The 72,089-nt window shown below is 41.7% G+C and overlaps 1 pseudogene; it reads right to left on the bottom strand.

Moving 5' to 3' along the window:
- Positions 1-15,842: 15,842 nt before the first annotated feature.
- Positions 15,843-42,112, bottom strand: LOC136996587 (transmembrane protein 164-like; annotated as a pseudogene).
- Between the last annotated feature and the right edge of the window lie 29,977 nt (positions 42,113-72,089).

Here is a 72,089-nt window from a genome sequence, read left to right as displayed (position 1 = left end):
AACAAGTGCCATAACTAAATAACATTATACTCTTTTAAACATAAGTGATTCATTTCCACATGCACTTGGGAACTTCAGGATTTAAATAGAAATAAAATCTGAGTTAGGTGGCCTTGAGAATAAAAATGTGAGTCTACTAATGTATTTATGCACATCACTCGAAAGCAGTTGCAGATTGCCTGTCAGTGGAAGATCTTCCATGGCGTGCTTGAAGCCCGCACGGGTGCTCGCAGCAGCCTCCTTGTGCCTTGGCACTGGAGCCCTTGAACGCTGCCTGGAAGAGGTGCCCGGCCTCTTCCCTGTTGGCAGTTAGGCTTCGCATCCATTTCACTCCGTGGGATCAGGTACTTCGGGTCCCGTATTGACGGTTTGTGTCATTCTCAAGTACTTACTGCTACGGCAGCAGGAATTTGAAGGTGACCGTCTTGCTGATGCTTTGGAACACCTCCTGCTCCTCTTTGCACGTGTGCAGAAATTTTGAGGGCTCCAGGTCGGGCTGGCGGCGTGACCGGTCTTTCGCTTCGGATGAGACTGTGGCTCGTAATTGAAGCATCGTTAGATTTGCCGGCTGTTGGGCGGCCTGCGAGACAGCTGGTGGTCTCAAGTCACTCTGGCGGCCGGGGGGGGGTCTTGTGAGCAGCAGTGCTGCTGCCAGGGTGGGGGACGCAGGAGCCCCGCGGCCGCCCCCCTCGGGCCAGAACTGGGGCTCCCTGGGGCGGGTGGCGAGGAGGCTTGTGCGGCGGGCGACCTTGAAAGCTGTCGGTTGGACTAAATTCACCTCCGTACTGTCCTTTGAAACTATTATCCTAAGAGGGGATTAACCACTGAAAGGTTCGCGTTCTGGGCTTTATTGCATTAGAAATTTCTTTTTCTTTTCTTTTCTTTTTTTTTTTTTCCTTCCTTTTAATGTACTAATAAAACTGCCAGTTTCTTGCAGGTGGGTGTACATGGCATTAGAATAGAATTCATCAATGAAAAAGGATCAAAACGCACCGCTACCTACTTACCGGAGGTTGCAAAGGAGCAAGGTCATTGTTGCACTTTATTTCATATGATCTGGTGAAGAATTTAAACATACATATAAATCTAAAATGCAATATTTGACCTTGCACTGATGTCAGATGATGGAGCAATATTTAATTGTAAGAAAAGACTCTTCTATAAAATGCAAATTACATGTCTGTATAAAATTGATCCCCTTATAGGGATTTCAGTAAATTGTAGCAGTGTTTTGTTTCTGTTTTGTTTTTAAAGCAAGTCCTAAATGCAGTATAGCTATATGTGGAATGAAATATGGAGTGGGTGGTACAGTGCTATTGACCATCTTTACAGTTTGTAAAAGCTACCGACTTTCACGTTTGTCATGTTGTGCTATCGGTGGCTTGCAGAAACTCTCCTAATTAAGCGATGGGATGTCTGGTCAGAGATTTTAACAGCTGATTTATCCCTAAACTTGCAGTGCTAAAGTTTTCTTCAGTTATGTACTACTCACTGCTGGTATTTAATCCCTTTTAAAAGCACTGGCTTCCTGGGGTTTTTTGGATAGACAGAAGGGAATTGGTTTCATAATGAAAGCCCAAATAATGTCATTATAAAAGTGTCCCTTATAACAGAGGCACAGACTGAAGCCTGTGAATTGAAAGAACTACGTACGGTAGTTTTGTTGGATAGCAGTCTGTTGTGCTAAGCAGCTAACTCGGACTACTCACTAATGGTTTTTCTCTTCCAGGCTTGACAGGATGTCTCAGTCTTTTAAATTTTGCATTGTTGGTGTTTGGTGGGTTGGTTTTTTTTTTTTTAATTTCACCTCTTTATGTTCAGATTTGGTGTACTAAAGAATACAATGAAACCTTCACTAAAGATCATCTTTAATAAATAATTCTGTCTCTAACCAGTCACTTAAAAGTTTAGATTGCCAAGGCTTTTTTTTTTTTTTTTTTTTTTGGTAATTAAAGATCTGCCAGTTAGAGAAGTGTTTTTTCAAGACCCTTGATGATCACTTACAGGAGGTTTCATAAAATTCAGGAGTTTATTTAGGTAAAAATTTTTAAATATTCTTAATAGACCATACATAATGATCTGATTCTTCATGGCACCCAAAACTCTTCTGTTTTTTCCTTTTCTTTCTTTCTATTGCAATGATATGACTAATCTAAGCATAGTGTGCCTTTGGAAATAACATGTCTAACCGCTCCCTTGAAATATTAGGCTTTCTTAAATCAATACATAAGAATTTTGAATAGCAAAAAGACTTTGAGAGCAATAATGAACCTAAATTCTATCTGGATTTTTAATCTATAATTTTTATTAACCAGACACCCATAACATGATCTAGTAGTTCTGAAATGAGAAGTATCATTGCAAAGTTGACAGCAATATTTATGGCGGAGTCCAATCTCTAAGTCCTTTGCACATGTTTAGCTAATCTTTTAAATTGTATTTCAGATAGAAATTTAACTTTTCATACTGCTGTATCCATTTATAATGTATAATAAAGTGAGAGTGATACATGATCATAACTTAACATTTCAGAAGAGTGTAATTTTGTATGTAACCCCCAATCCAGGAAACCTGGGTTATAGCGGGTCCATTTTTAAAATATTTCAACTGCAAAAGAAAGGTGTGTGTTTGTACAGCAAACTTAATGTAGAAAGAAATCCTATGCATCATATTTCCTTCAACTGTCTTTTCTTAAATGGAGATGTTTTATAGTGAACTTCAACCAAGCACTTACATGCTGTACTGTATTTTTGCAGCATCTACTTTTATCACTATATTTTTCACTAACTTTTATTGCTATAAAATTCAACAGGATGGGACCACATTCAGACCATAGATTCCTTACTGAGAAAAGGAGGCTACAAAGCTCCAATTACTAATGAATTCAGGAAAACCATAAAGCTAACCAGGTATGTATCACGGGGTACTACAGATAAATTGTTTTTGTAATACCGTGATATGTTCATTTGTGGTAGGTGGCTGTTTCGGACATTAACGGTAAGCATTCTTGTTTATATTAATTTCTTTCTTTCCGCAATAGCAGTGTGGATTTCTGAGAATATCTGTGTCTTGCATTAAGCCTAACAGGGGTTACTGGCGCTAAACAAGGAAGAGAACAGGCTGCCATTAAATATCAGGCTGCAGATGTGTCAGGCTGCCTGCATGTTTCGTTTCATACTATCGCTTTAACATCACAACTTTGAAAAATCTTAGCAGTGCCTTAGATCTTGGTTTTTCCAGTTTGTCTGTTGGCTGTGATGGATCTCCGGGGGCTGTGGTTAACAGAGATCCCTTGCTGTTGTCAGCCCGTATCTGAGCGTACGGTGCACTGTGGGCCCGCTGCTGTGAGGTCCCGGCAGCCCCTCGGTACCAGCAGTCTGGTCCCTGAGAAAGCATCGCCTCTTTTTAGCTCTTGTGGCGCAACGGCTTCCCCTGCTATCCCAGCTAGAACAGCTACACCTATAGGTATGCCTCTATAGAGCTATACCTGGCTGCTATACCAGCGCTAGGTGCGCCGGCGAGGTGCCCCATCTGACAGTCAGGGGGCCTGTTTGGCTGTGGCAGCGTATTCTCAGTAGCAAAGCCATGGATCCAGTACTTGCTTTCATACTCTCGCTCTCGCACACTAGCGTGCTTTGATTTGCAGTGCTGGTTGTAGTGTTGGTTTAATCAAATATGTTCTTGAAGGCTTCTTGGTGGGTGAGGGCTAAAATATTTTAGAATTACTGGCAGATACCCTGCCCATAAAGTTGTGGTGAAGGATGGAGGAGTAGGTGCCTATAAGAAAGCCTCTAAAAATACGTATTTTTATGAGAAAACTAGAGCTCAGACATTTTATACTGTAATCTATTCCATTCTTGGAGAACTAAGAATTTTATAAATCTTATGTCATAAGGAAGTATTAACTCTTCACCCATCGTGTTCCTTTTATCTCTTCAGGGAGGCCGCACTTGACGTACTATTAATACAGATAACAAACTTAGTAGTTAGAATGCTTTGTCCTATGTTTCATCAGTTTTTAGGGGCTCATAGGATCACAAGATTATTTTTAATTTTTTTTATATATATTGTCTTTTCTTCTGTGTCCTGATTTCCTTGGGAATTCTTTCCTTCTCAGTGCAGCTAGGTGTAAGTCAGACTTGACTTCCTGGTCCATAATTAAAACCCAATCCAATTCACTTTAGAGATTTAAAAATATTTGCATTCTCCTGATTGTTTGCTCACTGTTATAGGGCAAAGATCTGAGATTTTTGGTTCTTTCTAGCTCCTTCACTTGTCAAGAACTGTCCTGTGTATGAATAAAGCTTTCAGTTGATGAAAACTACTCTATTGCTAATTTTCCTCACTTCAAGTTGATGGCCAGTAGTTCTGGCCATGTTTTGAAGAATAGAGCTAAAATAAATGCAAATAACAGAGCTGAAAGAAATGTGCAGAATATCTAAGGTCTAGGATAACTGCATTTTCTTTCCCATCTCCTTAAGTGAGCAGCTGTGATTCTGGTCAGGCTGCCCTTGGCCTGCTTTGACCCATTTACACCCAGCTTCATTAACTGCCAAGCTTACGGTTTAGTTTGATAGTGGCAGGGGATTTCATGCACAGACCAGCTTACGCATCGAGTGCAGCGAGTGCCCCGCTCCATTCATATCAGCTCAAGAGGAGCTGAAGCTAAACTCTCAGCCAGAGCCACTGGCCATTTGTTAAATTAGTACATTATGAACAAACATTGTTGTATCAAGTAAGCGTGGGCTCCCTGGTGCTCGGGAACGCATGCACCAAAGCAAAAGGCTGCATCTGCCTAAGGTGCTTTGCTCTGTTCTGCTGACAAAGATGGTTTCCCCTAGCAGAGGCAGCGGAAGCAAATGTGTTTGCCACCTCAGCTGCTGCAACTGGTAGCCCAACAGTAGTTTAAACTTTTGTGTTGGGTTGCGAGTGCAAGTGGCGGAGGCATCTGTTGTATTTTTTCAGCCCTGAAAGGGGAGGAGACGATGGGAACGACTCCAGAAAAGACATACAATAAACGGGAGGTGGCAACATTTTGAACCGCTGTAGCTGGATTCACCACATCTGTCAAATCTCTTATGCAAGGTCTTTCTAGGTGATATTTGTGGAAATACAGAATAGCATTGTTTTGTGTAGATACATGATTTACAGTTTTACAGATGAGTGTAGATGTGGCAATATGTTCCACGCTGTTGAAAGTACTGATGCTAAGTTTAACCAAAATATTTGTTGTTGGGACCAGGTTTCTGATTTAGTCGCATATAGTCTAAAGAGGATGCAAGTCCACTTGATGTAGCTGTGATTATTTTAAAAGCAGAATTTGGTAGACAATTGATATTTATTATTTTAAGAATCCAGAGATTTGTGGTGTTTTTTTCCAGGGTTTTTTCTCCTAGGCTTTGTGTAGAGAGTTGGCTGAGGTTATGGGACATTCTCAATAAGTCACCATCAGTTTCTATTCCTTCTACCTCAAGTAATGTTGTAGGTAACCATGTATAAGAGTTCTGTATTTTTAAATATCTTTATATGAGCACTTAGGTTATGATTTGTCTAAGTATGATTCAAGAATAACTACCCTGAAAACCAGTGGTAATCTCCCCACCCTTGTGCAACTGAGGTTAGTCTTATCCCTAATATGAGAAGTACAAAGTTGTTATCATTGTTAAACATACAACTAGTGCTATACTTCTACTGCTACTCGTAGCTTCCTGGTAAAACTTGTTGAATTCGCTTCTTTGCTCCTTTCTAGGTACCGTAGTGAGAAGATGACCATGAGCTACACAGAGTACCTTGCCCATCGTCAGCATCATCACTTCCAAAATGGCATTGGGCACCCCCTTCCACCGTGCAACCATTATTCCTGACACTGAGCCACATGATCAGTCACTGGACCTCTCTGCAGACCTCTTCCCAGGAGACCCTGCCCCTTCTTGGTCTAGCTATCTCTATTACTGTCCCATTTGATGATGATAGTTTCCATTGCCATGTTGAGGCTTCTCCTTAGTCGGCTAAGCTCATCGTGGCAAGGGGTGGGAAAACTGCATTGTTACAAAGATCCCATACCTTTTTTTTATTGAGTCACTGCAGATTTTTTTGCAGCATATATAACCCTTGGGTTTTTTATGAAATTTTAAATTTCTACTTCATTAACATTGAATTATATCAATCAAGACTTTCTGTGACTGTGGATGGAAGGAAAGAGTTTAAGGGTTACAGTTAGGCATTCTTTGTTCAGAAAAAAAGGCATTTATGGCTTTTACATTAATAGCTGTAGCAGGGAATGAAACATATCAGATTCAGGTATTAAACTAGACAATGAATTGCATCTTCATTACCTTCTTGATAGTGTCATGTGTACGCTATCTCATCCCTGCAGTAAAGATTTCATGTAGCTATATACATGATCTTCAGACCCAGCACATACAGCCAAAATTTGAAGGATGACATATAAAAAGCTTTATTTTGGATGAAGAGAAGCTGTTGTATCTACAGCGAGAGGTAATGTTAATATGGATGCATTTTCAGAATCAAGTGGTCTAACTGCTAAGGCATGACAAAATCCATCAGGCTGCTAGATGCCTTTGTCTCCCGTTCCACTCTGGGAGCCGAGGGCGCTTTAGCCCTGTCAGGACTAGTCATAGTAATGCATTTATAATGGGACGATGCCTTTCTCATGATCTCAAATTAGGAGTCACTTTGGTTTGTAAAAACAGGTTGGTGAGTAGCAGATGTCATATTAGGAAGAAAATGGATTTAGATTTTGGTGCCTTTGACTATGACATAACTATATACTTATATATAAAATTCATAGAAAAAATATAGCAAATGTGCCAGATGTTCTAGCAAAATATATTGAGTTCTCTGCTGATCTGGCATCAGGTTTCTTTTTTTTTTCTTTTTTTTTCTTTTTTTTTTTTTAAGTGGTGGGGGATATTTAGTTTGTTTGTTTTGAGCAAGCCTGTTTTGGAAAAGACACCTCCCCTCTCCTCCCCCCCTCCCCCCCATTTTGTTCATTTTTCTTTTGGACTTACTGAGTTATATCAAGTCATAGTTAGATAAAAGTTAACTACTGTCTTTTAAAAAATATATGATTGTGTTATGAAAGAGCACAGGACAAGTATGCCATAATTTTACATGTCTTCATGTATTGCAGGAATAGTACTTGAGAGCTCTAAGTACTGTGTGGTAATTCTGATAACTCTCCACAAGTTAGAAGAAAGAAAACCAATTGGAACTTTTTACAGCTGTAAAAATAGGATTTAGTAAGAGGTATGTGTGGTATAGCCGCAAGCCCAGGACATGCTGGGAGCTAGCTCCTTGCTCGTGTGCCTGCAGAACTACCACTAATACCTGATATAGTTCAGTGCGTATTCTAAGGGACAACACATCCCATCTATTATAGAAAAGACCTTTCTAATATGGATGAGTAAACTACAGTAAGCAGAAATTACAGATATTTCAAATAACAAATGTTTGTTAAAAAAAAATATAAATATATATATATAATTCAAATAGATAAATTGAGTTAAGATGTAACAAATGTCAGACTAATTGTAAAATGTTTCAATGTTTCAAAAAGATTTGGATAAATTATGCTCATCCCTTATGTGAGATTAGCTTTGCTACTTAATTTTTATAGAGGTTCTTATAGAAGGTCTTCGGTATTCCTTCATCCACAGCATTTGATGTCCAAATATTAACATTTTCAGTTGTGATGCCTTAATTTATAAGTAAACAGAGGGCCTGAAAATTCGGGAGCCAAGAGGTGCCAGGTAGACGCTGCAAAAATTAATAGATGTTTATATAGAGGCTATTTTGGATGATACTGTTGTGTTTCTACTTGGGGAACATTTTTAAATGGATTAGTCTTCAAGTGGAAATTGTGAACAAGTGGCTACCTGACAGAGGTTTGTTTGTTTTTTGTTGTTTTTTTTTCCTTGCCCTTCTAGGGAAACAGAGCACAAACTGAATCATATTGTCTGCTGCAAAAAAAGTCATCCAACCCCATCTTTATCTGTCATCTCGTTACAGCAAGCTCATGCTTCTGTATGAGCTCATTGTTAGAAGTTTTTTAAAAAGATCTATTATATATAAAAATATATATGTATTGAAAGGTGCTAATCAACCTCAAGCAGGTCACGTGACTGGTCATGCGGATCTAAAATCATATCAGATTTTTTAAAAAATCTTCGATATATGCAGATGTTATACAGAATTTCTTACCAGTGTAATAATGATATACTGATGAATAAACAATCCTGCAGGTTTTAAGGACAAGGTCAGCAATACTTCCCACCATGGCTTGGGGGGAAAAAAGGATAGTTTTGTCTCCTTTTTGTATGCAGCATCATGCACAACGCATTTTTGTCTATCTCTCAGTAGCTGCTGCTTAAAAATATAGTTCAAAGGGTGTTATACAAACTGTAAAGGTGTGCTTTTAAAATGAGTTAATGCCAGACCCTTCTGGACCAGAGTTTTGTATCACTAATTAAAAAACTGTTACAAAGTCTATGGTCAATCAGATTTGTATGATATTTTATAAAAATGCTTAGAATAATCAGTCTATCTACAGTGTTTCTAGGGCACCTACCTCCTCAGCATGCAAGTGCTGAGAATGCTACAGATTGTTTCTGTGTAATTGTGGGTTTATTTGTACAAAATGCGCAGTTCACTGTGACATGCACTGGGACAGAATAGGTCTGTTTGCTTAAAGCTGATCAAGAAACACTTTCATAAATGTCATTCCCTCGTAATTATGTTTATTGCCCTTTCAGATATATTGCTGGTTTTAGATGCAGACTTTTTTTTATTATTTGGGGTACTTTATGAGTAGTTAGTTAAGGTACAACCAAGTAGCCTGTTTCACTGTTTTTACGCTGGAACGCTAACTTCCACTGAGAACTAATCAGTTTGCCTTATTCTATTGAAAGGGTTTTCTTTCAATTCTTTTGCTTAACGTTCCTAAAACCCACGTTCTATAAACCGAGTTAGACGGCAGACCCCTAGAGCTGACGTGCAGCTCTTGCTCGGTCGTGCTTCGAGCGGCCTTCCTGCCGCCCAGGCTGCTGCAGCATGGCCGCTTCACCACCTCACCCCAGCGCTGCTCGTGGCGGGGCGAGGGCCCGCTCGCACTCCGACCTCGGATATGCTACTATTTAACCAAGAGTCAAATCCACTGGCACACCCTGGCGTTTGCATATGGACCTCCTTACTTGTCTTCAAATGTGCGGGTTTTTAAAATTGTTGTCTGGAGTAGGTTACATCTCTTGCGTGTGTTAGATCGAACCAAAGAAGCCTCCAGGCGTGCCCAAATGCTGCTCCTAAAGCCTGCCTTCCAGTCCTTACAAAATCCCTGCAGGATTAAATGTATTAACTTTTTTATTTTTGTGCAGTTTCTAACTGATTTTTGCTAGTGATGTTAATTGAATTAAGTTTATTTGGGGAGGTCTGAGTATCTACTCCATTTAAATAAACTGGTGACTTTCCTTTTATGTTGGGGGGGAAAAAAAAAAAAGAAAAGGAAACCCAAAGTGTGCCTCTCAGATTTAAGGGTTTCTGGTTACATTTATTCTTAAGACCAGCAATGATTCTTTATATACAAAGATATGTTTTCCTCTTTTTTTATTACTGTTAAAGAAAAAAAATAAAGGATAAAAACCTCTTTCTTTGCTCTGGACCCAGTAATTGCGCTGGTACATAAACGCACTGAGAAAACAAACTTTTGTTTGAAACTTTTGTAACAACTTATGACTGTTTTTGTATATCAAAGTTGATTCTTTCAAAATATTTGGATCTAGTTTCTAAGTTATTTGAGTGTTTTATATGTTTCAGAAAATTACTTTGAATTGTTCACCAGCATCTTGAGTTATCTGTAATGCAATGGTGACACAGTAGGCTCAAAGCTACCTGGAGTAGCTTGTAAGGCCTCTCTCTTTTCCTTCCTTCCTTAGTAACTTGATTGATTACAGTAATATCACAGATTACCCGAAACCCCTTCCTTTATAACTAGATCCTCCTTCCTTCCACATTTAATTGCTATTAGTGTGAAGAAACTGTTGAAATGGGCATTTTAATATAAGTATGGCTTAAAAAGATAAAAATGAGGAAAAGCAAAAAAAATTATATAGAAGGTTATCTGTGGGTCTGCGAGATATGGCTGTGGAAAGATATTGTAGTAGTTTTAACACTATTGTTATTACCTTTTAAATCATTTATCCAATAAAATATGGAAGAAGAATCACCATTTCTTTTTATGTTTCTCTCCTTAATTGTGTGGCTTGGTCAGGGTTTTTTTTGTTTTTTTTTTTATTGGAACATTTAAAATTAATGCTAATTCTAGATGCTAATGATGTTAGGAAATATTTCCCTGTGATTAACTCAGTCTTCATTTTGCCTACTGTAGGAACAAATTGGACAGGTGCAGCTTGCAGTCTAATTCAGAAGTGAGTCACTGAACACTCCAACTTATATCAGCATTTCAGGTCCAGTTCTGTACTTTTTATGTCTAACTTTAAGCACTGAATTGTGTCCAGCATTGGGCCTTTTACTCTCTCGGAACTTTTTTAAAACACGGCTTGGCTGCAGAACCAGTTATACTGGTGTGACCAACACGCTTCCCTGCAGTACAATAGGAACATTATTCAACAGGATAAATAGTGTTAAGTTGAAAAATGAATTCATGCAGCAAAACTTATATCAAATAATATCTTCAAGTAAATAATTTCAGTATACTTTCTTTATATTACTCTCACAGTAGAAGGTGTAATTTTAAAGAATATCAAGGTTTGCATTGCCATGAGTGGTTTATTTCACCCCAAAACTCTTAGTCTAAAGCAGTATGGCCCTTTTTAAGTTTTAACCTGGGAAGGAGAGCCAGTGAGAACAGCGTACCAGAACCACTAGAGTTCAACAGCTGTAACTCTCAGCAGGGGCTTTCGGTGTCCCCGCAGCAGCAAGGGGCTTGGGGGCAGAGCTTGCTGGGGCGCCCGGCAGGAGGGGAGGAAGGCTGGGCGCACCTTCCCCCGGGGGGGCGGGCGGGCGGCTGGGCTCCTGCCGAAGGGAAGGGAAGGGAAGGGAAGGGAAGGGAAGGGAAGGGAAGGGAAGGGAAGGGAAGGGAAGGGAAGGGAAGGGAAGGGAAGGGAAGGGAAGGGATGTTCGTTTGAGGAGCGAGGAAGGCGTGTGTCCCTGCGAGGCAACAAAGCCCCCATCCCGCTGTGCTGATGACAAAACACAGTCCCAGACAGAGGTAAAACTGACTTTTAAAGCCGTGTTTCCTGAATTAAATGCCTATTGTGCTGAGAGGCATTTTCTATTGCGTATGAGTGAAAGGGAACATACTCCCTCTGTAGGATAATTATTGAGACAAAGCAAGAAATTTTTAACATGCCTCTGCAAGTGTTTTTGTCTTTGACTAATCTAAGACTTGTGTCTCCTGTCCATAGATGCAAATTCCTAAAAAATAAATAACTAAAAAATCCACGTAACCTTTAGATGTCGAGGACTGATACAGACATTACTCCGCTTGCTTGAAGCCTCGATGTGGAAAATAAAAATTAACTCTGCAGGGAAAAGCTCCTCAAGTAAATAGCTTACCTTGTCATTTTAGCATTTTACAGATTTGGTAGCGGTACCAAATCCAAATCCATCTTTTGGATTGATGATTAGCTGTCAAATATTCAAGGCCCTCTAGGAATCTGTTAGTATTACAACTTGAAGTGGAAAGCCAAGTTCAGTTTTCCTACCTAGTTTTAAAAAGTCATAAGCAAGACACAGTGTCTGGTATGTCTAGAATGAAACAAACTGTACAGTATCCCTTAAAATGCATTTATTTGTTTTAATATAAAGATTTAACAATTATTTGCCCAGTGAGCTGGACTTAGGGCGCAACAAAAAACAATTGGACCAAATAATTACAAAAACAAATACACAGATTACCCCTTCTTTGCAAATGTTACCTCATAACCAAGTTTTAGCACATTACAAAGTTTACTAAATGTAGAACACTCTTACAGATTATTCAGAACTAACAGCACATGCGGCAGTTCAGCCTCCCCACACCAACCCTTGTCCCTGCCATTCCATCCTGTGCCTGCATAACATGATGCTTGAACGAGAGAGCTGGGCAAGCGGAACTGCCAGTTTCTGAAGACAGCGTTGTGCCTCAGCCCAGTGCACGAGCAGCGCCAGCTCCCTGGCACAGGCCGGTTGGCGAGAGCGGTGGGGGCACGCTCACTGTTCTGCCTGCTACGTCCTCTGCAGCACTGAGATAATGACATGGTAAATGCAGAAATGATCTTTTAAAAAAGTACGAAATTGACCCTGAAGAAAAATAAAATCAATTTTAAAACCACCTTGGCTTTAACTTGGAAGTTGAAAACTACCCTTCCAAAGGGGGGGGGGGGGAGGAGATACTGCAGCTCCCGCAGAGGGAGGCAGGGCGGGCCAGGAGGCCGGAGGAAGGCAACGGGGGCAGAGAGACAGCGGCTGTTGTCGAGAGGTTTGCAGTGCCTGGAAGCACAAGTGCAGAGGGGAAAATGGGGTAGTGGAAGGGAGAGAGAGAAAAAGGAGGAAGGAAGGAAGGAAGGAAGGAAGGAAGGAAGGAAGGAAGGAAGGAAGGAAGGAAGGAAGGAAGGAAGGAAGGAAGGAAGGAAGGAAGGAAATGAGAGAGGGTAGGGGAGAGAGGGTAGGGGAAAGGGGGGAGGGGAGAGGGGGAGGGCAGAGGGGGAGGGGAGAGGGGGGAGGGGAGGGGGAAGGGGGGAGGGGAAAGGGGGAGGGGGAAGGGGGAGGGGGAAGGGGGAGGGGAAGGGGGAGGGGAAGGGGGAGGGGAAGGGGGGGAGGGGAAGGGGGGGAGGGGAAGGGGGGGAGGGGAAGGGGGGAGGGGAAAGGGGGAGGGGAAAGGGGGAGGGGAAAGGGGGAGGGGAAAGGGGGGAGGGGAAAGGGGGGAGGGGAAAGGGGGGAGGGGAAAGGGGGGAGGGGAAAGGGGGAGGGGAAAGGGGGGAGGGGAAAGGGGGGAGGGGAAAGGGGGGAGGGGAAAGGGGGAGGGGAAAGGGGGAGGGGAAAGGGGGAGGGGAAAGGGGGAGGGGAAAGGGGGAGGGGAAAGGGGGAGGGGAAAGGGGGAGGGGAAAGGGGGAGGGGAAAGGGGGAGGGGAAAGGGGGAGGGGAAAGGGGGAGGGGAAAGGGGGAGGGGAAAGGGGGAGGGGAAAGGGGGAGGGGAAAGGGGGAGGGGAAAGGGGGAGGGGAAAGGGGGAGAAGGGGGAGAAGGGGGAGAAGGGGGAGAAGGGGGAGAAGGGGGAGAAGGGGGAGAAGGGGGAGAAGGGGGAGAAGGGGGAGAAGGGGGAGAAGGGGGAGAAGGGGGAGAAGGGGGAGAAGGGGGAGGGATAAAAAGGAGAGATAGGGGGAGAGGGAGAAAAGGGGAGGGAGAGGGGGGAGAGGGAGAAAGGGGGAGGGAGAGAGAGAGAGAGAGGGAGAGAGAGTGCACGAGAGAGAACGCATGCGAGAAAGTGAGCGCACGAGAGAGGGCGCATGCGAGAGGGTGAGGGGGCAAGAGAGGGCATGTGTGGGAGAAAGAGAGGGGGCAAGAGCCGGGGTGCACGCGAGAAAGAGGGGGCAAGAGCCGGCGCGCGCGAGAGAGAGAGAGGGGGGGCAAGAGCCGGCGCGCGTTAGAGAGAGAGGGGGCAAGACCCGGCGCGCGTTGGGGGGGGGGGGGCAAGAGCCGGCACGTGCACGAGAGAGAGAGGGGGCAAGACCCGGCGCGCGCGAGAGAGAGAGGGGGCAAGAGCCGGCGCGCGTTAGAGAGAGAGAGGGGGGGCAAGAGCCGGCACGCGCGCGAGAGAGAGAGGGGGCAAGAGCCGGCGCGCGCAAGAGAGAGAGAGGGGGGGCAAGAGCCGGCACGCGCGCGAGAGAGAGAGGGGGCAAGAGCCGGTGCGCGTGCGAGAGAGAGAGAGGGGGCAAGAGCCGGCACGCGCGAGGGGGGGGGGGGGCAAGAGCCGGCATGCGTGCGAGAGAGAGAGGGGGCAAGAGCTGGCGCGCGCAAGAGAGAGAGAGGGGGCAAGAGCCAGTGCGCACAAGAGAGAGAGAGAGAGGGGGCAAGAGCCGGCGCGAGAGAGAGAGAGAGAGGGGGCAAGAGCCGGTGCGCGTGCGAGAGAGAGAGAGGGGGCAAGAGCCGGCACGCGCGGGGGGGGGGGGGCAAGAGCCGGCATGCGTGCGAGAGAGAGAGGGGGCAAGAGCTGGCGCGCGCAAGAGAGAGAGAGGGGGCAAGAGCCAGTGCGCACAAGAGAGAGAGAGGGGGGGGGCAAGAGCCGGCGTGCGCGCGAGAGAGAGAGAGGGGGCAAGAGCCGGGGCACGAGAGAGAGAGAGAGAGGGGGCAAAAGCTGGCGCGCGAGAGAGAGAGAGAGGGGGCAAGAGCCAGCACGCGCGAGAGAGAGAGAGGGGGCAAGAGCCAGCGCGCGCGAGAGAGCAATGGCCTGCGCGCGAGAAAGAGGGTGTGCATGTGTGCGTGCGTGTGTGCGAAAGAAAGAAAGAAAGAAAGAAGGGAAGGGGGGAAGGGGGGAAGGAAGGAAAGAAGGGAAGAAAGGAAAGAAGGGAAGAAAGGAAAGAAGGGAAGAAAGGAAAGAAGGGAAGAAAGGAAAGAAGGGAAGAAAGGAGGGAAGGGGGAGGGAGTAGAGGGGGGGAGAGGCGAAGGGGGGGAGGCCGCTTCTCTTTTTGTTGCTCAAATTTTTCCAGTAGCTACAGTATTTTTTAGAACAGATGAGGAAACAGGAATGGTTCTTCAAATAATAGTAACTAAAATTAAAAAAAAAAAAAAAATCAATAAATGCCAATGCTGCAAAATTTGATGCAACGCCAAACATTCTTCCTAAACCGGATTTAATCCAATTCAAGGCATTTTGCAAATTTCTTAAGTAAATAAATAAAACAAGATAAACTTAACAGTAGCTGGGGGGAGGGCAGAGTGTGTGTGTGTGTGCCTGTATTTTACAGCCAGGCACGGAAGCAAGCCAGAAAGCAGTTTGTAAATTAGAACATGGGGCAAAGCACTCCCAATTCAAGTTTGGGTTTTTTTGTTTTTTTTTTAAATCAAGTGGAGTTAAAATATTTGGAGAAGTCATTTGCTCTCTCTCCAATGAAAATTTTGCTCTTTTAAAACAGGAAAGAAAAAAAAACCCACCACGCTTATCATTCTTACTTTTCTTCTTGAGGTATGCGTGACTGTACCTTAACTCCAGAATATATCTTCAGGTGACTGAGCTGAAGGAGGAGGTATGGTGGTTTTGTTTTATCTTACAAGTCACAGCCATGACAATGCAATGAAAAGAATCTATAAATTGCAACAAACGTCTGTACAACAAAATTCCTGCAGCCCTGAAATACAACAGTCTGCACAAACAATGGCCTTAAAACTAACTATCGGAATAGCTACAGGTCACGAGTTCCCATCTTGCCGCGCAGCCCTTTCCCCCTCCGGACGTGGCAGAGCTGAAGAGGTTCACCAGCTGACTGTTTATAATGCTCTCTACTTGCATCCCATTCTACTCCAAAACGTGTCAACAAGAAATTTAGTGCTATCTCTTCATATAAATGCAATCATACTAGTAAACTGGAACACTGCCTCTCCAGTAGAGGGTGGACTGATTTAACTCTGCTTTTTATACCTATACTTCTAAATCTGTATACAGAGCATATCAGAGCTGTAGAGAGAAAATAATTTAATTTTGTTCCCTCACTAACCACTCTACTGAGGTCAGTGCAGAGCACAGAGCAGGAATGTTTCAAAAGCTAGTAAGTTTAAAAAAAAAAATTGGATGTTCGCATTGCACTTTGTATCTCTACTCCCGCTCCAATCTAAGCTAAATGTCAATAACCATCTTGTTCAAAGGCAGGTCAGAACAGTGGATGAAATACCTATTTTAGCCTAGATGTTACACGGCTTTTTGAAATAGTTTCAACCTGGTGTTTTTCCAGTCACTCAAAAACATCTCCAAAGCTTTAAGACAAATGGGACCTAGTTGGATATTAATCTACAGCAGCTTATAAATAAAGTAGCCGATTAAAACATAGTTTTTGTTTGCAACAATTTTTGTTGTTACAAATATTGTTGCAACAAGTTATTGTTGTTATTCTCCCATATTTTCAACCAGCTTAATGAAAATACAGTAGAACCTCATTGTTTCACACTTGTCACTGGGAGATTCAGTGTACATTTCTTCACTGTGACCATTTGACAACATTCAAGCACTAAGAGTTAAGCTAGGATGATGTACTTCAAGATATGCTCTGTTCTTATCAGTGATGAGTTATAATTCAGCTTTATCTCCTATTCCGGGATGTAAGTGTACTGATATTTAGTAGAAAAAAAGTCATAAAACGAGGCAGCACTGACACTCTCTTTGCTGGAATGTGGACAGATCCTGGGCCTAATTTTAAAGGGTGGCTTCGCAAGATTCTACTGTAATCTACACAAAATGTATAAAACACGGACCATTTCCAGAATAAGGCCACTAATTTTGCCATTGGCAATTAACAGTGAGAAACAGCAGTTAAAACACTCACTTGATTACAGAGGTGTTTTTGAGGCAATAAACTGTGGGAAGAAGTATAAACACACAGTCCTCTCATCCCTCCTCTTTCTTTTCCAGTAGGAGTATAGGTGTCTCTGCTTCCTGTATGTACCTATTCCCCGAGGAGAAATTTCAGTCTGTTTTCTTAGTGGGGAATCTAAACAAGTCCACGCTACATTTAAAGATGGGGACGGCGCTGTAAAACAGTAGCATTACAAGTTTCCCATGAGTCATAGTCATGACAGTCTGATGTCCAGATGCCCAGATTCGATACCAGCGCCCATAAAAAGGGTCCGAGATGGCTGGGCATAACATGTCGTTCAAATTCACTTCTGTGACCTAGGAAATGGACAACAGATTTATAAATTAGTAACATTTTGTGTTGCACTGATTCAGACACCTAAAATGGTAATTTTCAAATTACCAGAGTAATCAAAAGTGTTTAGCTGGCAATCCTTTGCTCACCATCAGTAGGCCAGCTTTCAGAAGGAAAGCAGATCTGAAGGCAGTTGTGCATTTAAGAGATGGATTTATACACGTGCATAGCTGATTTATACAAGGTTTTGCCACTACTTGTGAAACATGAGATACAAATGGCCATTAGGATGTGCAATTAAAAGTTTGTATTCAAGTAATTTTATCCATGGGAATCTGAACACTTTGAAAAACTAGTGAGTGTTTTTACTTTGAATGTACCTGCAAACTATCCATGTACTAATGCACATTTACTTACCAATCCCAGAATCTGCAAGATGCTAAAATGATATACGAACATAAGCCCAGTAGACAGAAGAGCCCATCAGAAATTGGAGAGTGGTTCTGGAGTGTCGATGCCTTGAAAAGAAAGGAATACATTAGTATTCAGCTGAATTACTGTGTCCAAACACTCATGGAAAATCCTCTTTTCTCCTCTAGATGTTGGGGTATCTGGTTTTAGCTGATAACCTAGTGACTACTGTTATAGTAATTAATATTTGAGAACCTTACTTCTTACCTGGAGCATCTGGATCAGTTTCTTCCCTCCTTCTGCTCCAACATTAAAACGTACAGTATATTAGCTCATTAAGCTTGCCTATTTTCCACCAACACCAGTGATTTTCACCTCATTTACCTAATTTTTCCTTCTAACACAGAAGTACTAAATGTATCTAAAAGCAGGTTGTTAATCGTACTCAGACACCTGCTCGTTATGGGAGCTATGACTTTAGCATGCACAGAACTAACCCAGGTAGTGGCAATTACTGCGCAGTCCTGTACTGGAGCGTGGCTTGATAGCCATTTCCTATTTTATTGTTGGTTGACATCTATTCAAGTAATTTGCACCAATAATGCATAGGAACAGAAAACCTTTATAAAGTAGTCAATCCATTAGTGACAGACCATGCTCTTAAGTGAAAATTGCTGTGGAGATACTCTCAAATATACCCTATAAACAATTTTACGTTCAGTAGATATCACAGATGCTGTAAAGTATTTGTCCCCCTCAAATGAAGCAGCAGGTACCACAGTATTTTGGGCCTCTCCTCCTGAAAATGAGTTTTGGCAATTTAGTGAAAAAAACACAATGTCACATGATCTAGAGTTTACCAAAGAAGTAAGAATACTCTAATAAAAGTACCTTCAGATGCAAGACTATTTTTAGAATTAAATAGTCACACATATAGCGAGAACAGAAACAGCTTACAGAGTTGTCAGTCTTACTAACAGACACGTTAGTAAGATGTGGGGAAAATATTACTTTCCTTATGACTTTAATAACCTAGGGACACACACACAAAAAAGATGCACACTGTCATGCTGTTCAGACTCTGTAAAAAGCTGTAGACTTTCAGACAACTATAAAAATACACTGTCATTTTTATCTGCCTTTGCCTGCTCTCTGCCCTGTTAGATATTATCAAATGTTGATACGTATATTCATTACTCGATGCCTTGTAGCAGAGACGGGCATATTCATATTACCCTTCACTAGCTAGCACATTCCGCAATAACCATAAAGATTCAATAGACTTCAGCATAGGCTGTACAAGCCTACTGGGGACTGAGAATAACTATGCACATGTGTAGGTAGCTATGACTACTCACTACACTAAAGCTGGTATGAGTATGCCTATGTACGGTATCTTATGAAGGAAAAGGCAAATAACTCCTTTTCCCTGCTTCACCGCACCACCATTCAGTCATGCATGCTCTCTGTTTTAAAACTACCAGAGGACTGCTTTCTCCATCCTTATTGCCCTTTTACAATCCTTTCCTGCATTTATTTTTCTGTAATTTTGGCTGTCATGCCAGGTAGCTACAGCAAAATCAATGTAATTTAAAGAGAAATTTCTGAAAGTTACAATATTCTTCCCAAAATTACCTGCACTTTACATTCTAAAGCAGTAGAGCTATCCATTGTCCACTGAAAATAACACAGCGGCTCCGTTCCTAGTCAGGAAAGAGCAAGAAGTTGGTTGTATACTTGAATGACAGCACACGTATGCACCCCATATATCAATCGCTCTCACTGTGACTTTAATAAACAACAACATTATTGTAATTTTACCCAAAATACAATTGCATACCATTGCTGTGATTTGATGCAGCCATGACAAAGAGGAGCAGGGAAGCTACTTTGAAAGCATAAGGCAGCTTATAAGAGTTCTTTTCCAGTGGGCGGATGAAGGTCAGAGGAAGTGTCTGAACTACAAGCAAAATCCAAAGTTAAAAGTGAACTTGATATGAATAACGGAGTCCTCTGTAGTTAAAGGGAGAAAATTCAGACTCGTCTAATACTTCTAACATACTTAGCAAGTATGATCTAAGAGCTGGGGGGTATCCTGTTTACAAACTAGTACAGAAAGCTTTACTTAAATAGCAATGATATTAATTAAACTCTGCTACCTGAAAACGTCGGTAAGATGGCAGATACATGATACCACCTGACGTATGGTTTTTCATTACAGATAGTGAGGGAGGAAGCAAGTAGCTTTGGTGTCAGAGCTTAAGCGACCACAGCTCTATTACCAAAGTACCAACTTTAAGTGACCTGGTCAAGCTATACATAAACTTTTGTGCTGCCTCCCCAGCTGTAAAGAAAATGTCATTTGACTTGCAAAGTTTTTAGTGTTGTCTTTGCAGTTTTAGGTGCATTTTTAACCTAGATGCAATATACAAAATAATACTTAAATAAGTTAAGCTATCTAAAACAGCTCCCAGGAACTGGCAGAGTAGTGCTATACCATATTTGTTTTCACATGAACTCACCTGGCTGACATTTACTTATGTTATTTCAGAAGTATTCTATAAAGCCTGAGAACAGATGGTACTAGACTAAAGAGGCAAACATTCAGAAAAGCTAGGATTCAGAGACCTTGATATTTGGGGGACAACTTAGGGGCCTACATTGTTTCACTAGGCAACGTGTAAAACTCTAAAATAGACAAGCGGTCCTAGCTATGAAACAGGCTTGGAGGAAGAAGGCAGTCTTTAAGAGATTAAGTAAATTGCCCAAGATTACAAAGCAGAGCAATGGCATAGTTTGGCTTTGAACCCATGTTTCTCGTATCCAGCTCGAACAATCTAGTCAGAGAATCATGTTTCAGCAGACGCTTAGGAGAGCTGTTCAGGTTCTTCCAGCTAAGAATTTTGCACTACTACATCCTCTTTTTTTTCTTGCAAAATTAAAAAAAAAAAAAGTTACTCTCACACTCCACAGACTTCTGATCTCACCAAATAATAGAAAATCCCCCTCGCTTGCTAGACTTCACAATCCTGAAAACAATAGTATGATATTCAGCAGTGTCATTATCCAGACATCGAGGGACAAAAAGGAAACAACGACCTCCACACAGAAACATTTCAGAGCGATCTGGATTCCCACATGTGTTTTGGGATACTAATTTTAAATTCATATCTGGGATATTCTGTGAACATTTCTCATTAGATAAATAATCGCTACAGATGCTACCTCTCTGCAACAGTGCTATTTAACAGATGACTGTTTAACAGGCCAGGGTGATCTACTTTCCTTAGCACACAGTCTGTTAACAACGGCATACAAAAAGGAAAACTGAGATCCAACTGAGAGGTTGTTTGAACGGCCTGCGGTGGGTTTGTCACAAGCTATTTGCTGCTCACATGGGAAATCAATTTCGATATGTAGCGGTGAGCTTCGCCATCTCTCTATTCACTACGAATCACAGGCAGTTCTTATACGGTATGTTAAGCACATTCAAAAAAGTTTAATCCGACTGCCAGTCTGGCACTAATCTCATTCTCAGAAACGCTCATGCCCCAGACAGTTGAGACCATTCCAGATCAGGGGCATCCAAGTAGGCTGTATATTTGCTCTTGTGTTGAAATAGCATGGTAATGGATATTTCAGTTTAAACTTTATTATTTCAGTAGCGCTGTTGGGAAGGACTTAATATGGATTCAGGAGATTTGGGTTCATCATCTGCTTCTGCAATAAGAACTCATGTGACCTTGGACAAGTCAAATAGTTAATTTTGTCATCTAGGCAATGGAAGTGTGGCTTTAAAATCTAAAGATCAACAAGGAACAGAGACTACATTTCTTTTATACTTTTTCCCCCATGAAGTCTTGTGCTAGTTCTAGTGTCCTTACTAATTATTTATTTTTATTCAAACTTCTCAAAAAATAGGCTTGTGAAAATCTTTACAGAATTTAACAGAAACTAATACTCTTTTGTATTTCCATCTAAGCATAAGGTAGTAGAAAATTACTCTTCTTTTGATTGCAAGCGGAGATTTATTTTTTTCCCCTGCCCAAAATACAACCAAATCAGTTTACTCTCTCCACAGTGTGGACAACCTGGGTTTGAATTGTGAATTTTGCACACCCATTTTAACAAAGAGGATGCTGGAGACTTAGCTCCCCCTGCAGTCTAATATGTCTGAACCATACAACGACGCTGTTTGACACTGAAGTGACACTGATACAGAGGCCTCTGACTAAGCATAAAGGATATTCCTGGAACTTCAGGTACATCTGCTCACACATCAGATTGCTCCATATGCTGGAGATCTCAAACTGTAAGAAGGATTATCACCTGAACTCTACTGCTAAGGAGTAGCCACATATTAACTCTTATTCCATACCATTGTGGAATGATACCATTTGCTCACAGCACAAATATGTGGCTGGCATATTTCACTAACAAGAGACAAACAGAATGATCTCTGAATTACCGTACTTCACTTTTTCTTTGGATCATTTTTTACTTCACTTCACTCAATAGTCAAGAACAAAAAGAAGGTTACAAACTTATAGTATAGTAAGCGCAAAGGATTATAAGTGGCGGCTGCTGCTGTAAAACACAAGAGATTCACCAGAATGAAACAGGCTGAATTTGTTCTGAGCATGTGCTAAATTGTATCCCACTGCTTGGCATCACATCCCTAGGTTGTCAATTGAAGCTACTGAACATCCAGACCATGCATTATGAGCTTCTATTTCCTAAATGAAACAATGCAGCTCTGCTGGACAATGCGGCTGAGGGCACATCAACACTAGAGGGGGACAAAGCATCGCGCTTGAGGAATACGTTCTACATTACCTTCTCGGGGTGATGATTAGAAAACCCCCTGTCGGCGCAATGGTTTAGGATTCCCACACTTACTGCAACAGTACAGTAAAGTGAATGCAAGATAGTAATCCTGTTTGAGCAGACAACAAGCAAGCTAGCCTATTTTACTAATGTGCGCCACTACAATTCATTAGAGCTTCAAAATTCCAAGAAATTATCTAACTAGCTGATTAATATTTACCTGGGATCTAATGATAAAAAGAGATCTTTTCAGCTCAGTTTAAGGTGCAGTACTTCCCAAGAAACATCCAAGAAGGCAAAAGTCTTGAAAACAACATAAGCCTTTGGGCAAAAGACCATCTTTTTACTCCCCTAATTCAGGGCCTGACGCTGTTATCCAGGATGGAACTCCAACATATCACCAGAAGCTATTAAGTAACAACATACAAAAGAGTAATATATACTTCAAGAAAAAGAGCAAAATTTGTGGTAGCCATTAGGCACATCTTGTTCCATTGGGTGGGACGAATTCAACATACAAAGGGCAAAGTGCCAACCTACCTCCTTTCCGCAGCAGATAGATGGCCACAACATAGAGCATCACATGCTGGATGTAGTAAATTTCCATTTCAAATGGGAGCTGAGGAATAAGGAAAACATTTGTAAATATTTTTCATTATTAACACCTGAGTCACAAGGAACCATTTTTAAGAAGGAAAACTGCTCCTCATGCCCCACAAGAATCCCTTCATTTAAGTTCTTCTGTCACCTGTGTATATTAACAAAGTGATGACAGACATTAATGGTCAGTGCTTTGAAAACGCAGCTATCTGTACCCATCCCATCCTCCTTGCCGCTAACACAATACAGTGCTTCTAGCAGAGAATTCGCAAAATTAGCCAGCAGCACAATAAAGGAGGAATAACATAAGATAACATAAGCTTGCTCTCTTCCTTTTCCTAGTTAGCATAAATTACCAACAACAATGCAAAAAAGCAAAGTAATCAAACACCCCCCCACATGGCAGCAGCCTATTTACAAAAAAAGTTAACTGCTAGCTTGCAAGTGATAGAAGGCTATAAAGCAGATATTTTAAAATCATTGTAATGAAAAATAAGTTATTGCTGGGAGAGCCTGTGCAAAAATTTTCAAAAGACCTGATTTAGCAAACTGCACACATGTGCAAAACTACTGCGCTTCTCTTAAAACCAACAAAATTCAAAATAGACGAATACCAGTCAATCTTCAAGCTGCAGAAGAATGCATATAAACAAGTTACCTGTTAGCAGATGAGCAATACCTGATTTACCACTAACAACTTTTGAGAAATTACTGTTAGACATTTGTCTGTTTAGTTGAATTCATGTTACCTCTCACAGGAGAGGTCAGACAGACTGTGCTAAAATAATACTGTTCTAAAATTAACCTGAACCAGAGCCCAACTAATTCTAATTCTAGCTCTGTACGAGTTAGAAAAAGTAATACACTATATCTGAAAGTTATTCCCATCTCCTGTAAGTGTTTTTGTCTATATCCATTTGTTACAAAAAAAAAAAAAAGGTTCAAACTAGACCATAACACATTTAAAATTGAACAATGGCAGGAAAAATTCAAATTCAAACTTCAGAATCCAAGTTGTTGTTGCAGTTCACTTAAAAGGCTGAAAAGACATACTTTTCTAATATATTTCAGATGTGAAAATTGGACAATACCCTTACTTGAGTCTGAAATCTCACAGGAATAATGCAAAGCCAAATCATTAGCTTTGGTTTAAACGCAGGCTCATTTTAAATGCTAAAATGCTAAAGTGACTCCGGATGCAAGTATTACTATCATGGCTTGTCTGTTCAAAAAAAAAAACAAAAAACAAAAAACCCCAAAACCCCCACAAAAAAAAAATCTGCATCAGCAGAAGTCAGAGATGGAAACAGTTCAATTTTCTTCCTAAATAAGTCAATAAAGAGCAGGTAAATACTACAGTGATGTTTTAAAGTCTACAATTTTTTTAAATCCAATTTTGAATGTAAAAGCTGTTAAACCCAACAGCTGGATTCCATTAGTCCTGGCATCCCCCAGCTGAATACTTTAAACACTATCAGTGTCCTGATTGCAAACTCCAACATGTTCAGCCAACTCTTGGGAGAGTAAGCTAAAGGATCTTCCATACAAGCTGTTGGGTTAACTTGCTCCAAGTATTCTGTATCAAAACATAAAACCAACCAAGATAATAGTATGCAAAAGCAAGAACTTCACAGAAATCCTGAAGTTTCTTCAATATTAATCTTTCTTTTGTCTCCTGTATTACCTGTTGAAAGACACCTAGGGCAAAATAAGGAAATCAAACAAGAAGATTTGAAAAGAGGCTAACGCAGCTTTAGTAATGGAAAAAAATCCCTGTACCTCTCCCAGCTGGAATACGCACACTTCAGAAACAATAGCTCCTAATAGAAACAATACAACACGAGGCACTCAGTCCCTGCCAAGGAGCCTTCTCTAGGATCCTGTGGTTTCATAAGGGCTTCTGCACTCGCCGAGTTGTGAGGGTCAGTTACACAAACATCACACTCAGGACACTTCTGAGAACAGAGTAACAGTTATTTTGCCGCAGTAGTGTGGACAGTAACTTTTTGTGTAAAACAAAACTACATTTTTTTGCTGTGAAAGATTGATTGTTCTGAAGCCCGGCTAATTATGCAAGTGCATTTCCTGGTATGGAACTGACAACGCAGACTTCTCCGTACAGCCAGGCACTCAAGCTGTACAGCCAGGCTACAATAAAGAGAAAAGAACAAACACAAAAGATTAACTGTAAAGTGGTACAGAACAACTGACTCATCCGGCTCTAAAGGTCTGGTGTGTAAATTGTTTTATCAATAAACACTCATTCACAGATAGCAGATAGGTATCTTGAATGTGCAACAAGAATTTGCAAGTGGAGACAACACAGAAAGGATCATCCGTCAATCCAGGATTTTAAAAACCTCTTCATGAAAACAAATCAGCAGTTTAGAATGTGATCAAGTTTGAGATATCCAAAAATCAAAGCAACACTTATTCACAGAACACAAAGGAGCTCAGAATACTGCCTCCTGAGTTAATTCATCATCAATTCATTTGATGGTATGCAGCTGCAAAGGCCATGAGGATCTAAATCCAGACTCCAACAAACTAAAGTAGACCCTTGCCACAGGCCCCAACAGACGTGTCTTCTCCCATCAGATGCCTTTGGTGGAACACAGCAGCCACTCTCAAGAGCAACAAGGAATTCCCTAGTAACAGACCAATGTCTTGATGGTATATTTCTTTATCCACACCCGTCCCCACATTCAGAAACACTGAATGTTCACTACCAAGATGGACCACTCTGAAATCTGTATATTAATTTTCAATCTGTTTGCTGACTGTTTGCCCTAAACTCCTCTCTCCCTTGCAGGCTGCTAGCATCACTCTTCCTGCATTTCACCTTGTTTCCCTTCTCAGGGCATTAAAACTAATAAAGGTACAAGACAAAATGACAAATTATCCATTTCTTCTACTAACTCATATTCTAGGCTCTTAACAGTCTAAATGAACACAGAGTACAGGCTGCCCTGTTACTCAAGATAATAGGTTCTTTTCCTTTAAAGGTTCCTACTCGAAGAAAAATCTGTTCATTGTCCAGTCACTGGTTTTAACATTGGTATAAAATCGTGCTATGTTCAAAACACAACCTAATACTGACATACACAATTCTTCAAACAGGCATACCATATCCAGAGTACTATGTTAGCATATTTTGAAATAAACATTCAGACTATTCAGTTTTTACGTTTTCTGATGAAATTTTTGTTAGAAGATATATACGGTGTTTTGTTTTTCCAGGAAGAGTTCGGCTCAAAGTAGCCACATCTGCTGCTTGCCCCCACATCAGCCCAGTATGGTGCAGATTCAAAAGTGCCACATTCCCAGGAGACTTGCTAAGGGCTCACTGGAGACGTACCAAGAATAAATAGTGAGCAGGCAGTAAGTTTTCATCCCAGGAACAGGTAAGTTACGTTCAGTGGTCTAGCTAAACTCTTAGCAGCCACTTCTACTGCTTGTGAGACTGCAGAAAAGAGAAACTATGTGATGAAGGATTAGAACTCATCTCTGTCTTTTATCTGAGCAAGAAAAGTCACAGCCATCAACAGCAGTCCTCTGAGCACGTAACGGATGCCCTAACTTAAACCAGCTATTGCCCTAAGGAAACAATTAGGTCTTTCCATTGACTGCACTAAGATTTAGAAAAAGCTCTTCAAAACTATAGGCTTCTGGGCTGAACTCTATTCGAAGTGCTGATATTTAGATGCGAGTTCCTCCCTGCCCTGCAAAGTGTGGCAACTAGTGTAAACCCACTTCAACTCAGCAGTTGGTTTTCAGTGGAATAGGAGGTTGCTACTTTGCTCTATTTTCTGAAAGCAGTACTCCTCCCTCTGTTAATTATTTATTCCTTGGTTTTATATTTGCAACAACAGCTCAAGCACCGTGTTGTGCAAGAACTCTCCCTCCACCATCCCCTACAAAGACTGCAGGGTATGACAGAAAAAGGGACAAAAGTCATTCAACTCTGCCCTTTTCTATAGCACACCCAGCAGGAAGGCTAGGTGTCTGCAGGAAACATCAACTGGCATTCTGTACCAGTAGCTTTCCTAGACACAGTCAGTAACCCAGATTCATAACTTATAATTAAGGACTAGTTTCCTAGACAGGGTCAGTAATCCACAAATAAACCACAAGCAGATTTTTAAATTTAACCTGAAAAGCAAACCACAGTATATGGGAAATGGGAGATAGGGGCTGTGTGTGTGCGTGTGTGTGCGTGTGTGTGTGTGTGTATATATAGCTGTACAATGCAGAAATCATGGGGCAAACAGCTACTAGGCCCATGTAACAGATGTTGGTTACTTCTCAACATACTCAGGATAGCAAATAACTTACTTGGCAGAGGAGAGACAGCTGCCAGAGAAGTTTAGGAGAATGGTCTAAGGACAGACATGGAAGTCTTTAAAAAGAAAAAAAAAATCCAAAACAAAAACACAAGTGGCCTTCAGAAAACAGATTATTTCCAGTCCTGCTAGGACTCATTTCTCAAGCAGACATCCAAACTGGCAAGTAGCCAAGAAGTTGACCAGGGCTCAAGTTACTGTTACACTATTCAGCCAATTTACAGCTCAGGCACCAGTTTGTCCACCTGGCATAGATCAGATAAGGGATTCCCACATACCTGAGTGAGGCAAAAATAAAGATATGCTAATGTTGGCATTAATGTCAACAGCAAAGCCACTTAAAATAAGTGAGTAACAGGGCTGTAGCTAAGTATCAGGCACCCATCCGTGTGACATCTGTGCTAAGGTCTCAACCAGTTTCCCCAGATTTTATTTGCAACAATTCCTTTTCTTATATTTTAGGGGCAGCTTGTTGCATTCAGATTTCCTGCCATACACCTGCTTGTCTGTAACTGATACAAATACATATTGACGAGTGTCATCCCCCCCACCCAAAAAACCCTAATCTCAATTTCAAGTAGGCATCTGCCATCGTCTACACAATCCAGTCAGTAGAGAGAATTATAATATAATCCCTTAAGGTAGCATTAATTGATCAGTTCTATCCAGTTTTATCTAGTTCTCATTTTCAATTAATCCTATGAGGGTGGGCATATATACACAGAGGGAGAGAATCAGAATCTGCATCTGCTACCAAAGGGAAGTGTTAGCATGCACAAGCACAGTCATGAGATTTATAAAGAGAATCTGTTTGTGCTGAAGATTAGTAGAGTTAAGACATGGTGGAACACAGGACTAGGAAAAACACCTTGCTACAGGGATGGAAGGGATCAGAAACATAACAAAACAAGAACAACAACTATATTTTTACTAGTATACAAATGCCAGAAAATCCAGCTAGGGCAAACCCCCAGGATTCCAACTCATGACATACCCAAACGCTGCTAACTTGAGAGGGAATTTTTTTCTTGGCCTGTCACTACAGAGGATGAAGCTGACCAAGAAAGTTAGGAAAATGCAGTTGTTCAATGCACTGCTGAGCTCAACGGTATGCGTTTATTTTAACTTTTATTAGTGTTTTCCTTATTTGACCAGTGCTAGATTTGATGTTTATTGTATCTCATAAAAAGGCATCCCAGTCTCCTGGTCACTCAATCTGATCGTACAAACCAGCTTACATGTAATGACTCTAGGGACACAATCAGGCATCTGTAGAACTGAGTCCAAGATAGAAGATGTCAGTTTGGTACAATCTCTCAAGGTGATGGGAAGCAACAGTCTCCTGTTTCCTTGATCTCACTGATCTCAGAACTCTCTCCCACCTACCTGCCCAGAAGCATGATCTCCCTCCCCCACTTTTAAATGAGTAGTTGGGTCAGGTGTCCAGCTTCTCATGCTCTTACTTTCTGCCAGACACTATCTATTACAACTCTTTACAGATGTAACTAGCTATACAAAGTTTTTATATCAACCATGTATACAGTAAAATATATGTCTTAAAATATCACAAAACTGAAATAAAAAGTTGAGGCATAAAATGATGACCATTCCTGACTGAGTCAAAAGCTTTTCAGGAAGGCATTACAAATCAGAGCAGAGGAGCAGAGAGCATGGACAAATTTATTGCGCTTTTTTTCGAACTTCCGACTAAGTGTTAAGAGTTATTCAGTGCTTTCAGGAAAATGTCATTGCAGACAATTGCAATGACAGTTATAGAGCAGAATGCGTGTCTACCAAGAGATAATTTGGGCCAAAGCTGCAGTGCTATAAAACATCACCCATATTATCTTGTGCCAGAAGACACACAGAAAAGAGACCGGCCTAGCAAGCAGCTGTTAAGCCAAAAATATCTTAGAGCTGTATTTATTCCAAAAATATTTTCTCTTGGACATAGTCCTTTGGCTCCTCTACCTCTAGTTAAGGGCAGAATTTTATATAAGTAGTCTGTATTTTTCCTGTTCAATCACTACTGCCCAAATATAAATGAGATCTACTATAATATCAGAGAAAATACAAGCTAATGATTTATTAAAACATTTCAACATTAGTATTTTAACCTTAAAAGGTTACTCCTAAAAATCTGATAGAAATCAGAAAGCTACCTAATTTGAAATATGAAATGAGAAGTATTCGATTATCAAGAAATCATATTTGAATTTTTCATTTAATGCCCTTTCTATTCAGCAGTAACTAGTTTTAGGAAAAACAATTGCAAACTGAAAATAAGCATTTCTAGTATGAAAAAGAATATGTGTAGTTACCAGATTAGGAAGGACAACCTAAATCTTGAAGAAACTCTAGGCTTACGCTACTGAATACACTGAAATCTGAGAACGATGATCAAGCCTTCTGTGCATGTGTGTCTTATGCTGTATGGAAGATTATTTCTAACGTGCAAAAGCCTACAGATGAATGCCATTAATATCCTTTCTCTGGTAACTAAACCATGTCTCAGTGCAAAGTTTCATAGTCTTAAAGAAGGGAAGGAAAAGACCATGTTCAAATCCATAATAAAATCTTCAGTTTTCAGGTCTCCTAGCTACCAGTGTGGCCAATCAACATATCATCCATAAAATTCAATATGGAAGCAGATTTTTATACTTAATCCTACTAAGACTGTCAAGATTTGCAAATGGACAACCACTTGTAAGATCTGCAATGGCAACTTCAGACTCCAGTAATACAGATAAGTAATAATCTTGCTAATAATATAATTAATTCATATGCTATACAGATACAGATATGAACATTTTATCCAGACACCATATATATGTAAGCAGGTAAAGTTAAGAGTGAACACTATCTTAGAAGAAACATTTAAATAACTGCAACAAAAAAAATTCTTGCAAAGAAGTCAAAGGTATCTTTACTTGAAAAAAAATGAGCAAGCATGTGTACATACATACATACGTACCCATATGTGCATGCATAACAGCTCTTAAAAATAATCCTTAGAAATATTTTATCCGGCTCAGATTCAGGACAACTTTTCTTAGCATTAATTCTTGATAGGTTTGAGTATTACTAAGGACACCAACAGGCTAATTTTTCTTCCAGAAGACAGGAATTTTGTGGCAGTTTTGAAAACTTGGAGGAAGAAACCCTGCTGTGCCTAATTTGGGGGGAGAGCAGGTGACAGACACCAACAACACTGGGCATTTTCCAGGCCTGAGGAATCTCCCATACTCACGTGTACCCATTTCTAGTTGTTTTAGTCTCCCACTACAGCATTTTAACCATGGGCCACATGCTTTCCTTGAAGCTGCTTTCAAAGCCATCATGTTCACTGTCAGTTTAAAGATCAAGGTGGAACCGACAAAGAACTTTGTTCCACACTTCCACTCTCCACGTTATTAACTCTCCACATTGATTTATAAGCACAATCACAAAAAATTCCAAGACGAGTATTTTGGATCCATTCTAGTGACCTGTACCAGGAATTTACAGGCTGGTAAAGTGGACTGTGAATTTTCCTAAAACCAAATATATTTACTTAGCATTCACTTTGATCGTAGGAGGGCTGTTATGTGACTTCACTCAGGAAAAAAGCTTATTGATTGAGGTAAATAACTTGAAGCAAAAAATCTAATTCAAACTATCATCTGTAGGACTAATAGCTCCCACCAGGCTGAAATAAAAGACCATATCTATAGCATATTCAAAGGCTTAAATGATGCTGACAGGCATACATCTACTAACAATCTAGCCTGCTTCAGTACCAATAATATCAAAACTTTGGCAGCAGAGATTTCAGCACCAACTATACAACTCGAACCCTGAATATGCCCTTGTATTAGCAGCCTACACAAACTGCATTGCCACATCTTCACTGGTCTTGCTTGCCAAAGTTTCCTAGATTAAACCTACCCTGGTTACGATACGATGCCATGGCTACATTCCTGAATGCACTGCTGCCACCCTACAAAAGAGCTTAGACTTTTGAATTAACCTAATCATGTGAAAGATATAAACTACTTTTTTTCATTAACTTTTTTTCCCCCATAATCAATTTACCCTGTAAAACACAAGGACAAAAGGTAGGGCAGTGTAGCAACCGACCTCCAAAAGAAGTCACGCTTGACAGCTCCATCTCACAACTTAGCCATTCTACAGTCTAACCTTCTTTTTACACTTAAGTTTTATTTATAGTTTTACATGCACCTGCTTGAAAAGAAACTAGTTCTTCAGTTTCAGGCATTCAATACCGTTGTCTCAAACACCGTCAAAATACTTACAAAGAAAAAATTGCATTTCAGAAAGCAGTTTGTTTGCTCCAGCAATGTAGAAGAAACACCTTTTAGATAGCTTTACAAAAAGGACTGGGATGAAGAAAGGCAGCTACTTGCAAGTGTTAGTAATCTGACTACCATATTCAAAGTGGCAAGTTCTTCATAGTAAAAGAAGCAACTCAGTGATAATCTAGTACTTCAGAAAGATCTTAGCAAAAGAGCTAACTTACCTGCTTTGAGTGAAACACTCTCATCCCATCGTTTTCTCAGTGTCTTAGATATCTCTTCAATACACAAATCCAGCAGGTATTTATAGATCACTCAGATTCATTATGCAAACAGTATGTATCCTGCTGAATTTAATTAAGAGGGAGGAAATATTTGCAGAAACAAAGATATGGGAATAAAGAAGTTTTCCATGGCCAGTGAATTTACATGCAGCAAGAAATTTTAACTGTCAGAACTTGCTTAGTATTTTAGAAGTATACCTCCTAAACCAAATCTGTGTCATTTAGCCACCTCTAAAGACAGCTCAAGCAAGGGTCAAGCACGTTTCTAGAGAAAGCATTGTAGAAACACACACAAGAGAAGGAAAGGTATAGTACACTCACCAGACGCGTGTTAACAACAGGAAACAGCAATGCCAAGAGGGCCCCATTTAACATATGCATCTGTAACCTTAGAAGAGAGATGAGACATTATTTTCACAGATTGGAAATGAAATGCAAACTTTTTTATGTAGTATGTCATATGTATATGTTATGTATAGTTATGTAGTATTTTATGTAGTATGTCTTTCATAAACGGTAGCAAGAGATCTGAGAAAATTCTGCTGGCTTGAATTTGAATAAAGCCACTGTTAACTGCAATAACCAGGATAAAAACTCTCTTTAAATAAACATTTAAATAATTTCCTGAAGTAGGACTGCTTTCTAGAATGAACTTTGGATTCCTAGAAGGTTTGGACTGCCTGTTCATATTAATCCTGTTCATGGTCCAGGCTGCTAAATGGTTGAAATTGTGCTGTTCATTTTGCTTTCAGAGCTTAAAATAGATATTTGACGAAGTTTTTACTTCCATCCAACTCCATAAACGTACGTGACATCAAACTAAAGCTTCAGGAATTTGGAAGAAGTCTGATTTTTGAGTCACTTAAATAAAAGAAGAATTATATTTGTCAAGATGCAACAGTGAATCCCAAGAGAAGAACAGGGAAAGAAAGTAGTATTTAACTTACAGTGCTGTATTTCGTACAGCTTTCAGTCCTCTCTCCCTGAACCACTGTTGCATCAGGTGCACACAGAAGTAAGGTCAGAACTGTTTAAGTTTACTTTATATAAGAGATAAAGTAAGGCATAAAATTCATTATACAACCACTGCCTGTCATAAACTCTATTAAAAATTACAAAGTTTGTAAGTAACTTGGGGGGGGGGGGAAGAAAAAAGGTATTACAATTTCAAAACAGTTCTTCAAATGTCATTTACACATCAGGACCTCAGAAAACAGAAAGGCTCATTCTGAAGAAGAACAAATACTGCAGCCTCTGCCCTGCAACCAGGCCTTTGCAAATGCATAGTAACTCCAGGATTTCCTAGACACCAGACTTACTTTGCACGCTCTCTGAGATGAAGAGGCACTAGTACTGTATCTCTGTATTCAGCCTACTCCCTGCCCAAATAAGGAGCAGCAGGGAAAAGTTGCAGCCAGACAGTAGCACCTTCAAAACAATTCATGAGGCATGCCCCCAGCATCATATTTTCCAGGCACTGCCTAGACCAAGACAAGAAAGAGACGAGTGAACTGTCATGGTGGCAACTACAGCCATTCCTGATTATCATTCTGTCTGGGAAGTCCCATGACTCTCCCCACAACATGACTAGTGGTACCCCTATCATGCAATGCACGTGAGAGAGGGCCTTTGAGAACAAGAACTCTAAGACCCTATAGGCACAAACCTGTTAAAAGTATGGGCTGTTTACTGGACTCTACTGCACTAGTCCATTAGACCACTTCCTAAAATTAGTAACGATAAGCAATATTATAGAATAGATTGCACACATTTGAGAAATAGCCAAATCAGTAAGAATTTGCTTTAACTATTTAACTTATCTCCACATTTTAAAAAATAGACCCATACTGTACATATGGCCTTCCATGAAGATCAGCTACTAGTTTTCAGTGAAGATAATCAGAAAGTACAAGGCACATGACATAAATTAAACAAGCCCATAGGTTAATCTGCAGAAGGACACCTGTGCTCTCATCAACTAATGGATGTTGTTAGTGAGACCAAAGCCACCACCAGTACAAAAGAAACAAGGGTAAGTGGACTCAGCACCCACAATTGAAGCCATGATCCTTTTCAAGGTCTCATCTTTCAGTCCAACCAGTATGTCTTTCTAACTAAGGGCTGGATGCATATCTTAATATTTTATGACTTAAGCCATGATCAACTTCTAAAGCACATCATGCAAGTAGACAGAAATGTAGCAAGGACAAGGCATTACCTGAGAAGAATCATTGCAACCCGGCACGGAGGACAGGCAAGAAAAAAAATCTGAAACATTAGGAAAAAAAAAAAAAAGAAAGAAATTAATGATACAATCTTATTTAAACTCTATTTTGTACATCTTTCTTCCCCAGTTTTGTATGTCACAGATCATTTCTAACTAGAAGGACTGTTTTACAGCAGAGCTGCAAAAGACTAAAAATCATGAACAAATTAAAAGGTCTAACATTACCTACATATACAAGGATTTAAGCAGTATGAGCAGCATCTAGGATTCAGCTTCTGCCAGTTCCTAAGAAGCAAGTCAAACTCTAGTCCATTTGAAATTCTGTCATTATTAAATATATATATATATATTTAGATATAGATATATCTAACTCTCTCTCAGGGCTTTTTGTAAAGCAGATTACTGTATTACCAATCACTTAGATCTTCAAGAGCTGGGTCCTGCACTGCTGAGGCAAAGGAGAGCTTTGTCATCATAAATGCTTGGTATTCAGCACAGCAGGGACCTTATCATGACCGGAGGATATCTCAGTATCCGTTCTATGGATAACCTTAGTAGTCATCTTTAAATACGCCTGTTGCCTTATTTCCATAGAGTATTTTTGAAGTACTGTTTAAATTTCACCAGTAATTAACTAGCTATTTCCTAAGATGAAAAGTAACATAATGCAGTGTGAGCAGCATATATCTGTTTCTTTTTATAGGCCAGACTCCTGTCATAAATACAACCTGGTTTAAATCTTTATGTAATAAAATATTGTTGATTAGCAACAGTCTCCCATCCAACTTTCAAGGATAACCGTCATCCTTTGATACTGTTGTCCAAACCTCTCACAGCAACTTAAAACACTTCATATCAGCAAGTTTTACTCAGAATACAAAGAAAAAAAATGTGCAAGTGTTCAGTGCTAAATCCTCCCCCCCTCCCCCCACCATTTTTCTTTAATATTGCCCACTACTGGGAGGAAAGGGTGGGGGGGAAAATCCTACCTAGTTTAGTCTGCTCTGTGAGAGAAAGTATTTCAGTGAAAAATGGATCATGCTTTTTTCTTTGTTTCTAAAAGAAGTGCACAATAGATTATTTCATTGTCAGGCTACTAGTCAAATCATTAAATCCCTTCAAGTGAGAATATCTGAAGAACATATCTGCTTTGGGGACAAGTTGGATAAATTCAACAAACATATTTCTTTGAAGTGCTACAGGGCATACCTGGCCAGGTAACTGATAGATGTTCAAATTAATTACTATCAGGTCATGTACTTGCTACAGCAACAATAGAAAGGTTGAAGCCTGGATCATTCTATTCAGCCCTTGTGTCTAAAAGGGCCTGTTATTACCATATGAATAAATGTGCACATTTCAAATATTTTATTTCCAGTGCAGGTTCCTAATATACAGCCATTTATTTCTCTAATCAACTTGTATGTTTTAATTCAAGTCCATCAGTCTCAATAACAGTTTAGAATGTACACACACTCACAGGAAAAAAAAAATCTTTTTCCTTAGTCGTACAGAACTCTACAGTCTTCTATTCAAAAAGCAAGGCATTTCAACTCATCAAGGAAGGTTAAAGAGTAAGCGAACACAATGGATGCATGATGACAATCTGCTAGTTGAGGCTTTCTTTGCAAAGGCAAAAAAAAAAAAGTATATACCACAAAATCTTATGTGAGGTCTATATATCACCTTACACATTAAGGCCCATATGGCTTCTGGGAAAAGTGTCCAGCACTTACTAATTACATTTCATTATTCCATCGTTTGATATTTTTGCAACAGACTGTCTACTAACTAGACTAAAGTTCCTTCAGCTGTGGAGTATATCCCTTCTGTGGTGGACCATAAAATTTTCCCTTCTGTGGGGACCATAAAAGTTTTCTACAGGTCTTTTATAATACCTAGTTTTTCCCATGCTCTTTGTATATATTAGTCAAACTTTTTAAACATTCCATGAGATAAGGCACTTAGAGTCCTACTAGTTTATTTGAAGCTTTAAATTCAGGTATCTTATGATTTCCTTACATTCATAAGTATGACAGAAGAGAGGTGTTACATTAGAAGCATTGTTCATACTTAAATGAAGAAAATTCTACTCCTCCAGTACATATTTTATTTTTTCTTTTTATCTCCTACATCTTAAAAAATATATATATTTTTTTCTCTGTGTACACAAAATAATCAAAACAGAAATGTGTCTTAATCACACCAGTCATTTATTTTTCTGACTGCAGAGCACTCCAATTACTGAACAGCAGAGGAAAAACTAGAGTACAACTCTATGTACCAGCTGAATCTTAGTGTACCAGCTGAATCTCACCATTGTGGTGAAACAATAGCAAGTATTTAAAAAGTATGGTCGTAATAGTTACAAAGATTGAGACGAACACATCAGCCTAATCAAAAATACTTTACTGCCTCAGAGACAGGCAAAAAAGAGAAAAGGATTCACAGCTGCTCATTTTCAGGTCAGCTCTACAGCAACACACACAGTTTCAGGATTTGTGATGGCAAAAGAAATATTTACTATTTTGAGCATGCAAGTCCCTCTGTTATGAGGGATCTTTCAGAAAAATGTGCTTGACTTCCATTTTTGGAAAGGATAGCAGGGAATTTAACTAGAATGTTTATGTTAAAACTTAAAGACAGTGGAATAGATCTTCAAATGTTTCAGCTTTAGCAATTTAATATCAAGCACTCTCTCTCTAAATACCTACTTTCCATGATAAATAAACCTCACCACCTCTTAAAAGGAACGCTTTACAGACCCCTTGTATCAGATTTACAAAAGATTATTTCACAGAGTACATTTAAACATTAGAGAGCATTATCATTCAGCTCACATAGTAATTAGCAGCCTGAAAATATCTCGTTCACAGCAGACACTCATAAGCTCTAACATATTGAGTGTTCACATACTCATCCCGTAATAATATTACGTTTCACTTTCATACTGGAAACACCATCCTTAGCCTTTAGGTAGAAAACAGCCAAGTCTTATAAACTGAACAATATCATATTAAGTTAGTGACATGGCTGTGAAGAGTACCCAGCTTCTGTTTTCCTGGTGAAACTCTGAAGGTTTTACTTGCTCAGACTAGCAGAGACAATAGCCCCCATCCTAGCTGATACGTTGCAGACACAAGACAACATCTATTTTAAAGTACACTGAAGGAGGCTCTTCCACACACGTTTTTATCTGATCATCATTGCATACATTCAAGGCAGAATAGCTAAACTTTCAATTTAGAAAAAAGCTAAAGAAACAACCTCAATATCCCTCCTCATTTTGCCAGATGTGTTACCCATTACATTTTCGCATGTTACAAAGGAAAAGAAGGACAAAAGAATTAACTGGAAGCCCAAAATGTACAAAGTAACATTTTAGAGAGGAAAAATAAGCTATAAAACATCCATTGTTTGACATGCTGAATTCTGGGCACAGTTCTAGTCATTCCCTTCCCTCTCACTTCTATACACACGCCACTGAAAACACAGCAGATTTGGGAAAGGGTTACAGAAGTCAACAAGAACGATCAAAATATATTGAATAGCTTCTATACATGGATCAACTTAACACATCAAGAATCTTCAACCTGAAAAAGATTTTGGGTGATGGGAGTGAGAGAAAGAGAAGATACAAAATCGTGTGTGGTCTTAGGACTTGTTATCCGCGCGTTTCCTTAATGCGGGCACAGCACTGCGAGTCAGGATGCTTGAGAGACAGAAAGCAGCGTTTCAATCTTTCACCAGCACAGGATCAGGAGATTCTGAGATTCTTTTCAAGTAATAAACTACAAAGAAATTCAAAACACTGGTAAATCTGCAAACTGAAGTTCACTTCAAGCCTGAGGACCCAGAATAAAACAGAAGTCAGAAAGCCAGTCAAATTCCTAGTTGCTCTGCAAGGCCATAAATATCGTCCATCCCCATGGGAAATATTTCTGGCATGAAGAACTGCACGACCAGCACTCCCTCTGCACAAGCCCAAATACAAAGGTCACACCAGAACACATGATGGGTCAGCAGGGCTGTTATAAGTTGTAGACTGTAAGGAAGAGGCAGATTGCACTGCCTAACTATTCGTCTACTGAGAGGAGACCTGAAAGAGACTAAACTCATGGTTGCATTGAACCAACCCAAGAATCAGCCTATTCCACATTCCATTTCTTGAGCCATGCACCAAGAAAGAGGAGAAAGCTCCAAGTGATATCTGTAGGTCTGGGACACACTGCAAAGAAGGAAAAGGATATTTTCCCCCCTGCAGTAATATGCTTAAAAATTTTCTAGAGTGAACATATATGTGATCCAGTCATTCAGTACTTGATGGAGTTTCCAAGAAATACCATGTCTGAGTTCCTTAAACATCAGAGATCATTATTTTCTTAAATCTAATTTATTAGTCATCTGCATTACTGTGGTAGGTAGTAGAGCCTGTATGTAAAAGGACTATTCTGAAGACCATATCAAGATAATATTGCATGAGTTCATTCAGGAAAACTCCTGTAATCACAAACAGGATCACATGAGAGACTACAGAGCTGCACAGGGATCAAAAGACAGAAACATCATGACCTAGAGCAAAACGTTTCTTCGTTTGGACTTAGATGCACTGTTCTCTCTACGAAGTAAACAGAACAAAGTCTATAAGGATTCACACCACTGTTAAGTGAGGTCAATGGAACATTTCTTTCCCTTGTGTATCAATCCTCTCCTCCCATGCAAAAAGCACAGAGAGATGAAAGGCAGTCTTCACTATTCCTATGGTAATGTATGAGAGGAGGCATTCTGTAGGACTTCAAAATTACTTTCAACTCTTCATTTGTCAACTAATCCAAAAGGAATATTTTGCAAAGTATGCCTTCCCTACCTTTAATTTCCTGGCAGCATTGACAAGATAGCGATATGTAGCTATCACAAAGTATTACATTTGCCCTCCACAAATTCCTGTTAAGTTCCTTCCCTTTTAATCACTGGAAGCAAGCATAACCACTCAAAGGAAATAAGGAACTGGGAAAAACAGGTATTTTGTTTTATAAATTCATTTTTAGAAGTCAGAATTTACAAAAAAATTACTCCTTGACATTGCAATAATATCTCTAGGTAGAAGTCAAAAATAACATTCATGGAAAAAAGGCTAGATATCCACTGAAATAAAGTGGTATCTTGCAGCAGGTTTAGGGGCTTTGATTGATTCTATCAGTTTTCCTAGGGGCAAAAATATTAAAATGCATCCACATCTCAGAAGTGTGAAAAAAAATCTAATATTGGAACAAACACCTAAAATTCACAGAAGACTGCAACTTTATGAAACCACAATGAACTATGTTAACATTAACCTGACAGCTCACTTAATACGAACTAATTTTCTAATCTGCATGCACTATGGTAACCCCTAATAGTATTTTCACTTCTTGCACTTTAAAGCATTACTTATGCTGCAATTATCAGATCAATTTTGAGATATCAGAGGTTTCCATTATTTGATTTTTCCAGTTCATACAGAAATAATTTTATTCAAACAATCTTTCACAGTTTGCAAATCTAGACTTCAGCAATGCGCAAGCGCACCAGTATGAGTTGGAAAGAGGTGAAGAACACAGTCAGACACACCTAGTTTTCTATTTTCCATTTAACTGTATTGCCAGATTGGACATGGTAAGAAAGGAAAGGAATTGGGGGGCGGGGGGGGAGGTTATTTGTTTGTTTGTTTGTTTTTTAATCCAGCGGTGCCTCTTTAGTACATTTGCTATGAATCACTTTTGGTGGAGGGGGAAAAAAAAGGCCATGATGCAAGCAGATTTTCCTAAATCAGCATTATTACAACCCCAGCATACTCAGATGTTGAGAGAAACTCAAACTTCAAGATGTAAATGTCCCAATATGTTGCTGGGCTACTACCTAGAGTAGCTAAAATTTACTACTTTATTTCTGCAGCTCTTGCATAACTTATGTTTTCCATGTTATGGAAACTATTAGGCTCGCTGGCCTCCATAACAGGGTCCGACCCAAGGTTCCTGCTGAGGCAGAAGTTCGAAGTCAGACTGGAGAGAAATAAAATTTAGTGATACACGTGCGGTAATTACAGCTCGAGCTGGGGGCCTCTGAAGAGGGACCCCGAACAAAGAAATCTCTGGGCAATTATACCCTTACAATCTAAATTCCCCACCCCTTAAGAGATAGTTTGGACCAATAGTAATAGTTAGGTCTGGGTTCTTCCCCTTCTTCCTTGGGCCCCTTCATTGTCTCTAGGCAGGCTGTTTCTTTTCTTATCTTCAAGGTTGGCTACTCCTGCTGTCCATGTAACTTCTTTATCCCTCCAGCTTGAACCGGCTCTGGGGCCCCCTTTTACTTATCTAGGTAAAAATTCACAGCCCGAGGCCTAAGGCTTCAGCAAATTTAGCTACTAATGCTAAGCAAGTTATGCTAAGCAATTCTAGACAGCTTCAGTCCAATATTCTCTAACATCCACTTCATTACCAATACTGACTAATTCATTGCACAGCTCTTGTTACCACTTTATGGGCAGCAAGCGTCCTATAGTCCTATGAGCTAACGTTGCATCACTGCTAAGGAATTTACATACCCTACTAATTAAGTTCTGGAACAGCAAGTTAATCGCTGTAAATGTCTTGAATATTTCTGTAAGGAGCTTGGTTTTCCCCTCTTAAAAGGATACCCGTCTTCCTTAGACCTCTGGTACAACAAGAAAAAATGTTACCGTTCCTTTTTCAGGAAATACTCTCCAGGAGTGAAAGTAAGAACTGGCTTGATCTGATATAGCCTAGATCAGTTGCCTCAGATCCTTTGCCTTCTGCAAAGGGAGACTGAGAGTAAGAACTACATTGGTTTGATTTTTATTTGTTATTGCTATTAGACAGATGTTTTTATTATGGCAGCTTTTATGAAAGTCTTTTTGACATTCTTTTATTAATTTTTGAGCTTAAATTTTGTAAATTGTCCAGTGTTGAGGCTAGAGCAGTAGAGAAATTAAACAGAATAATAAAGGAGTTTGGGAGATGTCAAAAATAATTAGTCTCAGTGAAGGTGACTTCTAGATACATGTACAGGACTATTGGAAAATATAGCTCGTATCACAGATATCACAGTTCAATAATTGTTTATGAGTATTTCCATTATTCCAACAGCTACACAAACTGTATATTAAAGTGCATCTGCAAGCTAGACACAAGTCATTAAGTTACACAGTGTATCCACAGGTACTCAGCCAGCCCGGTTATTTCATCCCACAGACAAATGTGACACAGGTAACACTGATTTCCTTACCATTCGGCTTTTAAAATTAGAAAGTCAAAATCAAAATTCTGCACAAGCAGTAATTCATTTCTTCAACAACTTCACAAAACACATTTGCATCCCTGAAAAAAGCTTACCTGAAAAACTTACCTGTGAACTACATAGGTCCTTTAGCAATAGCCTGCTTTCATTAAGTTTGGTGAATTGGTAAATTGGTAAATTTTACCACTACTGTCACTGGAAACAGCATTTTCTATTTTTGAAGCAATAATCAGGTAAAGGTAACTAATGAGAGTTTTTATCTTTTGCCTTTCCAAGCAGGAAGTCTGACATTAGTATTTTCATTTGACTTTTGTTTCTTCAGAGATTTCAGTTCAGCCAGTTAAAAACTAAATCAGTATTAAAATGTTTATATCAATTCTTGACATTTGTACCCTTGCTATGCACTTTTGGTCCACAACTGACTATATAAAAATACTGCTTTGCAAGTATAAAGCTAAAGCAAACTTCCTGGTAATCACACATGGGCCTTACCTGCATCATAGTGACCACGTGACATGGATTCAGCAGGTAAATGACAGTCTTGGTAGCAAACTTGAACCCCACCTCCAGCCCAAAGACAAGACAGAGAGCCACCAGTAGCAGACTTTTGCCCAAGCTCTCCTGCTTAGCCTGGGGCTGCTGTAGCAGATGACCCTCCAGCTCCCTGAAATGCAGCTGCCTCAGCTTCCACAAGGACAGAAGGATCTCCACAAAACCCACACTGAGGAAGACCAAGCTCTCCAGCAGACGCTGCTGCCCGGAGAGAAAGGCAGCACACTCTGGCCCTCCATTGCCAGCAAAGTTGGGGTCCACCCCCCCGTACAGCCAGTCCAGGAGGTTACGGAGGCTGTAACGGGACATGGTGGGATAGCGCCTCTTCTCCTCCCCATCACTATCTGGCAACAGGTAGGAGCAAGATGGAATCAAAGCCAAAATGCTGTCGGGCTGACGAAACATGAAAGGTAAGGACGTCCCCTCTGTAAACTCCTTCCCTCCCGAGCTTCAGAAGCCAGCAGCCCAGCTCAGAGCAGGGCTAAATTTGGGGGTTTCCTCTTGACGCCAGGACGGTAACTGCAAACAACAGCCTGCAAGGGGAGAGGAGTTACAGATGAAGGGGGTCACTGAACGGCGCCGCCAGCCCCTCGCCCCCAGACCCATTACCCTCCCACCCCCGCTAACGCCCCTCGCTCTCCCCCGCCTGAACGTTACAGGACTGCCCTTCTCCCCGGCCGGCACCACCACGCGCCCCGCCCCGCGGCCGCCTCTCTCCCCTTACCCGGCCCCAACGCCGTCCTGCTCGGCTCGCTCCCCTCGGCCTCGGCCTCGGCCTCGGCCTCCCCCACCTGCGCCCCTCGCCCCTCGGCAGCCCTGCGCGGCCAGCGGCGGCCGCTGACTGGACGCCGAGCGCCCGCGATTGTCCGCCGAGCGCCCGCTGATTGGACGCCGAGCGGCCCCTCGCCCGCGCGCCCAACGGCCGCTGCCCGCGCGCCCAACGGCCCCTCGCCCGCGCGCCGCGGTCGGCGCCCTCAGGGCAGCGGCAGCGGGGGCGGATAGCGGCTCCGTTAGCGAGCGCGGCTCAGAGGCGGGCCCGGCGCCCCCCGCCACGGGGCTGGCCCTGGCGGGCGGGGAAGGAGGAAGCAGTGTTCCCCTCAGCGGCGGCGCCTACAAGCCCGAGCGGCCGGGCTGTGCCCACCGCTACCGCGTCCCGCGGCTCTCCCAGCCCCTTCCCAGTGCCGTAGCATCACCCCGCTGACGTGCCTGACTCGCACCGAAAAATGGACGAGCCCCCTGGATTGGCTGCGCTCGCCCGCCCGCTCCTCCCTCCGCCGCGGCTGCTCCCGCCTCTCGCGGCTGCCTCCCCCGCCGCTCTCCTTCGCTGCTGCTTCTTCCTCTTCGTCCTCTGCTAGGTGCCTCTCGCTCGCCTTTCTCTGTTCTTTTCTCCTTCCTCTGCTCTCCCTTAGCTGCCTCCCTTTCCTCCTCCTCCCTCTCGAAACCAGCCTCCATGAGACACCCGAGGGTTGTTCCGGGTCCTCCCTCGACCCGGCTCCCCTCTACACTCGGCAGAGAGAAAGTAAAAGAGCCAAGAATAGTTCTTTCTGTGCTCCTCGGGCTCTGGCTGCTGCACTGCTGCCTTTTGTGGAGCTGGGTGCTCATCATCACAGTGCTGTTTGCTGAACTGATTCAACAAGCAGCATTAACTTGATAAACAAGTTTTGCAAGTGCCATTGCAGCATTAGTCAGCCAAGAAATTGCAGTGGTCTGCTTCCTTCCGGCACACCATGGAAGGGCAAACTTCAGAGGGGCCTCAGCTTAGTCCCTGCCTGCACGCATGGTAAGTATATGCAGTCAGTTATATGTGGAAATTGTGGTCATGCAATATGTACAGTAGAGACACCGCTTATATGCATGCATAAGTGATTTACACACATACCTGCAAAACTGAGTCTTTGCAAACAGAGGCCAGGTTTGGTTCTTAGAGTCGACTGGTTTATGGTTTTGTGAAGTAATTATACTGCAAATATGCAGTTCTGTTTCTATCTGAAGGACAAAGGCAGATGGAGATGTAGGTAGAATAGTGGATAAAAGAGATATTGTCAAGGTAGTTAGAACTGTAAGTGAATACACCCTGACAGCTGTCTCACTTTATAGATTTTGCTTCAGAGAGTCTGCCCATTGCCTGGGTGCAACTAGTCATTTCATGTTCGGTAGGGTACTGTATAATGCGTGTTGTACTGGGAACAGTTTGTATTACTGTTTCGTTACAGCCTGTGCGTGACAATTATTATAGTGTAACAGTGAATCTAGAGTGCTCAGTTTATCAGAAGCGCATGCATTTTATTTTGGGAGCTTGCATTATTACAAGTGGGGAAATCAGACAGACTTCTTTACATAGATTTAATGAAAAAATAGACCATGTTTCAAAGACTATAGCTATTGTATGTTTCCGGTTATTGTTATACTATCAGTTGTCAAGGATATTCTGAGGACTGTCTACACTAACTACACTGATACTACACTGATATATCTTCTGGAACAGTTTCTATTCCAGAGACATTTATATTATATGGACTCTTGAATTTCAGCACTGACTATGATTTTTATTGCGTGTAGGCAAGTAATCCAATTTCTTGCCAAAATGTCACAATTGTCAAATGGTGATAATAATGCCTATGTTGCAAGGATGATATGAGAAGTGAAATTCGTGTCTGAAGGAAAAGAACGTTTATGAGCAGCAAAACTCATTTTTTCCTACAGATATATATTCTACATTCTCCTACCTCAATATTCGCAGTTCCCTGATTCTCCCCACACAGCCCCAACTCCCACCTTGTCCACACTTCTCCCCACACAACCCCAACTCCTGCCTGATTCCTTTTTGTACCTCTAAGCGTTATCAGCATCGGAGGCCTCAAAGCCTAAGGAATGTCCCAACAATCCCCTGCCTCCAAGCTTCCTTCCTGTCTGCAGGGGCCTTCTAAATTTTAAGTTTTCTTACCAGACCCCTCTCAAAAGTGAAGAGGTCTAGTAGCTCAGCAGTGTAGGGGATAACAACACCTCATACTTCTGTGTGTTTTGAGAAACTACTGGCTACTCCAAACCAGCATTCCAGCTCAGGCTAGTTCAAAAATACAAATGCACCCATGGGCTTGTCACTAGCCCATCAAAACAGATCATTGTTGTGCTCATGTTCTGGCCTTTTCCTCACTTGCTCACACATTTAGATCTCTTGCATATACCCAGTTATGAGGAACAGGGTTGGTAGAGCCTGAGTGCATAGGACTCATTTCCTTGTGAAAGCAATCTAAGGAAATTGCTGCATCTGAGGTAAGACTGCCTGACAATGTATTGCTCTTCTGGTTACAGGTCACTTTCACCTCACAGAAGAGGAGTTCAGGAGATGAGAATTCCCAGAAGCAGACCTCAGAGGCTGCAAAAGGTGAGAGACAAGATGACACACAGACGCAAGATACAAGTCTGTCTGCCATGGCTTTTAGCAGCAGTAGCTGTTCTACTGTATGGGGTTAAGGAAGTGGAAAGAGATGGATCTGTTCCAGGTTGTCCAGAGCAGCAGATGATCCAGTTGGTAGACCCCACGAGGGAAGATAATCTGTGCTTGTCTTTATGAGCAGTATTGTTATGTTTTAGAAATAGGGAAAGAAAAGAACTGCCGAACTATTGGTGTTAGTGCTATTTCTTGCGGGGGGGGATCTTGTTACTATTGTTAAATATAGAAACTTTGCAATAAAGGTTGCAATAAATCTTTGGAGAAAGAATATATATTTAATATATAAAAGTAAAAATGTTATTTATATAATATTCAAAATCATAAAGTAAAGAAAGGAAACAAATTACAATCACAGCACATAAGAAGCAGCTGAAACACATTCAAATGTTCAAGACCGATCCACTTAATTATTGATCACTCAATTTGTTATTGTCATTTAGATGAGAATAGCTTAGATCTTAATCTTACCAGTGGATTAATGAGGAATCCATTAGAACAGGAAAGTGAAACTACAAGAGACTGCTATAGCCTCTTTCAAAATTTAATAAGTGAAAATTTAACAGCAGTGGCAAAATAGCCTATGTTTCTTAACAGGTATAAAGAGGATTTTATAATAATAATGAATTTAGTTCTATCAGCCAAACTTTGAGTTTGCTAAGGGCTTGTCTTACACTGTATCCATATGGATACATAAGAGGCTTCCTAAAACCAAGAGTCTTTTCTAGACATAGATGATTTCAGCAAGTGTGTTGCCAGAAGGATTTATCACTGTATGGATTATTTCTACCTGAATACACAGAAACACCAGTTGGGTTTCAGTTAAAGTGTGTAGTCAGCAAGTTGATGGTCTCCCAAAATAAATATTAACATTTAAAAATATAATGTAGTAAGTTCACTAGTTAACTGAACATGGCCTCCTTTGAAAGCACACAAACATTGTCAAGTTTCAGAATCTTAGAGTATGATAGCTCTATTCTGCTTCCTCAGCTTCAAAAGAGCTTTGAATCTCTCTACCATTGATATGCATGATGCTTTGTTAACAAACCAGAGGATTTTGTTCTGTGGATGAATGCACATTCTTATGTAACAAGGCATAAAAACTAAAAAAATAGTTATTAATAATAGAATAATAGGCAAGACAAGGAACTAATTCTTTTAGATATTGGTGTACTAATTCAGGGAGAATAAGAGACATTGGAAGTCTTAAAATAAGATCAAAATGATGACTTCATTAGCATGAATAGTTCCATATAATTAATGTATAATTTAACCGAAAACTAGAATATTAATATGAGGATATTAATATATCCTTATTCAAATAAGGATAGGAAAAGGGAGGATGTTTTGTTTTGCTTTGTATAGCAAGAAAACATACATTGTTTTGGGGTGCAGAATATGTCGTAAATTAGACTTGCGACAATATACATGATAATAATGAAAGGAGAGAAGCACATCACAGCAAGGTGAGCTTACAGTCAGACCATGAAACCCAAGATAACAAGGTGGATGGTTATTTTAAGATCAACTAGCTGAAATGAAAAACTTAGTAGTAATAAGGCATTTTAACTACTTGGACATCTATTGGGAAAAGAGCATGGACTAGCCACAAGAATACGGCGAATTGGTCAATTTGTTTGGTTTTGTTACAGAGAATGCAGAAAACAACTAGAAATAAGGCTCTTAGTTCAGTTCTAACCAGTGAGGAAGAACCGGCTGAGAATGTGAAAGTGGGCAGTGTTTTGTGTGAGAGCATTTGCAAATGAGAGAGTTTGTTGTCCATAGAAAAGGAAGGAAAGATGACAGCTAAAAAAAACCAGTTAGACTTCAGGAAAGCTTCAAAAAACTTAGGGAATTAATGGCTAAGATCTCATAGGAAGGAAGTCTTAGGAAATAAGGAGCTAAGAAGAGGGACAGTTCCTCAGAAAAATAATTCTAAGGGCACATTTATCCCAATTTTGAGTAGAATAGGGATAATAGTAAGGTTAGCTTGACCATGACATGAGCTCACTATTGACATTAAGCATGAGAAGAAAATATAAATCAAGATGGGTCAGACTACTAAGTATAAAGACTAAAAGACTAAAAAGATGTCATGAGAGGATTAAACTGTCAGGAGACATCAAAGATAACAAGAATTATTCTGTATTAGTAGTAAGAGAAAGACAGAGGAGAGGATTAATACCCTACTCAATAGAGAAGAAAATCTGTCAACAAATGATAAAGAAAGCTAAGTAATTGTTGCCTTTGTTTTATCAGACTTCATAAAAAGATCACCTGCAAGCAGATAGTTAGGACAGGTGATGCCAAAATCTTAGCCCAGAATGGGGAAAGAACAGATTAGGAGCACTCAGACCGTTTGAAAACATCTGATTTATCTGAGTCTGATCAATATGATCCAAGGATAATTAAAGAATTGACTGAATTAATATCAGAACCATAAACAATTATATCTAATAGCTCTAGGAGGATGAATGAGATGCTGAAAAACAGAAGAAGCAGCTGTAAGTTGCTCTTATTAAAGAGGGAGGCAGGAGCTGAGAAATACAGATTGGTCAATTTAATTAACTTCAATCCCCAGAAAAATTCTGGAACAATTAATCATAGAAACTATTATTAGCACCTAGATGATAACCAGGGAACGAGAGCAATCAGCGTGGACATGTCATAAATCGTGCCAGATAACTTGATTTTTTTCCTCCAATAAAGAAGAGAATTTAGGGAAAGGACAGAAGCAGATGACCTGTTGTCATGTGAGTGTCAAAAAACTAATTAAACTGACATTTTCATTAAAACATTAAAGAAATACGGTCTAGATAAATCTATTATAAGGGCTATACAGAACTGGCTGGATAGCCAGCAGTAGTTCACCCTCAGAAAGGAAGACTATATTGCTGGATTCCTAGAGTTTGTATTTAGTCTGGTTCTGGTTGGTATTTTTTATTAACAATTAGATGATGGAATCGAGAATATGGTTATTAATCTTGTAGGTGACACAAAGCTGAGGGTAACAGAATTAAATTTTAAAATAGTCTTTACAATTTTGAAAAATGCTGTTTAAGAAAATAACAAGGAACATATTCAATAAGAACAAGTTGCATCCTAGTTCAGCACTTCATACTCGTATAAGTCAGCTGGTATAAACCATCACTGCCTTTCCTCTTCCCCTTGCTACTCATTTTCTCTCACACCGCCTTTGCTAGCATAAGCTTTTCTGGGGCTATGTGGTTGTCTGTATGAGAAAACTGATTCACACTACAATTATCATCTCAGAGTTAACTGTAATCTGGAGCATTTACCTGATCTATTTGATCCTACTTTGGGTTACGGCGATGGATGAGGTGACCTTGCTAGATGTCTTAACAGCCCTGTTTTTCTGTGATTATCCCCTCATTAAAAAGAAGGGGTATATTTGATATAAAATTGACATACCAGTATGATTTTTTTTTTGGCAACAGCACAATATTGTTGATTCTTGTTCAGATTGTGATCCACTGTAAATTCAAGAGATCTGTGTTCTCTGATCTTGGTCTACTGGGTGGCTTAGTCACAGTTCCTTGATTTGCTCTGTTTCAGTTTCTTCAGCTTCTTTGAGAAGCACTTTGAAATCTGTGAAAAAGAATTGTTGACAGGACACTAAGCCATTGCTCTTTCCTGTTTGTTAACCATTTCTTCTCTTCCTTTCACTAAGTAATTTACGTTCTTTCTAAGATCCTTTGTAAACATATATATCGCATATGTCAATAGAAATGGTTGTCTAAAAGCAATAAATTCCTGTGACTAGGATGTTTGCACAAGAGCCTGAGGCTTGTTCTTGTATCTAACATGAGATTTATTTTTCTTTCTGTGAATTCTTAAAATATCAAAGTAGTGAAATCTAATGTTAATCCATCAAGAAATGCCAGGGCCCTGTGTGCACCAGTAGGCCTTAACTACCCTGAGCAGCTTTGTCTGGGACCTCTACCAGGGAGCTCTATTTAAGCTCTGGCCTGTGCCTCCAGTCCTCACCTACGTTGTGGGCAGCCCTGAACCTGTGCTCAGCCCTGTCCCACAGTTGTTGACTGGACTTCCCTGACTGACCATGGACCTGACTTGTCACCTCTCATTTCTCTGATGATCACTGGACTGTCAACAGAACCTGTCACTGTCGCCAGCCCTGTTCTGCTTGCCTGCCTCGGTGCTGTGGGACTGCACCCCTGTTGGCAAGGTCACTGCCCCTCTCTGTGCATGGTCACCCTTGGCTCCTGGATTGCTTCCCGTCGTAGAGCAGCCCCACTCTTGCTGACAATAGAAAGATTAAAAGTCAATTTATGTGAAATTGCTTCCACTCCAAAATAAAGCTGTATGTTCTTTTCTATTCCTAATACATCACTTGCAAATTCCCACTAACTTTCCTAAGTACAGAGGTAAAGGCAAAGCCTGAAGTCTTGCACATGGTAGATAACAGTCAATAACCATCAGAAGTTGAACTTCAAAGCAGAAGAACTGAAAGGCTAATGGATATTTTCCTTAATTCTTATTCAGTAGAGCATTTAAGCACAGACTTATTTTCAGTCTGTCCTTAAATTCTCTGAATTTAAGTACATAAGTTAAGAGCTTTCCTCTGTCAACATCTAGCTATGTTTCTATACTTTAGAAATTTGATTCTATACATCAGTATGTAGTTACACCTATAGGTTTACTAGAAACTGTGCATCCTTCTTGTCATGTAAAAAAAAATTTTTTTTTTTAAACCCAACAAAATAAAATAATATTTTAAGCCTTGAAATGGTGAGGAGTAATGTTCCTCAGGAATAATTATACTTACAGTTATAGGTGAATACATCAGCAAAGTTACATTAACAGTGAATCTATAATTTACCATGAAAGTTTTTTGCACAATGTAATAAAATTCTGATGTTTAGTTGTTTATTAGATTCTTTGAGCCGATGGGAAACTAGATTATTTGAAGTGTCAGGATGAATGTTTCATGCTTTATATATAATCCATGATGTCTCATACAAAATGGAAAAACAGATGACCACAGCTTTAGGAAAAAATCCATTAAATTGTGTGTACTAATGTTAAGACTTTTAAAAACAATAATCTGAGAGGGACTGCCATTTTCGTAATGGTTGGAGCTGGCCCCAACTGACAGGGCTCTGAGCACATTCCTCCCTTCCAGTTTTGTTGGCCGAGTTGAGGAGTTTAGCTAGCTGCTCCTTCACTGCTAAGAGCTGTTGTGAAGAAAGCTAGATGCAGGGGCCTGCACCGTCTTTCTTTTGTGAGCTGCTGTTTAAGCTGAAGCTTTATCACTGGCCCTCGGCTGTGCTACATCCTAGCTGTGCAGCAGCTATGTCTGTGCCCAGTCTCTTACCTCCTTGGTTCTGGCCCTGATCCGAACTCACTGGCTTGGCTTCCTGGCTTGACCTCAGACCCGTCTCGTCTGTGACTTGCTGGGTGATCGCTGGGCTACGACTGACCCTGGTCACTGTCTCCAGAGCTGATCCTGACCTGAACTTGCTGGCTCAGCACCGAACTCCTTAGAGATGAGGTCACTGCTGCCTACCTTGTTAGCACGCTCAGGTCCTGGCTCTCCATCCCTTGCAGAGCAGCCAGGCCTTGCTGTCCACTGATACCAATCCATTATATTGGAGCTGATGCATCTCTTCAAAGCCTCGTAAAAAAGGTGGTATTTATTCCTATTTGACGAAAGAGACATGAAGTGCAATGCGATTGTGTCTTATAGTTCTAAGTTCATATAAGAAGCCTGTGGCAATCAGGAGTTCTAACTGAACCAAAAAACCTTCCCACTTCATTATATCAGTAACTCTGTTTCATTTTCTCCACTCTTCCTTTGCCTGTTCTTCTCCCACCTTTAATAAGCATTTCTTGGTCAGCCGTGAGTGTTACAGTCTTGCAACATTGACCATGCACTGGAGACAAAGGTTTGTTTTGTTCCCTCAGCTTGGAACTTAGCATTTTTGTAGTTTCATGTGCTTGATCTGAATAGTGAGGAGTTTTGAATTCCTACTGGTACAAACATAGATACTCAGAAAGAAAGGGGAATTGCTTAACTGAGATAGGAAGGAAAGAGTGCAGCTGGATTGAAAGAAAAAGCAGTAATGAGGACAAGTTTTGCAAAAAGTTGTGATCAGATGCCTATTAAAGTACTGCTGTTTATTTAGAGGGATTTTTATTAAAAGAACATAAACATTATGTGCAGGATCTTTGATGGTCTGATGATCTTTGGAGGTGCATATGGAGTCAGAGTTAGACTCGGCAGCAAATTTATCATTCATATATGCTTAAAATGGAAGCTGGGTTGAGACTCCCCTTTAGCTGTCATTTCTTGTCTGAAGGATGGTATTTGGCACAGTATTGCCGTCTGGAGTATGCTTTGAGCAGTCAGAATGAGACTTGGAATAGCCACAGTGCCAGTAGTTAACAGACTTGGGGCATGAATGTATTCAAGTCATGCCCACAGAAAGCAACAACTTTTCTACTGCTTAGGCCTGTAAGCCAGAAGGCTTGTTTCTGTAAAAAATAGAAGCTGGAGTGTCTTTGGCTTTCTAGTGACATCCTAATTCTTTCCACTTTGCACCTGGCCTTCCTGCTGTGCTCCTTGGAACCCGGGAATTAAATCAAATGTACTTTCCTTTCAAAAATTAGGAAAATTGATTCTATAACCTAGATAATTCTGCAGAAATGTACCTACATATTTTTCCCTCTCTCTCTCTCTCTCTCTCTCTCATTTTCCATGTTTTTTCTGTTGTTAGGATGGCTTTGGTACCCCAAGCTGAGTTCTACTAAGTCCTGAAATTTTCATCTAGTCTTAAGAAAATTCTTCCCTTATTTTCCATCTCTTAAAAAGTAACCAAAACCTTGATCACTGGCAAAAGCAGTGGACCTACAAACAGTGCTGTGCTGCCCATGGTAAATGCTGTTTGTTTACTCGTTTTCTTTTATTCAGTATGAACAAGGGAAATAGATTGATCAGTTTTGATTTCCATTTTTAAACACTTCTGTTGTACTTCAGTGTAAGGGACATGGGCAAGGGACTATTGAATCTAGTCTTCAAAACTGTTTAATTTGGGAAAAAACATCTAACCAAGATTATTTCCTTCAGTGCTACTTTTGATAAATGTATTTCTCTTCACAAAACAGTTTGAGCATAAGATGCTAATTCAGAAATGGTTTTTTTTTCTCTTCCAGTTCTTTCGTATATAACTGTTATAAATGGTCGCATACAGAATAACTGTTGATGGTTCTCTCTCACGTTTTGGCCAAAAAAAAAAAAAAAAAAAAAAAAAAAAAAAAAAAGCATTTACCCTCCAGGGGCACCAGAACAAGACGCCTCCCAACAAATTAGTAAACAAGTCTTTCCTCTTGCATGCTGATATCAACAAGTGAAATAATTAAGAGCCAGTAGTTATATTGTCATTAGTCCCCTGGGTTAATATTTAACCCCCTCAAAAATGGACATGCTTATAGATATTACAATTTTTCGTGTTGAATTATCTACAGTATCTGATATGACTGCATCGCTGAACATTTAGTTCACATTTTGAAAATTACCTTTGCAATCAGAAGTGCCTACAGGGCAACCACATGGAAAAATTCAGTCTGGTAAGCCGTACTCAGTACAGCTTTGTTTCTGATTACTACAAATCTGGTTTAATAGAAATTCTGCCATTAGTTATGCTGACTTTCTTCCATTTAGTCAGTTGCTCACCTATATTTTTTATGAATTTGAAGAAAGGCTTGTGGTACTGTAATTGCTGATTTCCTCTCAAGGGTTTTTCTTCAGAGAAAGATGAAAGGCTGTTGTGTTTGTCATATCTCTCTCCCTGTCAGCTAATTTAGCTAGAACATACGCTAGACAATACTGAAAAAAACTAAATGTCAACTTGAAACATTCAAAATAGAAGCTTAGAAAGCATATCATATTTTCATGTTTTTTAATCTGAAGGACTGAAAATAATTATAAAGTACCGACGGAAACTTGTTAGATGACAACTGGGTGAACCAGCTTTTTGTTGAATCACATTCCTGTCATTTGTTTGCAGTATCTGACTTATTTTTTCCCTTACGTAAAAAGCTGCAGTATTAATAGACACAGAAACAGTTGGATGTAAAAGCAAAGAGAAAAAGAAATATCATTAGTGTGTGAGATTTGCTTTGAGATACAGAAGATTATGGCTAACAGTTCTGCATCTGGAGGCTGAGTATGTGAGAAATGGTGATACATTTCATTTTAGGTTCATATCTTAAATGAGTAAAGGAATTCTCTGAAAATATTTGGAGCTTGGGGAAAATATTTTTTTAAGATGAGTGTGAAAAAACAGTCTGATATAAAATAAATAAAATGTTTCTGTAAGAAAATTAAAGTGTCCATCCAGATGTTATTTATGTATTCTTCCTAAGCTTGAAGTATCTTGAGAACTAACTGAAAGAAGAACAAAACTGCTCTTTTCACACACCAGTAACTAAACATCTTATGCCTTAAAGTGCTTGATGACATTCACCCCCTTCTGAGGCTGTCTCCTGTGCTGTTTAGCTATTTTTCAATTTTCATTGTATTTTCAAGGCATTTGCTTTATTTAATGTCCAGCGCCAGCACCATTTTATTGTTAATATAATAAAAGGAATTTCACAAACCACCCAAACTCTTTTTCTGGAAGCTCAGTCTTAAGAGCACTTTTTTCACTCTTTCCTCCCAAGTCAAAATATTACAATATTAATATAATGCACACTTACAGATGTTTACAACCACAATAATTAAATAGACTTGTTAACAATATTTAACTAGTCTTTCAACTGGCTGCACCCAGATGGGAGGTGATCTCTGACTTACCTATAGGTAGACTACAAGATACTTCTCATACTGTTGTCTCAGAAAAAGAAGAACCAAATCAGTGATGAATTTGATTGTCAAATTGAATTTACAAGAATTGTTAGTTAATTCATGTTTGGTAGAGTTTAACTTTACCCATTGCTGGTATACACAGGACTTATATGATTCTGTAAGTCTACACAGAAATGCAACGAGAAGAATTTGTGCTTTCCAGTTTTGTTCTATCAAACCTTATTAGAAATTCTTTTAGTTTTTGCTTATGAAATCTGTCATCACCTGTCAATCAGAGATGGAGGACAGTAATCAGTGTAACAAATTAGTGGAAGGAACGTGTATTCTTTCTTTTGTTTTAATGTGTTTTGTGTTGTGAAATTTTTCTGACACTTCAGATTTTAAATGCTAAAGCAGGAGACTAAGTGTTCATGAAAAATTTGTATATGAATTTTAGGGGTTTAAAAATATGTTACAAAATTTACAATTTTAAAGTTTGCTGTTTAAGAAGATTACCTGGTAATTGTGTGCAAACAGCCTCATTGTTCTTCAGCTTAGATCAAAAGCAGCGCATAACATGGTTAACAAGCAAAAGATTTAAAAAATCAAAAGATACAGATGTCGATTCATTCTGAATGAAGATCAGCTTTAAAAAATACGAGTTATTTCCCTGAATTTCATTTCAGATTTAAAAATCACCCATGAAGAGTCTGAGTAGCACAGGTACAGTAGCAAGCACTGACATAGCGGCTTATGCAACATCAGTTAAAAAAACACCTTGCCTGCAATAGAGGCTTTCCAGGCCACCAGACTCGGGAGGAAAACTTCAGTAACCAGAGCAAGCTGAAATCGGTAAAAGGAATATCAGTCTAAAATACAGACCTTTACTTTTGTACAGTGGTACCACCACTGGTTATTAATACAGGGGAAAAAAACCCAACCATCAACTATTGTAGTAATACATAGGGGGAAAGTTGATTTGTAAGCAAATCAGGATTCAAATTTTCCACATCTTTAAAGGTGAAAATCAACACCTTGAATGGGTCTATGGAGATTAGGTAATGCATACTCCAAAAAGTTAAGTGAAGTATAATCAAAGTACTAGGTTAAAACTTTCTTTTTCCCCCGCACATGAAAAGGATACATTTCTAAAATTGTAAGGTCAAGTAACTGAAGTTTTTCTAGTATGACTAGGAAAGAGTTAATTTTAGATGAACACCTCATTAAACGAAAGCAGAGTGTTTATATTAGTTTTGTCATTTCAGTAGTAATTCAAATTGCCAAGCATGAGAAGGGGTGGGTGTTAAGTGCTTGAGTAATAACAAATCCATGATCAAAATGAAACATAGTGTTTGCATATGGGGATGACAGTGACATGGTGAATGTCTCTTGGCCAATCAGAGACTAGTACAAAATAATAATCTTGTAGAATTTGAAAGCATTGTGAGAGAGTGGTGACTATAATGCCACAGTCCATATGTGTTTAAAGGTGACTGTGATGCAAGAGAAGAGAACTTTAGATAGTACCTGTGAAACCAAGTTGCGGCCCCTGACTTTCATCTGCAGATAAAAGAATTTGATGCTTCTTTTATCAGCAACTCAAGACTGAGTTCTGTCTTAAATTCTGAAATCTTGTTTCTGATTATGAGACACTCTATTACTACTTACAAATCTCAGCCTGAGAGATTCTGAACACTTGCATCTTCCCTAAATTTCTGTGTGTAGTTTGCCTTTATTATGAATACTGCAGTGAAATGTTGTAATATATAACAAAAGGTAATTCCAGTCTCAGAAACAAGAAAAAAGGTAGGAAGGAGAACTATTAGATTATCTGATCCCTGGTTAAATAAGTTTTATAAAATTTGTACTACTCCATTCCATTGTGGAATAGTATGTGATGAGACCAATTATGTCATACTATAGTATTATCACTATGTATTTTCATGTCTTGTGATATTTAGGAAAGGAGGTGTTTAGTGTCTCAGCTTTTACAGTGATATATCAGGAACTCAGCACACATTTTACTTAAAGGTTTCCAATCCAAACATGCTTGCAACAACTGTCTTGAAAATGTGAAGCTTAATCATTCAAGAATTAGACTGCAAAAAGAGATACCCAGATTTATTATTTGGCGTGTTTTGGTTTGGGGGAAAGTGAATTATTGGTTTTTAATCATCGGGCTACTGGTATTGTAATATGTGTGTGCAAAGAGGCACAGCTGGTTTTTTTTCTTACACCATTATATCAGAGAAGAAGGAAAGAATAGATCAATACCATTAGGAAAATATGCCAACTTTGGGACCAGACCAACCAGAGTATTTAGTTCTTTCAATTCTTTTACAGTTGATGAACGGAGCAGACAACAGGATTAGGCCAAATCACACAAGCTTTGCTCAGGTGAGTAGTAACTCTTACCTTTTATCGTCTCAGGTTTGAATCAGGGTTTCTCTGAAAAGGTGAAATATTTAAAGTTCTGTTAGATACTTGTATCTTTTATTGACCTATAAAGATATTGGAATTGCACTTTTAACCTTTCTGTTGAATGTAAGTAATATTAAGCGTTATTTTAATATGTTGAATTCATTTTTTACTAATCCACAAAAGCAGATTCTGTAAAATACCAAATGGCTCCTCTTCTAGTGTACACCATGTTGAAAACCACATGGTTCATCACACAATGGATTCTGACTTTTATGCTTAATATGCTATAGTTCTTATTTGTAGTCTAGAACTGCTTTCAGCTTTGCCAATATTTTCTAGCATTGACTCACTGAAGATATGCATTTATAAATGCATATTTATTATTCTGTAGAATGTCATCTCTTTAGAGTTTATTTTAGTAAGTTATGGAGAAAGATGGGTATGCTCAGTTTTTCCATGCAAGTTTATGTGTTTCATAAAGTCACAGGAACACCACACAAGACAGAGGTCATGTTTAAGTTCTTTACTGTTTGCTATTGATGGTTTTATTTAACCATTTTGTTAAAAAGACTAGATGGAATAATGAGCCCTCTAGTGGCTGTTGACCCTCTTAAATACTCATTGTAACGCTCTTGATTTAACTAATACAAAAAAAGAAAACCCTCCTTTCTTTTTCAGTAGCAGCATGATTTTTGTTGCTTTAACTCTTGGGATGTTGTTACCACTACTCTTATACACCTAGGAAATGGAATAGTAAGAGCTGGGCTGCTTCTTTTTAAGGCCTGAAAGAAGTACCAGTAGAAAGCAGATTCAGAATTACGCCTGCATGATACATAATACTCTTCTCTAAGGAGAGTTTTGCTTTAAAAGCAAGAATAGATGTCTGATTCTGCAAAGTTTTTATTATAGAGAAAGCTCATATCCTTGCTTTCATATTAATGAGTTAAAATCCAGGGAGCTTCTGATGGGGCAGCCTGGTGGTCTTTGCTCTTTCCAATCATGCTTTGACTGGCAGACGTATCCAAAGAGGCAGGAATCAAAAAAAAAAAAAAATTTTTTTTTTGGTTCCGCTAATGGCAGTGGCATTTGGTCACTAGGAGCTTGGCAGGGGCCTAAACTCATCAAGCATTTTTTAGTACTTCATGTACTGATAGAACAAATGCTAGAAAAAGTTGTGTCAATGTTCATTCTCATTTCTTGCCTTGTAGAGTGGACTTGAGCTGACACTGCCACAGTTCAGGGTAAGCAACTGCTTGAGAAAGGCCAGGCAGACAGCATTTTGTCGGATAATTCTGAATAGGTCACTTTGCGAAGAATTCTGTCATGGGAGACATGGATAGAGCCTTGTTTTGCATCTGAGTACTCTAGCTATCCAGCTACAGAGGGTCCTGCAGGGAAGGAATAGGAACTAAACTCGATTTCCTAACCTCACATCCGCAGATGAAGGAGAAATAGGGGATGGCAGGAGGGAAGGGCAAGACTGAATCCCTGGAACAAAGGGGTGTGTAAAAAAGGCAAAATAAAAGAAATCAGGTAATGAAAGTGACAGTGGCAGAGGTTCTGCAGCAAGGAGAGGAAGGAGGGGACAAGAAATTGCATTCCCTCCTCTGTTAGAAATAGAAGAGGGAAATAGATTCAGTATTTCTCTAATGAGGTGGGGTAAGAAGGATCCAGCTCTAAACAGCAGCAGTCACCAGACTGAAATTCAGTGATAAATAATTTGGATTAAGTTTTCTTAAAATGTGTAAGGATTGCATTTTTGGAAAGGAGTTGTCATGAAAATGTAAGATGTTTTGCTTAGGCCTATGGAGCGCATAGTGTTTGAAGGAAACAAGAGAATATGATTCTGATGCAGATTTAGTATCTCTGCCTATATTCCCTGTCTCAGGATTCAGATGAATCCTGTAGTCAGTGGTTCCTGTATTCATACTACAGCAATGGATGTTTGCTAACAGTTTTCATTAATAGAAGGGATTTTTCTTTTTTCAGTCCTGCTGGGCTGTGATTCCTAGATAGCTCAGTTCCTTTTAGTTTCATTCAGTCTGTTTCATGAGTCCAGGAAATATTTGCTGTAGAGCTCTCCAAATGTATCAGGGCTCAAGGATCAGGTACACGTGAGCGTTTGATTGATGGTATGTGTCATGCTTCAGAGCTAATTGATTTTTGTTTTCTCCCCTGGTTCATTGCTAGGAAGACTTTTTCCACATTCTCAACCTTGAGTCTTCCTTTCTCTGTAGCACAGTCTTGTCTTCCTGCCAGGATATGGGCCCAAGGCTATGGTACTCAGTACAGGCATTTTACCCAGTGGGTCATACCGGACTCAGTAACTGATTTTTCCCTTTAGAAACTATGACTAATGGTGAAAAGAAGAACCCAAATTACTTTCTTACAGCAAAGCATTATTTAACAGCAGAAACAGGGAAAAAGAGATTAGCAGAAACTGTTTGTAATGTAGTCCTGCAGAATTACATCACAGCCAGGTCTTCTCATTTGTGTTGGTGATCTGTGAGCAAATCTGTGGAATGATTCAGTTAATCCAAGTTATCTACCAACTACTTCAATCTGCAGCATAATCAGAAACTCTCGTGCAGGCACAAAGTGATCAAGCATCCACAGGAAACACTGAAACTGAGAAAACCCAAGATTACTTTCAAACCCACAAAGTGAAGCCGAGAGAGGAAGTGGGGAAAGTTAGGGACTTTTCCTATGCTTACAGTTGTACTTACACTAGATGAAAGTTTTTCAAGCAGAAGGGTAAAATTTACACGGATGGTTCCCTTTCAGATATTTCTACAAGGAGAAGGATCAGTAAGAACAACGTGAGGTCAGTTTCTGCCTTGTCTTACCAAGTCGTGATCCTTTCTACCCCTCTTCCTTCTACTGAGCAATGACGTAGACTTCTCAACAAAATAAATGACAGGGATGAAATGAGCACACCTTTATGGCTGTGCAGTACCCAGTCCAAAAGAAATAGCTGGGCTCCATCCAAGCCAGAGCATGACTGGAAGCATACCGCAGCAATCCCAGGGCCATATTTAGGCAGCTGGAAAGGAGTGACCAAGAGAGAAATGGTCAGGGGAAACTATATGCCTGAATACCAGCAGGTGGCAAATTCCTGAGCTAAAAACAAGGTGTGCATCTACAAAAGGACCGATTCACAATTCAGACAGCTCGACCATGTATCTTGCTTTCCATCACCACCAAACTGCATTTAACAAACTACCCATCTGTCTGATCTCATCTCATCGACTTAAGTCATGTAGGCATCTGTACCTAAGCTAGGCATATTACACCTGACCAGTCTACTTGTAGATGTGATGAATCATGTGCTGCAGGTACCCGTTTCTTACTGTTGACTCCAAGAGGATTACTAGAATGACTAATGCAGTAGAGGATTCCCACCAGTTATGGCTTATCTCTTAGTGCCTTTGCAGGGGTAGACCTGAGGTATATGACATAATGCAATCAGCTGCAAAATAAAATGAGTCTCATGTGTACTCTTAACATCTCCAAAAGGGTGAGAAATTGCACCATCTCCTTACTGCATGCATTCTTCCCTAAAATCTCAGGTGGTTATGGGAAACAAAAGAATAATATCGAAGCAATCTAATCTGCGGCTGTAGAACTAGCTCTGTATGTGATTCTAGCCAAAGATAACTAGAGACAGTTGATAACTTCAGTGGAAGTTTCTTTCTGTATTTTCACATTTGTGCAAGAAGAAAGGAAAAGGAAAAGGAAGAGGAAAGCAAAGTAAAACAAAGCAAAGCAAAGCAAAGCGAGAAGCCAGAGAAGCTGCAAAACTTACCTTGCCTGTGTTTAGAGATCTAATTTTTTGTGTAAGGGCTGTACAACTTTATCTCCTCAACTTCTCTCTTCCCTGGTATGTTAAAGAACATAGAATGGCTTCTGGAAAGCTTCCAAGACTTGCTTAGGAGGTGGCTGTTAGTGTATAATCCAATCCCATCTAATTTATTACTTGCTTTCGTGTGTCACAAGTGTATCTTGATGTTTCCTGCCTATGTGAGAAGTGGTTTAATGGGCTGTGTGGATGATGTGACCTGGGTGTCCTGAATGATGCTTTCATACCCCAGCAGCTGCAAAAAGGGCTGAGAAGAAAACCATTTAAGTACCAACCTTTAACCCTCTCCCAGGAAATCTTCCACCTGAAGGGCTCTTGGGGCTGGAGGAAGCCGGTGTGGAGGCTTGGTGAAGGGAAGGCGTGAAAGAAAGAGGCAAAGGAGGAGAATGAGTTCTGTCTTGACTGAAAAGTTTAAGTAAATATATTGTAAAGAAACAGTTGTCAGTCAATGCTTTTATAATGATATCACAAAGGCATTTCAGGGTTTCTCCATAAGAAATAACAGTGAAAGGAGTAGCTGAGTATTCAACTGGACAAGCATATGCATGGAACTATCCAGTTAACGCTTCTCGGAGTCTTCCTTACTCCAAGCTGATAGTTGTATGGATTTCCCATGTGTAAAGGGCCATTAGGTCCACTGCTCTGGCTTCCTAGCATTGTGAATACTAAAACAGTCCATTTGTAATCTAGATATTTTCTCTCCTTTTTTAACTTCTGTGTATTCCAAAAAACAGGTAAAAGAGAAATCTTCATTAAAGAAAAAAAAGAAAGAAACCTCAAGCTGTAGGAAGTGTCACCATCCTCCAGGGACAGTAAAGAATTAATATCACAGGAGTCTTTTAAGGACAGATTGGGCTCATTTCTCTCAGGAGTGGTTACGATTAAGCTTTTATAGGGACAGAAGATGTCCTGGGTGACCTCTTGATGACCCTCCAAGTCCTATCTCACCAGAAATTTCATCACTGGAAATCCAGCCTCTTTGCAAGAATTTGCATGTTTTAACAGAGGTCAGTGAATTACAAAGTCAGTCAAAAAAAATCCTTCATTTACGAACTGGGAAACTGAGGGAGGACGTCACCTATTTAATGCCGATGGAAGTCAGCAAATTTAACCCTGACTTAGTCACTCTAGGCTCTTCTGCGGAAAAAAATGAATGTCTCCGGAGGCAGATGCATCTGATCTACCTCAGAACTGATTTTAGGATGCGATTAGGTGTGAAATAGACATCTAGCTTTTAAACAAAATAACTTAGGGCGGACAAATCTCACTGTCATGATGGGCCCCACCTTTCTTAACCTGAGCAGCTGCAGTCAAAGGTGAACCTATGAAATGAAACAAACGAAGCAAATAGACATGCTGATTTATATCAGCATATCATCTCAACCAAGGCCCAAGTCAAATTCATCGTTTCTCTCAACTCTACTGTGTATTTGTAGCTTATGCCTCACGGATGTCAGGAAAGACATTGTCTCAGCTGCCGTCCTTTACTTTGTTTTGCTGAAGTTTCTGGAAATGTGGAATGGCCTGATAGCAACATAGTTAATGTCTCCATCTCCTCTGCACAGAATGGCAGCGATCTACAGAGTGAAAACAGAAATCCTACAATTAATGAGAATAAATACTGGTAAAGAAATGTCTTGGTGAAAATAGTCCCCTAACTTAAATATCCTTTTACTGTTGCCTGGAGTCTTGGGCAGCTTAATGAGGGTTATCAGTAGTCACTACAGGAAACAAGAGTATTGGGTAAGAAGGTAAACAAAGTCTTACAATCTTTGGGAAAGGAAGAGGAACAACAGATGACAGAAGCCAGAGATCAGGCCAATAGCATCTGGCCTGCTAACCTAGTATGAATCAGCCTGCCACTTTCTGTACCCAGTGGCACACGTGGCAGCAACTTGGCTAGCATTGTATTCATGTCCTTTTGTTTCCCTAGCCAAATGGACTACCAGAGGTGACTTAATGCACAAGTCCAAATGAAGAATTGCTGCTACCTCCTGCTGCAAAATAATTCCCCGTAGGGCTGTGCTTAGTGCCAGCAAAGGAGAAAGGTCTTTTCTCCATTTCCATTCCACTTACCTTGGCACCTGGCTCTGGACACCACTATGGCAGCAGGTCATGCTCAGGGGAGCTGTGATTTGGACAAGGAGGGACTGTGCATGGTGAGATGAACGAGGTTTTGCAGCTGCATAGTGAATACTGGCAAGGAGTTTGTTGATAGAGCCATGGTGAATGTGTGTTGTGAATTTGATGATGGGCAGGATGGGGACAAGGCACGGTGTGGAGGGAAGTTGTGAAACTTGAAATGGATGCTACATGGCCAGGAGCTGTCTTCATGGAGTTTGTGAAATCAGAAGTGCCTGAGGTGCGGTGAGGGACTGTGCTGAAAGATCGTTTGAAGTGGCAGGTAATACTGTGGGTGCTAAGCTGTGTTGAAAGACCTTGTGACATCAGAAGTGGGCATCGTGTATTGAAGGGTAACACTAGGAGAGGTTGCAGAATTGTGGCTGCTGAGGTGTCATAAGGCTGGCTACAGAGTTCAAGGAGACCCTACTGTAGAACGGGTTCTGTGAAGTAGTAGGGGACAATGTATGGTGACAACTTGTGTTGGGAGAGGTTTTGAGGTCAGAAGAGGACACTCGGTAGTGATGCGTGTGCTAAGGGAGGTTCTGCAGTGACAGTGGACCCTTGGGGAATGAGAAGTTGTGTTGAGGGAGGTTGTGAAATCAGCAGCAGGCATTAGGGAAGAGGACTGACAATTTCTCAATCTGTGTGACCCTGAGCAGCAGTAGAGCATCTTCTGCAAGGTCTGTGAAACTAGAGCTATGCTGCTGCTATTTGATGCAGGCTTTCATTAATTAGTTTCGTTAAGGAAGTAGACTCAGGTTTTTAATATGCTTTGGAGACAAGAGACCAATCTTACCAAAGCCTTATAATAGATATACGAGAACTGTGAGTGACTTTTTCAGCATGCTTTTGCACGGTCTATGGAAGTCATAGGATAGTTACTTCACTTGCATTATATGGAATGCAAAGTTTTTGATGATTCGGCATATCTCCACAGGGCGCCCATTACAACCAGTATGACAGTACATGACAGTACATATTAATGGCCCAGGCTGATGCTATTTAACATTATGAAATCTGTTTGAAATGCCTTAGACAGAAAGCTAATCACCTGACATTCCCTGAATGCCCAATGGAGAGAGAGGCACCTCCAGAGGATGTAAACCACCATCGTAGACCCTCTCAATCACTGACAGTAAGAAATAAGCATTCTCAGAGGTGGCATCTGCCACATGTTTGCAATATATTTCTTGTGGTCCGAAAGAAGTCGGTGATAGGATGACTGCAAGGAATAGGGATCATGTGCAGAATTTTCTGCCCTGAACTAACATTAAGATAGCCAGCCCAGCCTACCATGGAGCATGCCCTCAGCAAGTGAGCTATGTTTGTCCTCTGAATTGCTCAGTATCTCTCTGGGAAGATGCCAGGACACAGAGCACTCTAGAAGGTCAGTGGTCATGGCTAAGAAGAATGCGTTCCTCGGGGGCCACCAGCACCCTGTAAGAAAAACACATTTCTGCTTTCCTGGGGACAGTTGAAAGGAGACAGGCAGCCAAGGATGTTAGTGCTGAGTGTGTTCCTCAACACAGTCCATGTACCAGTGGCATGAGGTGCCTGCAAGGGACACCTGCCGCCCTGAGGGCAGCAAACCTGACTCCACTCATCACAAGAGCTCCTAGACACCAGCGTTTGAAATAGTCTTTATTTTCTCATTGATTGCAACATAAGGCGCTCATGGTACTGTTGGTATTTCTGCAATGTGGTTGAGGCCTGGAGGAAGGAATCTGTAGGTGCATATGCGTGTTTCAGAGCAGTCCAATTTTCACCACATGCAGAAGGGTCAGAGAAAAACTCTAAAAAGACTTGATTTGCTTCCCTTTCCCAAGCCTCTGCCCTCAGTAGTTATCCCCACCCTTCCTTTCCCACAGCTACCCCCTTCTCAACTCCAAGAGCTCCTACTGCAGTCAACCCTCTTCTCTCCCTCACCTCAGCCTACCTCAAACATCAAACAAAAGTAGCAAACAAAAGTCACAATATCACAAAATAGGTCTAATTTGTCTAATCAAAGACAATTCCTGACTGTAGAGGCAGAGAGAGACCTTTGCTGCTTCACCACGTGATACCCAAAGTCTGAGTGAGATTTGTCCCTCTGGAGCCAACACCTGCCCATTTTGAAGCTTGCACAATCACACTGTTAAAACTCTTTTCTTCCTCTTCATTTTGTAAGTGGCACACAGCAAGCATACTTCTGGTCTGCAGGGTTTCTGTTGTATTACTGCGAATAAATCGCTGTGTTTACTATTTTTCTGAAGTCCCTTTCAGGTCAAGCTGCTAAAATACTTTAATTCTCTGGGGCCAGAGGTGAACGACGAGTCATCAAATGCTGTTAGAGCCCTGTGCAGTTTGGGGAGACTCCTCCTATCTGCAGGAGAAAGAAATAGGCACCTTTCTACACATGTTGTCAAAGGGAGGCCCAGAAGCATTCGGGGAGGCAGGCAAAGGCTGATAATGCCCAAAGAGGATTATTGGTGCCTAGCACCCAGGCTGTGAAGGCCTCAATGTCTGATCTCCCTTTCCCACCCCACGCGCAGCAGACAAGCCCTTTCTCTTTTGGGGGTCTTGGCAGGATTTGGGGCGAGACATTGCACAGGAAGTGATTTTTGAAGGAAACATTGGAAGAAGGGACATCCTCCTCGGGAATAATCCCATTCCAGCTGATTCTCATATTCCAAGAAAGAAAAAACAAAACAGAATACAGTTACTCTGAAAACTTCCCGCAATCTCTACTGACTGCTCATTTGTACATCTCCTTTATAACAGCATTTGGCCAGAGTACGAACGCACCAAGAGCCTTTCACAGATGCATGCAAAATCCCACAGCATCCCTGGGAATGGAATCCCTGGCAGGTAATTTTCTCCCCACCTACTGTAAAAGCAACCAGAGAAGTAGAGCAGAAATAGGAAACTGCCTCACAACATGAGAGAGCCCCATTCTCATCTGCTGCTGACTTCGTCCCAGCCTCCTCAGTACAGTGAAAACACTCCTTCCTGACAACACCTGCTTCATTACGCACAGGAGACAGAAACTGAATCTGCAGGCTGAAAGAACTTCCTTGTCTTTTTCACAGAAAATGTTTCCCAGAAGATCCATGGGATGAATCAGAAACCAAGAGAAAGACACTAGAGCTGATGCCAGGTCCCAGCTTCTCTGAGCAGTCAATTCCAATGCACTGGGGCAGGAAGGTAAGCATTTGTGGGATAGGTTCAGCATTTCCTTGCCATCATTAATGCTTTGGGATGTTCTCTGTCTCTGCTGTTCCATCTTCATGTCCTCTCTCACAGACATCCACACACACACGATCACTGCATAGAGTTACCCCCTCCCCATCTCCTGCTCCTCCCTCTCTATAAGTAGCAATGTTTTCTTCTGCTTCTTTTTTTTTTAACTCTGTTGAACTGTCTCACCCTGTCTTCCTGCTCCAACCTCTCCAAATTTCTGCATGATTTTGCCTTCTCCTCAATATGTAGCACCTTGCTGTTACCTTCCCAGACGTCAGCCATGCATACTCCGTGAGCGACAGCTGTCCCAGGCCACAAGGCTGTAAGTATAAAAGCAGTGTATCACTCACTAAATTCCCCTCTGTCTCTTGCAGAAACAGAGAGAAGAAGAAACTTTCTCCATTTTGGTTATTTCATAGTGACTGATCAGTTCATAATGCTCTCCTTTCAAAGCAGTTCAAGCCTGGCTGAAGGGACTAATTACAGTGGGACTGTGCAAAAGGCAGAGCCGTCATATGCTCTCCTCAAGTTCATGGAGAGCTTCTGCCTCATCAGCTCTGCCTCTGGCATGGTGGGAAATGGCACGGTCCTGTGGTACCTCGGCTTCTGCATCCGGAGGAACCGCTTCACTGTCTACATCCTGAACCTGGCTGCCGCTGACTTTGGCTACCTGCTCTGCATCGCCATCGAAACAGTTCAGTGCCTGATGCAGTTCAATGTGGGAGTGCAGTTTGGGATATTCCTCTTCCTGGATCTTTTCACGTACGGAACTGGCTTGTATCTCCTGACAGCCATCAGCATCGAGAGGTGCCCGTCTGTCCTCTGTCCCATATGGTGCCGAAGCCATCGCCGAAAGCACTTGTCTGGCATCATTTCCGGCCTGCTCTGGAGCCTCTCACTGCTGCTGAACATGCTGGGGTAAGTTTCTAGCAGTGTTCGCCTCTCTAGCAACTGCCACATACTCCTCATCACCATTGGAGTCCTGGACTTCCTCTTCTGCACGCCCCTCATGCTGGTATTCAGCCTCACCCTCTTCCTCAAAGTCAAGTGCACCTCCCAGCACCTCCAAACAGGCAGGCTCTTCACTGTGATTATGCTCACTGTCCTCTTCTTCTGCTCGTTCCAAAGGGGAAGGAAACACACAGCCACACCACCAAGTCCATACTTGTCAGTTCCCAGCACACTCTCCTCCCTGAGATGCAGGTGCAAATCCCAGGCTAAGAGGCTTCTGAACCTCTTGAAGCCAAAGAGGGCTGCACTGATGCTCCCGTCGTCCGGGGCAAGTGCACTGCATTGGGTAGCACTGCCCTGCCAGGGAGTGCTGGGCAAGCACCTAGGCAAGCAGCAGCCCTACTCGTAGGAGCACTACCATTCGACACCAGTGCTAGCAGCAAGGAGAGAGAGCAGGAGGGAGGGCTTTTCAAGTGAAAGGGTAGAAGATGCAGAGGAGCAGGAGCGCCTGGGCAGCAGCCCTCTCTGAGGGGACACAGTGAGTCAAATGTAAAACCAGATCAGCAAAGGTTGTGTCCCTTGAGGGATGCTCACAGTTTTACAGCTCGGGTGGTTGTTTCCTTCATAAGCACTTAGCTGTCTTGGAGCTTCTCCAAAGTCTGGAGTAAAGTGTGTGTGGCGCCTTCAGCTGTTCGCTCTCGGCTCTTCCTGCTGCATCGCACAGCACTGCACTGCACAAAGGGGAAGGGCAGGAGCGCTCTCTCCTCCTGATTTTCTTGCCTGCTGTTCGCTTGATTTCTGTTTGCAGCGGGCAGAAGCAGGAAAAGAAAGACGACGCTCCCACGGCCGCTTGCTCTGCGATGGACGTCTGCCAACGGCCATCTGCCAGGGCAGCTTTTGGATCTGCGCTCAGAAGGGCAGGCTGTGACCAGCCTCTGGCAGCTCTCCGTTGGGAAGAAGGCCCATTACCGCTGCCGATCCAGGCAAGCAAGCCTGGCAAGGGAGTTACCATTGCCCCAAGCCGATTTCTTGTGTTACAATGCCAGACGCGAGCCTTTAAAGCAGTGCAACGAACACGCCGGTCGCATCCGTGGCGAGGGCGCTGAGCCTCGGCGGGGCGAGCAGGAGAGCGCTGGGGAAGAGCAGCGCCCTGGGCTGGAGCGCCGCGGCTGCGGGGCGCGCTAGCACAGGCTGCGGCCGGGCGAGGCGGGCCGGGGCAGCGGCGGGGCAGAGCGCGGGCGCCGGGCGGCGAGGCGTCGGGGCGCGGGGCCGCTGCGCGGAGCCGAGAGCGCGACAGGCGCGGCGAGGGTGGGGGGGCAGCCGGCGCCGTGGGCGCTGCAGCCCCGGGCAGGCTCGCAGCCTCGGCGGGGCTCGGGGGCGCTTCCCGCCGCGAGGGCGGCTCCCGGCGCGGAGCGCGGCTGCCGGCGGCGCTGGGGGTCGCGGCGGGTCGCGGCGGGTCGCGGCGGGTGGGCGCCGGGCGGGCGCTGCGGGCGGGGGTGGGCGCCGGGGGAGCCGGGGGCTGGCGCGGCTCGGCTCGGCTCGGCGCGGCTCGGCTCGGCGCGGCTCGGCTCGGCTCGGCGCGGCTCGGCTCGGCGCGGCTCGGCTCGGCTCGGCGCGGCTCGGCTCGGCTCGGCTCGACGCGGCCGCCCGGGCGGACAGCTGTGCCGGGAGAGCCGTGCCCGGCGGCGGAGCGGCTGCCGGGGGCGCTGGCGGGCCGAGAAGGGGGCCGGGGCCGAGGCGAGGGGCCGAGAGAGCGCGAGCGCCGCTTGCCGCCGAGCGGGCGGAGGAGAGCTGCTGGGGGGGAGCGGCGGGCAGCAGGCAGCGCTGCGGGCTGAGACGTGCCCGGGCGCGGGGCGCCCCGAGCACAGCAAAGTGCCGCTGCCTGGGGAAGAGTTTTCCTCCCCGACGCTTGCTGCAGGCTTGTTTTCCTTCTCTGAGAATCCCTGGGGGCGCGAGCAGGTCCGGAGAAGAATGACCTCTGCGCTGCCTTGCAACGTTGCCTAATAGACAACGGCATAGGCAGCAGCACAGGCGGCGCCAGAAAAACCGCCTGTCACCGTTTGGGCAAAGATGGTCGAGTTTTCCATTGCTTTCTTTTGAGAGAGGCACTGAGATTACTTGGAAGACGTCCAGATGTGTGTAGGTCAAAGGCACTGAGGACCATTGGTCTCCTAAAAATGCCAGGCATGAGACTTTCAGGCAATGCACATGCGAAAGGAAGGCCAAACACATTGATCTCAACAGATCACGTATGTATACGCAATAGGTATGGAACAACAACAGCAACAAATAGCCAGTAAGAAAGCTTAAAAGGATTTATATGAGCTTTATTGGTATAGCCTCGCTATATTTGGATATATATTCAAACAGATGTCTTTATATTATAACTACAGGCTCTCTTCACTGAATTGTGCACTGAGGACTAAACAGCAAATAATGAAAAAGAATGGCAGAGTAGAAGCACGCTTCCTGTTACTGAGCACGGGAGAAGTTTTCAATTTCTTCCTTCATTTCCTAAAAAAAGATAAAAAAAAGATAAAAAAGGAATAATATTTGCCAACTAAACACAGGCAAACTTGCTATAAGCTGGAATAGAAATGTAAAATCCTGTAGCTAGCTGCTTTGTATGAAATGAAAGTCTGTGTAGATGCCTTCCAGGTGGAAGTCAGCAACTTGTATGTAACACAGACTGCTAAGCAGGAAAGAGAGGAATAGCGAATAAGCAGGATATCCACAGTGCGCAAGGAAGAAGTGCAGAACAGTGACAGGAAGTGCTGTGTAAGCAAAGTACCTCTATCAACTGCGTTTTGTCATCGTCTTGCCGATGGCGGAAAACACACTGGCTGAGCACCAGGTGTAGTTTTTCGAGGTGGCGGATGTTGCAGCCCTTTGTTGCATCGCCAACGACATTCAGCAGTTGCTGAAGAAAAAAGGGAGACAGTACAAGTTTACGTTAGCACCAGATCATTTGAATAGGCTCTCGATGTGTTCAGACACAGAAGAAAATGGTCCCACACAACTTGCATCCTCCTTCCTTGTATGGCTAAATAAAAAAGAAGTGAAACGCCCAAGAACAGACTAAATATCATGGCAGATTTCCATGGAGGAAATGAGCTCCTGTGTCCGACTTGCGAGAAAAAGCAAGGCTCCAGTTTCAGCTAGCATTGTGCTGCTCCTCAGGCTATCAGTCACCTCCACGATCCTAACTGCAAGTGAACTTCTCTGAGAACAGCGGGAACTGCCATGGCCCGTTTTGTAGCAAAGGACAGCGGCTGCCACAGCAAAGCCCCTCTTGCCTTGGATGAGCTTCTGTGGCTCTAGAAAGAGGGCTGCCAGCTGGCAGTGGGAGCCTCCTCAGGTGCTTCTGTCTCCCCGTTAGCTGAATGTTGCCCGTGCCTGCAGCTCTGCTGGCAGAACGGATAGCTCAAGGGTCGTCAGCAGAGCGGGAAGCAAAGGTGGATCAGTGAGCTCCAGCCTACCCTGAGAGAGATGCTGGTTTCCTTCTCAGCAGGGGGTGAGCATTTCCTCCTCTTCTCTGCTAGGCTCTCTGAGGGAGATGCGTTCCTCCTTCGCTTTTGTCTGCAGGCAGCTGCATGGAGATAGGAGAAAAAGCAAGCCAAAGCATTAGCTAAGCAGTTCTGTCTGCAAACTCTAGCACCGTCGTCTTACTCGGTGCACAAGGGAAATGGTGAGAGGGACTGAAGTACCATTGTGCTGGCTCACTACATGTATGTGTTGAGGGAGAGAGGGCAGCAAGTGAAGGGGGTCCAATTGTTATTAGAATTAAAAAGCGCAAGAACTATTAGATTATATCATGCATAAAAGAATGCCCTTGACGATTTTGTGCACAGAGCAGACTGTAGACCGAAGGCATGAGCACAAAGCAAGGTCATAAGCTCAGGTGGCTTCGTCTCTCATCACAGGAAGTAAAAGAGGTGAGAAGCAGAAAAGGCTTTGGAGACAAGCTCTCCTTCCCCTGTGTTCCAAAAGCAGAGGTTGCCTAAGCCTCACAGACAGACGGCAATTACTTGGTGCGGGGGTGGCGGGCAGGAAGGCAAGAGGGAGAGGAAGAGAAAAAGGAAGCAAAAGCAAAGGGAAAATCCTCACTGTTTCCTATTACCATAAGAACTTGTGCAGTGTTCAGCAACTGCTCTAAACAACATGTTACATTTGAGGAGCTAGCCGTTGCGGGGCCATCGAGGCCAGTGTTTTACAGTGTGAGCCAAGCTCTGTGGCTGGGCTTTATTTCATAAGCACGTTGAGTGACTGTCCTGGGGACTGACCTCACATGCTGCACCTAATTTGGAAATGGAATGCCTTTGGCATAAAGCCACCGGCATCACCAAAACCAGGTATGCCATGACAAGAGGGAAGATATCAATGTCATTGGCACCTTATCCAAAAAAGGAAAAAAGAAAAAAGAAAAAAGGAAGAAAGGACTTGCCAGTAGAGAGGGGTGTACTGGACTCTGCAGGCACCGCTGGCCGTGTCTCATCCCCTTGCTCCTCGAGCTGCCTCTCTTCCTCCTCTGTCAGCAGTCGAGGCTCAGGTGGTGATGCCGCAGGCAGGAGGACTTCCCGTGCCTGACAAGCTTCAGTCAACCAGAAGAGGTTAGCCAAGTGATGATACTCGGACACAAGCAGAGTAAACCTTCGTGCCAGGAAATCTATTACCAAAGCAAATGCCGAATGGCTGCTAAGCTAGAGATAGCAACGCTGTGTTTGTAGAATAGCCTCACCTGCTTTCTTTTGTGGTGCAGCAGGCTTAGCAGCTTGCTGGACAAGCAAGTCCTCGAAAAACTTTCTCCCTTCCTCCTCGCTAGGTGACTGGACACTGAAAACTTCTCCGTAAAGCTCAGAAAATAAAGCTCGTACCTGAGGTGGGAGGAGAAAAGACAGCGCAGCCGTAAGCCCCCCGCAAATTTGTGTTCTGCTCCACAAAGATGAATGCCTTTTCCAGTGAAGCTGAGGAATGCTTTGAATAAGGGAGAGACTAGAACAAGTTTGCTTCTTGGCCTTAAAGGCGAGATTGTAGGGGGTCGGCAGGGCAACTTAGGGCATCTTCTTTAAGGAACACCTCTAGGATTAAAGCTCTGTGAAGCGACCCGAGGTTCCAGTGCTCCAAGGGAGGACACTGAGCATCTCCTAGGTTGCCTGTTTTGGATTTACTTGCCTTGCTGCCCTTCAGGTTGAAGCCTTGTGGCAACTGCAGAGGGAAGAGATGCCAGCAGGGTGCCCTAGTAATGCCGGTGTTGAATGGCTTAGGAGAGCACAGTATTTGGGTGCTTAATGGAGTGATAAATTAACGTGAGACTGAAAGAAGCCGGGAAGGCAGTGAGAGAAATACCTCTGCCGGGAGATCTGCATGGCAAACATCCGACGTAGCGAGCAACAGCACTGGAGCATATGCTGGAATGCCCTCTAGCAATGTTGTGAGCGTAGCTCTCAAGGTGAGTCCAGCAGCCTCCCACCAGGCATGGATACGTGGAATATAAAGGATGCTCGGTGCTGTCCTCTGGGCTTCTCGGATC

This window comes from Apteryx mantelli, unplaced genomic scaffold (genome assembly GCF_036417845.1).
Source record: "Apteryx mantelli isolate bAptMan1 unplaced genomic scaffold, bAptMan1.hap1 HAP1_SCAFFOLD_48, whole genome shotgun sequence".
NCBI classification, from domain to species: Eukaryota; Metazoa; Chordata; class Aves; order Apterygiformes; family Apterygidae; genus Apteryx; species Apteryx mantelli.
Note: the sequence above shows the minus strand (reverse complement) of the source record. Positions and strands in the feature narration are given on the sequence as shown.